The sequence below is a fragment of the Neomonachus schauinslandi genome, chromosome 9, assembly GCF_002201575.2.
Source record: "Neomonachus schauinslandi chromosome 9, ASM220157v2, whole genome shotgun sequence".
NCBI lineage: Eukaryota > Metazoa > Chordata > Mammalia > Carnivora > Phocidae > Neomonachus > Neomonachus schauinslandi.
The window spans coordinates 127,121,666-127,177,849 of NC_058411.1; the positions used below are offsets into that span (position 1 = coordinate 127,121,666).

Genomic DNA, 56,184 nt, shown 5'->3' on the forward strand with positions numbered 1-56,184 from the left:
TTTATTTATTTATTTATTTATTTATTTATTTATTTATTTATTTATTTATGAATGAGAGAGCAAGAGAGTGAGCATGAGCAGGGGGAGGGGCAGAGGGGGAGAGCTGGAGAGAATCTCTCAAGCAGACTCCCTGCTGAGCGTGGAGCCCGACACAGGGCTTGATCCCAGGACCCTGAGATCATGACCTGAGCCAAAGCCAGGAGTCGGGGGCTCACCCAGCTGAGCCACCCAGGCGCCCCTCATAGTGAATATTGGGGGGCAAAAATCCTCTCGTGCTTCTGGCAGGGAGGGGGAAAGGAACCATTTATTTTTTTATTTTTTAAAATTTTATTATGTTATGTTAGTCACCATACAATTGTATGGTGAGGAACCATTTAAAATAAGCCAGAGCATCTGTTCTTGTTCACAAGATCTGCTCTCAGGAGGAACTCGTTAACCAGAACCTAACATGCTGGGGTTTTGTCAGAGCTTACATGAGCTGGAGGAGGCAGAATACCCAATTCCAGGCCACTCTAGCCATCTTGTGCCACCTAACGAGGGGTCTGAGAAATATTTGTGAGGTCTACAGTCCTTGGTACAGGCTTACCTGAAGGACTGAGCTAATCAGAGGACTTAGAACATGGCTCCCCCCCCCCCCCCCCCTCCTCATCATCACGTTACTAAAGGCCTATTGCTGGCAGTTCCTTTTACCTGGTACAGCACGTCTGGCTATCGACACAATTACAAGGCATACCAAAAGGCAAAGTGTACAAAAACAATTTGAAGAGACAGAGCAAGCATCAGAACCACACATGGCAGGGATGTTGGAATTATTAGACTGGGAATTTAAAACAACTCTGATTCATATGCTAAGGGTTTAATGGATAAAGTAGAGAGCATACAGGAACAGAGGGGCATTGTACACAGAGAGATGAAAATCTTAAGAAAGAAACAAGAAGAAACACTAGAGATAAAAAAGCACTGTAACAGGAACACCTGGGTGGCTCAGTTGGTTAAACGTCTGCCTTTGGCTCAGGTCATGATCCCTGGGTCCTGGGATCGAGTCCCATATCGGGCTTCTTGCTCAGCGAGGAGCCTGCTTCTTCCTCTGCCTTCCACTCGCCCTGCTTGTGCTCTCTTTCTCTCTCCAACAAATAAATAAATAAAATCTTTAAAAAACCCACAACACTGTAACAGAGATGAAGAATGCCTTTGATGAGTTTAACAACAGTCTGGATGTGGCTGAAGAAAAAATCTCTGAGCTTGAGGCTCTATCAATAGAAACTACCAGAACTGAAATGCAAAAAACCAAACCAAAACAACAAAAACCCAAAAACAACAAAAAAAGCCTCAAAGACAGAAAAAATATACAACAGAATATGCAAGATGAGTGGGACAACTGCAAAAGGTGTAACATAAATGTGATGGGAAAATCAGAAGGATAAGAAAGAAAGAAGGAAAGGAAGGAAGGAGCAGGATAAATATTTGCTACAACAAAGACTGAGAATTTCCCCCAAATAAATATGACACACCAAACTACAGATCCAGGAAGCTCAAAGAACACCGAGAAGAATAAATGCCCCCCCTCAAAAAAAAACCCCAAATAAACAAATAACAAAAAAACCCAAACTATACCAAAGCATATCTAATTCAAATTACAGAAAATCAAAGATTAAAAAAATCCAGAAAAATCAAAGATAAAGAAGCCAAAGGGAAAAGACCCCGTACCTACAGAAGAACAAAAGTTAGAATTACATCTGACCTTTCAGAAACCATGCAAACAAGAAGAGTATGGAATATAATATTTAAAGTGTTAAGGGGAAAAACCCTGCCAACTCACAGTTATGTGTCCCTGCAATATTCTCTTTCAAAAGTCAAGGAGAAATAAAGACTTCCTCAGACAAAAATTGAGGGAATTTATTGTCAGTAGACCTGCTTTGCAAGAAGTGTTATTGGAAGTTCTTTAAAGAAAAGCGAGCAATTTAGGTCAGGTTTCCAGTGGCAGGGTATGGGGAAGGGGTGGCAGGTGCCATGTCCAGTCACGGGGGTGGCGGGAAGTCCCTGCAGCAGCCCAAGAAACAGGCCAAGGAGATGGACGAGGAAGATAAGGCATTCAAGCAGAAGCCCGAAAGAAAGATAAGGCGTTCAAGCAGAAGCAGAAAGAGAAGCAGAAGAAACTTGAGGAGTTAAAAGTGAAGGCCATTGGGAAAGGACCCTGTGGCCCTAGATGGAATTAAGAAATCTGGCAAAAAGTAAAGCATTCCTTGTGCCAGAGGCAATGTTGATCTACAATTCCATGCCTGTTTAAACATCTGGATTCTCTGTCATACCATCTGTTGCCACCTATAGCTAGAATGAAGTGTTGTCTTAGATCCTGTTGTACATTTAAGAATAAACATTTGTTAAAAAAAAAAAAAACAATCAATCATACAAAAAGAAGTAATATAGGTCAGAAACTCAGACATACATAAAAATAGCATCAGTGGGGCGCCTGGGTGGCTCAGTTGGTTAAGCGACTGCCTTCGGCTCAGGTCATGATCCTGGAGTCCCGGGATCGAGTCCCGCATCGGGCTCCCTGCTCAGCAGGGGGTCTGCTTCTCCCTCTGCCCTCTTCCCTCTCATGCTCTCTGTCTCTCATTCTCTCTCTCTCTCAAATAAATAAATAAAAATCTTTAAAAAAAAAGCATCAATGAAGGAAGAGGTAAAGGTGAAATAAAGATTATGCTTATGTATGCTTACATATAAGTGAATTGAATGACAGCTATGATTCGAGGGACAGAACGGGGGAATTAGGGGTATTTTGGTATTATGAGGTCCTCACACTACCCACGAAGCAGTATAGTGTTATTTGGAGTGGATTTGGATTAGCTGTAAATGTATATGGCAAACTCTAGAACAGTCATTTTAAAAAGTAAAAAAAAAAAATGTACAAGTGATATGCTAAGAGAGAAAATCGAATCATATAAAATGATCAATTCAAACCCCAAAAGGGCAGAGAAGGAGTGGAAGAGAATAGGAAAAAAGAACAAGGACAGCAAATAGAATACAGTGAAAAATATGGTAGATATTGATTCAACTATATCAGTCATTACTTTAAACCTCAATGGTCAATATACCAATTAAAGAATAGAGATTGTAAGAGTGGATCAAAGAACAAAACCCAACTATATGTTTCCTACAAGGAATCCAACTTAAATATGAAGATGCATATAGATTAGAAGTCAATGGATGGAGAAAATTATACCATGCTAACACTAACCAAAAGGAAGTCGGAGTAGCAATATTAATTTCAGACAGAACAGACTTCGCAGCAAGGAAAGTTATCAGGGGGTAAAGACAAACATTGCATAATGCTAAAAGGGGTTAATTCTCCAAGAAGACATAATCTTAACATGTATGAACCTAATACAGAGCATCAAAATATGTCAGCAAAAATAATAGAAATTCAAGGAGAAATAGATGCATCCAATATTATAGTCGGAGACTATTGAAAAGATGTTACTCTATATCATATATCACCAGGAAATTGCAAATTAAAGCTACAATGAGATACCATTAAACCCCTCTTAGAATGGCCAAAATTCAGGTCATGGACAACACCAAATTCTGGTAAGGATTGAGCTCTTGTTCATTGCTGGTGGAAACACAAGAGGGTACAGTCACTTTGGGAGGTAGTTTGGCAGTTCTGAACAAAGCTGAACATGCTCTTACCATAGCATCCAGAAATGCCCAGTAATTTGCCCGAAGGATTTGAAAAGTTATGTTCACACAAACGACTTGACAAGGACATTTACAGCGACTTTATTCATCATTGCCAACATTTGGAAGTAACCAAGATGTCCTTACCTTGGTGAGTGGAGAAATAAAGTGGTACATCCACGCAATATCATATTAATCAGCACAACAATTGGATGAGCTGTCAAGCCATGAAAAGGCATGGAGGAACTTTCAATTCATGTTACTAAGTGAAAGAGACCAATCTGAAAAGGCTACATACTAGGTGATTCCAGCTATATGACTTTCTGGAAAAGGCAAAACCATAGAGACAGTAAAACAAAACAAAACAAAACAAAAACAAAAAACAAACACAATCAGTGGTTGCCAGGAATTAGAAGGTAGGGAAGGATGAATAGAGGGAGCACAGACTTTTAGGTCAGTGAAAGAATTCCGTATGATACTGTAATGGTGGATACATGCTTTTATACATTTGATCAAACCCACAGAATGTAGAACTCCCTAATTTAAGCTATGGACTCTGGGCGATAATGTAGTTTCATTAACTGTAACAAATACATCACTCTGGTGGAGGATGTTGATCATGGGGGAGACTATATGTGCGTTTTTGGGGAAGAGTATATAGAAATTCTCTGTACCTTCCTTTCAATTTTGCTGTGATCCTAAAACTACTCTAAAGAATAAATTCTTTAAAAAATAAACATATATGTAAATGAATGAATAATAGATAAACTTTTAAAATAGGAGAGAAACTAATATATTAATATAGAAATGATTCAACTAAGGTTAGTTCATGCCTGACAAATGGAAAAAATATATATATGAACAAGATAGCATGTAATACAAGAAGATTTTACTGAAATAAACAATAAATAACTATATATATATTTTCAAAAAGTTCTAGAACTCTTAATACTGAGACCTATCCCACTTGAGCTATTGAGCTTTATAAATAGATTTTTTTCATGAACTCAAGGAAAGAGTAAAAAAGTAACAGTCTTTTGTACAAAGCAAAAAAAAAAAGTTAGCTGGCCTCAGATTTTTCTACAATAATATTCTGCGTCAGAAAAATATGGAGACCTAAGGCAAGAAGAATCTCCCCAAAATGTTACGCATCCCAAGTTGCCATTACAACCTAAAGGTAATAAGGAGATGTTGTCAAACATGAAAGAATTCAGAGAATATACACTAGCCATTTTGGAAATTAAAAACAAAAGAACTGCAGGAAAATCCTCTGAGTGGTTAAAAAGGGGGAAGGAGATCAGAATGGAGAAATGTATGTAGTGAACACAGAATCAATGTAAACTCATCATCAATAATTTTAAGAATTATATGTACAGATCATATTGTGACCGTTATTCAACTGAACATCATTTTTAAAATGATCTAAAATAACAAAAAATTGTAAGTGGCAGGGAGAATCTTCTCAGAAATTCTAATAGTTCCAGTCTAAAAATTAAGGCATGAAGATTATCTTTTTAAATGGCTCCTACTTTTAGTTATTTCTTCCCTTAATCTCCATTTTTGACTTTAAAGCTATCTTTTTGGAATTAACACTTTTTATGGGAAAGAGGCATTTATTTCAATGACAAGTGTCCCTTTAGTTAGTCCTTTTGATTTCAAACTAAACTTGAGCTCAAACAAAATTAAACATAATAATTTTAACAAATGGTCCCATGTTTATTACAGGATTTCTGACTAGCTATTGATCCTTCCCACTCTGAGTCTGCATAGAAAGATGCCTGTTGTAATAATCATTACAAAGCAAGAGTGATCATAGTCAACATTTGGTATGTCAAGCAAAATTCTAGGTGTTCTAACATAGATTAGGCCCTATATTCTCACTCCTGCATTTCAGATGAAGAAACTGAGACATGGGTGTATCCACACACGAACACACAGAGTGGACCAGAAGTCATCAGAAAGCAGCCAGACTGGCTTCTGTGTCCTGTTCTTCACCCCGAAGCTGAGTGGCTTCCCCAGGACTGGACATGGAGCCTGCTTAAAACTCTCTCTCTTCCTCTGTCCCTCCACCTCCTCTCTAAGAAAGAAAGAAAGAAAAAGGAAGGAAGGAAGGAAGGAAGAAAGAAAGAAAGAAAGAAAAAAAGAAAGAAAGAAAGAAAGAAAAAGAAAGAAAGGAGGGAGGGAGAGAGAGAGGGAGAATATTTTTTCTTTAAAATTTTTATAAAGAGGGGCGCCTGGGTGGCTCAGTCGTTAAGCGTCTGCCTTTAGCTCAGGTCCTGATCCCAGGGTCCTGGGATCAAGCCCCGCATAGGGCTCCCTGCTCACGGGAAGCCTGCTTCTCCCTCTCCCACTCCCCCTGCTTGTGTTCCCCTATCTCGCTGTGTCTCTCTCTGTCAAATAAATAAAATCTTAAAAAATAAATAAATAAAATAAAATAAAATTTTTATAAAGAGTTGGAAGACAGTTTGATGTAGGCAGGACATAAACTGGGAGGTGGAAATGTAGATGGTTTTGTTTCTTTGAATTTGCCTACATTTACAATTTTTATTTTTTACTTATTTTTAAGTTTAATTTAATTTTATTATGTTATGTTAGTCAAGTATTGAAGAAAATTGAGTAATTTAATTCAAAATGAGACTGGTTCCCTCTTAGGCAGACAAGCCAAATATTCTTTTTAATTTTTATATTGATGGTACTTGATCCCGGGTCCATTATTTTTTTCCAAAATTCATTGCTTGGAAAAACATTCATTTCTGATTTTTCTCATAGTGCTCGGGAATCAACCAATAAGGGGTGTGCTACTTTTAAAGGGAGTGGAATACAGATAATTACAGTGAAATAAAATTAGAAGAAAAATATGCCTGTGGGGGCAAAAGGTATTATTTTTAAGTAGTTGGATTTGGAAGAACTAATGTAGGGTCTTTATCAACTTCACTATGGAATTTTTTTTTTAAGATTTTATTTATTTACTTGACAGAGAGAGACACAGCGAGAGAGGGAACACGAGCAAGGGGAGTGGGAGAGGGAGAAGCAGGCTTCCCGCCGAGCAGGAGCCCAACGTGGGGCTCCATCCCAGGACCCTGGGATCATGACCTGAGCTGAAGGCAGACACTTGACGACTGAGCCACCCAGGTGCCCCTTCACTATGTAATTTTTAAGCAGGATTCTGTCACCAGCTCTCTGTTCTTCTCTACTCATCCTACTGAGAAAACTGACAAGGTTTGGAACAGTACCGTGGAACAGGACACATAGGAAGCCTTCAGTAAATCTGCACAATTACAGTTGCTATTCCCACCGGACAGAAGAGACCTGAGGATCAGAGTGGTTAAGCGCCAGACCTCAGGTCAAGTCTACCGGTTCTCATCAAAATGGAGTGGTTGAAAACAGTCACTGAATCTGTCCTGTGTATGCCTCTTGATTTAAAAACGTCAGTAACTTCTGTGAGAAGAGTCTATAATATATGTTTACTAATCTTATTGTATATGTTTATATAAATAATAAACTTATACAAATGAAATATATTATGGTCATATGAAAATGGCTGGATGGATTCTCAAGAAACTTGGGGAGTATTTGGGGCATGTGTTTACTTAAAATATAGGCTATCTAGGGAGCAGGAAATTACATTTGGGGAAGCAGGAGAATCATCTTGAGAAGATTCAGCTGCTGAGAAGAGTTTATCAAATTTACAGGTTGAGTTCTGAGCCAGTGTAACCAAAAAAAAAATAGCCTTTGGAACATACACAAATTTTTTTTTAGGCTTTCTAAGGGGTCCCTTCACAGGGCTGGTTCTCCCAGGTTAGCTGATGCTAAGGCACCACCAGAGGCCCCATGTGACCCCTGAGCTGGGTCACGTTTACCACGGGAGAGGAAACAGGTAGTGGTTTCACATACAAGCCTGTACAGGAAGTCACAGGGGACAGACCCCATGGGGACAGGCACAAGTTGGAGGCCCAGCTGTATGGCGGCAGAGGGAATTTAGCTACTTAATGATTAAACTGGGCATACTGGGGAGACCAGCTGGAAATGGGAGTATTGGTTGCTAATATATTGGGGGTCAACATAGGGGGCCCAGTCCCCGTGCATGGACCCCTCCAATCCTGACAACAGACCAATGAGGTAAATGTAATTATCCACTTACCCACCCTGAGAAAACAGAGATGATGGAGCACCTTCCCAAGGTGATACCTGGTGAATAGCAGAGACAACAGACAAACCAAGGCCCGGTCCAGGGTGTAGTCTGCAGTCTTAACTGCATATTTTTGAATGCCTGTTCCACCACTGCCTAAATATGTGGCCTTAACTTTTCTATCACTTAGTTTCCTTGTCTATAAAATGGGCAAAATGATAGTATCATTGTTGTAAGGCTGTCATGAGGGTGAAATGAATGAATAGCTTATGAACCCCCACATGATGGCTGGTACACACACAGCCCGTAGAATGTTAGCTATGATTACTGTGGCATGATATTTCATGGTGCCCCTTATGCTCTGCTTCTTTGAGCATTCCACACAACAGCGAGAAGATACTAGATGCTCAAGAAAAGAGAAAATTTGAATGAGTTTTCAAATTCTTCTTTTTTTAAAGTTTTTATTTAAATTCCAATTAGTTAACATCCAGTGTAATATTAGTTTCGGGTGTACAGTACAGTGATTGAGTTTTCAAATTCTATACTGATTTTTTTCAACTTTGCAAGGTCCTAAGTTTAAGATTCCGTCATTGAAAAACACTTGTCACTTCCTTACAAGTCTCTGACACCAACACCCAAATGATGAATGGTGGAGCAGGGATGTGGCCAGCAAGCAGGAGATGGCTACTTTGCCACGATGACAGGGGGATTTCTTCAGGATTTAAAATGGCAGCGTGCTTGGTGACTCACCTGGTCCCTCCCCACTCTATCATGAGCATAATCCCTGGGATGATCTCCTCTCTACAGTGCTGGTTGTGTTGTATAGTCAAAGCTCCTTGGTCTTCTGTCGGAGGTTACTAAAGAATCATGATGAAGGGAACATTTCCTGCTAAGCAGGGGGGTGTGGGCCATGTGTATAGGGTGCCTCTCGATTGAGCTAAACTGACAACTCAGGTAACTTTTTGGTTTGCGTGGACAACTACCGTGGTGGTTGTTTTTGTTGTTTTCCCAGAACAAAAGAGGATTTCTTCAGATAAAGTGCCTTAGACTCCTTGTTGTATTGATGTCCCCATTTCTTTACCAAATTGACGAAAGGATGGAGTTTTTCTTGTGTCCTATGGATCTGGTTGATGTGACTATAAACACTTATTCCTCCTTACATGTTTGCTTTACACACACACACACACACACACACACACACAAATCAGTTTTTTTTGGGAAAAAATTGGCCTTCTTTGACTAGGTGGTAAGAACAGAGATTAAAAGATAAGGTCAATATTACAGGGGAAAATGATAGGAGGTTTGTGAGATAATAGAAAATATATATATCATTCTCGGCCCCCTGGTTCTTGGCACAGAGCTTTTAAATCCCTTGGCATTTTCTGGATGATAGGAGCATCTTTTGTTCTAATGAGATGACTCTTGATGGGCCCCTGGATAGCTTCAGGATGGAGGCTGGTCAGCAGGAATACCAAGCCATGATTAGAAACTTGGAATGGTCAGCCCTACCTTCTATCCTCTGGAAAGTGGGATATCCTCTTTTGTTCTGGGAAAACAACAACAAAAACAACCACCACGGTAGTTGTCCACGCAAACCAAAAATTTACCTGAGTTGTCAGTTTAGCTCAATCGAGAGGCACCCTATACACATGGCCCACACCCCCCTGCTTAGCAGGAAATGTTCCCTTCATCATGATTCTTTAGTAACCTCCGACAGAAGACCAAGGAGCTTTGACTATACAACACAACCAGCACTGTAGAGAGGAGATCATCCCAGGGATTATGCTCATGATAGAGCGGAGAGGGCACTAGAGATTGAGTTAATGATCAATCATGCCTATATGATGAAGCCTCCATAAAAATACTCAAATTATGGGACTCCGCGAGCTTCTGGGTTCATGAACACATCCATCTCCTGAATGTGGATGAGGCCTTTGTTGGCTAATTAGTAATAGGCCTTGTGAGCAGATCATTCTCTCCTACATACTAGTTGAATCGACCTTTGTGGTTGAATAATAGACGTGGTTGGATTCTGTACAATTATAGGTTAATGAGTGCCATGCATCATGCTGCCTGGGTAGTTTCTTCCCCAAGGCAGTGGGCACCCTCACTAACTTGATTCCTTAATCTAGAAACATCCAAACTTACGTGTGAATTCTTGTAGTCCAAAGTCCCATTGACAATGGCCTGTATCCAGGTGGACCTGAGTAGATTTGCTACTTTATCACCTAGAATATTCCCATAGTACCCTGACTGGCCTTTCTTCTTTGCCTCTTTAAACCTACCTGCTCTAATTGAGTCTCGACAACATCCTAAATTGCAAATCTGACCACACCTGCCCCTGCTCTGACCTGTCTGTCCACCTCACCGGCTCCATATTTCTTCACATGAGCTACGCTCCTGTAAAACCAAGCTACCTCTACTTATCTCAAGTTTTCATACCTTTATTTATAACCCTGCCTCCTCCCGGAATGCTCCCTTCACTGGTCATCCCCAGGCCAGGTCTGACTCATCATTCTGGTAGGAACTCAAATGTGACACGCTCCAGGAAGCTTTCCTTAAGCACCGGAGATAATCTACATCACCCTGGGTATTGTTCTATGTTAGCACTGATGTCCAGATTATGTGCTTGTGCCTATCTGCTGCATCAAACTGTGAAATCCCTTTGGGTAGGCCCCTTGTCTTATTAATCCTCAGTACCCAGGATCCAACACAGGACCTGATACTTAGTAGACATTCAATGAATGTTTGCAGAACTGAACTGGTTTCCAACTCCCATGGCTCTGGTCATATGTTCTGATTATGTCCTTGTCAACAAATCTCTCCCTGCAGCTTGCACAGCCCTTGACCTTATGATGAGGTCAAATGGGACAGGACCTGGAGTCTAGGTTTAATTTCCCTCCAGAAAACTGCATCTGTTTTATGCTTTCTGGCTGATGGAAATTGAGGGGATGGTGGCACACCCAGCTATTAATGGGTGTGCAGACCTCATAAGGAAGAGGACATTGGATAGTTTCTGGGTGTGAACAGCAACCTCTTCCCCTATTATCAGCCCAGAGGATGCCCTGGAAAGTAACAAGGAAGCCATGCCCGTGGCCTCCTGACTCTCACACGTAAATGTACATGCACACACGTACACACACACATCTTTTTATTCTTGGCAACCCAACCCAACCCAACCCAGCTCCTTGAGGACAAATGATGGGGGGCTGATACTCTCTCATGACTAGCCCTTTAGACAAATAAGAGAACCGTTTTCACCTTCATTGGCTCCTTTATTATAGGAAAGAGATGAAGACTGTCATAGGTCAGAGAGAACTGGGCACAAGGTTAATTTCCCCAGTGGTTCTTACCTAAGGAGCAGTGTGTGCCTGTCTCATCTGGAAGTTTCTTTAGTCTGAGTAAGAGATATTCGCTGGGAGAGGAGGGTCAGGCAGGAGAACAGACGTGATGGACATTTGCAACAGAAGTGAAGCCTCGGGGCGCCTGGGTGGCTCAGTTGGTTAAGCGACTGCCTTCGGCTCAGGTCATGATCCTGGAGTCCCGGGATCGAGTCCCGCATCAGGCTCCCTGCTTGGCGGGGAGTCTGCTTCTCCCTCTGACCCTCCTCCCTCTCATGCTCTCTGTCTCTCATTCTCTCTCTCTCAAATAAATAAAAAAAAAAAAAAAAAAAAGAAGTGAAGCCTCTTTTGGGAACTTTGTGGAGTTCCAGAAACAGAGTCCAATGGATATTCTTAGGCTGGGTCATAGGGGAGTTGGTTGGAATAGACCAATATATTATGAGTTCAGATCATTTGTTCCAAGAATTTCTTCATGCTCATACTGAGTATTCCAGGAAAAAGCCAGAGGGAAGTGCTGCTTTGTTTCTCTTCCATTTGAGGGGGGTGGAGGGCCCAGTGTGGATTTTTAAATCTACAGCCTCAGACATGAATGACCCTTTGGAACTGGGGCTAGCCACGCCGACGTGCGCGCGCACACGGTGCTCAATGTTTCCATGTTTGTCTGTGGACCGTGGCCACTTAGTGATTTTTTTTTTTTAAACAAGGAGACGAGTTGGACTCATCTGGCAATGCCATCTGTGGCTTTCATCCACTGGAGCCTTCACTGAGAAAGAAAATAACTTAGTTCTTGTCACAAAATACCATTAGAATGTAAGCTGGGGCTTACATTCTCCTTCTCTTGTGATTTTCTTAAAGACTGTTTTCATCGAAAATAAGGAAGCTTTAAATTAGAGAGGCATTTTCTGCCATAAGAAAATACTAAGAAGCCACTTCCTGTTAGAGCAGTCCTTCCTAGGGAGTTTCTCAGACGCCTCCCTTGGGGTTTCATTTAGAGCAATGAGTCTGCGTGTCTGCCTTCCCTGGTGTGGCCTTGGGCTGAGCGTCTCGGTGCTTATTTACTCCACTCGAGACAGAGTGTTTGCTCCTTCAGTTCTATTCTACTTCACAGAGTGAATAGCCTGTGCAGAAATTGGGGGTGGGCTATTTGGGGGATGACAGAAATTGGCTTTTAAGTCCCAGCCAGTGGTGTGTGTCGTGGCACAGAGGTGATCACCAACTCTCCCAACAGGTTCCAGGTGCACAGCCCTGGCCCCCTGCCCAGAAGATTGGCCGGGAAGTTTCCCAGGATTTTAGCCATGCAGCCAGGGCTCGAGCATTTTGGGAATTCCCGAAAAGCCCTGCAGCAACATAGCTGAACACGCCAGCAAATTCTTCAACCTGAGCTTTGTGAAATGACCAGTCATCGGGCAGAGCCAAATCGGGTCATCAGAGTGAGAAACGCCGCAGTAGTCAGAAAGGAGCTTCTGCTGAAAGTCAGCACGTTGGTTCTGCTGTGCAGTTTGTCATATGGCTCTGAAGATAATTCCAAAGGAGGGTTGCACAACTGTGAACGATGTCCATGGCCTGCAGAAATTGTTTGACCCCCGAAGGTCACAGCGCTCGCTGTTGTTTCCACAGTGTTCATTAAAAAAAAAAAATAAATAAAAAAATCAGTTTTAATTCTTTTTCGTCTTAGCACATGAAGAACAATAACCATTTTTCAGTGCCTGCTCTGGGCCCAGAACTCTGCTAAGCACTAGGGGAGTAAAGAGGATTTTAGCAACAGACACAGGGCAACCAGGATCACCGCAGAGGGGCGTCCTGCTTGGGCTGCTACCGCCGAGAGACGTGCAGAGGTGGGAAGGAAGGGACGTTGCTATTGACTAAATCAATCCTCTCCCAGGTCCCGACAGCTGTCCTTCTAGCCAAGTCCAACGGCCAATTTGACAGAGCTAAGCTGAGTACATTCTGATGTCAAATGAGAGCCAAGCGGCGAGGACCTCAGAGCCACATTGTCCGGTCTGAGTGCGGGGATGAGGTGGGCCCTGGAAAGAGGAGTCCTCAACCAGAAGACACAACTCCCCCTGTGCAGCCCGAGCCACGTTTCCACCCTCTGGCCCTTTATCCCCTTAAGAAGTCGAAGAATGCCCATGCTGGTCCAGATGATGGTCCTGGGCTTGGTCTCAGAGAAGGAAAGTCAAACCCCCAGCATTCTCGGTGGAGGCCACTCTTGGTGGGTGGCTATCAGGGCCAAGAGGGGCCTGCTGCGTGTTGAGGCTGGTGGAGCATGCCCGGTCCCAGGGCCTTTACACACCTGATCTCACACACATTTCTTTTTTTTTTTTTAAGATTTTTTTTTTATTTGTTTATTTGACAGAGAGAGAGACAGCGAGAGAAGGAACACAAGCAGGGGGAGTGGCAGAGGGAGAAGCAGGCTTCCCGCGGAGCAGGGAGCCCGATGCGGGGCTCGATCCCAGGACCCTGGGACCATGACCTGAGCCGAAGGCAGATGCTTAACGACTGAGCCACCCAGGCGCCCTCACACACATTTCTATCTGCTCTGTTCCTTATCTTCCCTCCCATGCTCATAAGGTGAATCAAAAGAAGCAAAGGGTGTGTGATAGGAACATCGGAGACCCACTGAATATCCAGCAGTAGGGTGATGGCTAAATTAATTCTTCTACATTCTTAGTCTGGACTATTAGTCTGCCATAAAAATTATGTTGATGAAGAACCTTCTAGATTCCAGCACAGTGATTCACAAAGGCATAATGAATGAAAACAGGACTAAGTTCCTAATGGGATCTCAATGATGTCTAGCCTCATAGTTTAAATGAACAAAATATGAAAATATTAATTTATCTCTGAGTATAGGATTGTTGACTTTTTAGGTACTTTCTGAATTTGATGTGAACAATGAAAGTTATGTAATTAAAAATTTTTATTTATTTATTTATTTATTTATTTATTTATTTATTTATTTAAGAGAGAGAGCACACACACATGCACAAGCAGGGGGTGGGGGCAGAGGGAAAGGGAGAGGGAGAACTCAGGCAGACTCCAAGCTGAGAGTGGAACCTGACATGGAGCTTGATCCCAGGACCCTGAGCTCATGACCTGAGCCGAAAACAAGAGCTGGATGCTTAACTGACTGCACCCCCCAGGCGCCCTGGAAGTTTTATCATTTTTTGAAAATTAACAGATCCTCCAAGCGAAGCCACAAAGAATGCTTTGGTCTTGTGGATAACCTCTAGGGGTTAGATCTCTCACAGGGCAAAGACTTGTGCCTTTCCTCCTTCCCCCCACTACCTTCCCATCACTCCCTCGCTAGATCTTAACCCAGAGGAAGAGCCACATGCTGAAAACCAAACCAACTGGGAATGAACCCGCATTGGACTTGTCTGGGGCCCTTTAAGTGCTTACTCCCAGTCCTTCTGGGAGAACGTTCAGCTCTTTAGGAGCTCATCCAGCCCACAACTGTTTATCTAGCAAATGCTATATTCCAGAAATAGCTCTGATCATGGGCAATTTCCATGCCCACCTTTTCTTCTGTTGACTAAATAGAATCTCTTTAAGGTTTACTCTCCTGTTGTCTACATGGTCAGGGAGGGAGGGGGGAGGAGCCCAAACTAAGGTCAGCTGAGCCCCCACTATTATCTCATATAATCCTCACAATAACTATGTGAGGAGTCTATAGAAAAGGAGTCAAGCTCAGAGAGGCTAAACAATTTGTACAAAGTCACACAGCAGTGAAGGAGCCCATGGCCAAGCTCATGTTTTTCCTATGACACGATCCCACCACCTTAGAGGAGCACAAAAAAAGTCAAATTCTTTTATTCCAGACCCAGCTTTGTATTCCACTAACTTTAGTAAGATATCTGGACATAGAAACTCTCCAGAATTTGAAGATTTATCAGATTTAAGGAGGATTGCTGCTATTTTTGATTCAAACAATTTTTATTTTCCATGGACAACAACAAAAAAACACTTAGAAATTCTTATACTTCATTTTCTTTGGATCTTCACCTTGCACTGTGACCTCACCAGCTGGCCTTGTTCCATGAGATGTCAGGGTTCATCTTCAAAGCAGAAATTCTGTAAGCTGACCTGAGTTACAGGAGCATAGGGCCCTCCTTATGTCTGGGGGAAAGCTCCTCCAGAGATGGCCTTCCTGCTTCGCTCTGGGCTCCTCTCCTCTGCTCTTCGTTTCCTTTTGCCCACTGCTCTCCACCAAGGTCTTTCCCATCTCAGAATTTTGCACCTGCTCTTCTTGCCAGGAGCACTCTCCCAGCCAGCCCTCCGATGGCTGGCTTCTCATCATCATGCCCCTTTTGGCTGACATGCTGTCCTTTCCCAGAGGTCTTCCCTGGTCCTCATCTACAGGAGACCACCCCCAAAGAGCACTGTCTCTCCCATCCTCCTGTGTCTTTTCTTTTAATTACCAGCTACTATTTGCATTCCTTCCTTTATTTATTTGTTCATTTGTTTATTATCTGAAGAAGCCTTAGCTCCGTGGTTGTTTATGTCTTTACAGCAACTAGCACAGTACCTGGCGTGTACAAGGCACCAATAAATGTTTTCTTATTCTTTTTTTTTTTTAATAAGCTCCACACCCAGGATGGAGCCCAATGCGGGGCTTGAATTCACAATCCTGAGATCAAGATCTGAGCTGAGATCAAGAGTCGGATGCTTAACCAACTGAGCCACCCAGGTGCTCCAATAAATATTTTCAGATGAGTAGCTGGGCTCCAGAAGCCAGTGGGAATAACTTTGTGCCAACAAAGGCAGCTTCCAGGCAGAAATGGTGGTGTTGGGGCAGCTAGATGAGAGATTATGAAACCAGAACACCATTATCAAAAAGCTTAGGAACAAGGTCACCTTTTAAGTATCTAGAAACCCCCACTCATTTCTTTCACTCCTTATCTTCCATCCCATCTGAAATCTGACTCTGAGAGGCTTTTCTCTGCCACCCCTAGACCACAGGATCATTTTTTTTTTTCCTGAGTAACACCATGGCACCAACAGATCTGTTTTATATTGGAATCCATTTCTAACATAAACACTGTTTTGTCTCCTGCCTTTCAGTTGTGTCTTTGTTTTCTTTGTTGAAGACTTCACTCCAAAGATTAGATCATTGGGAAGGTGGTGCAGGTCTCCTGACTCGACATCAACCCCTTCTGCTGTGAAAGTCAAGCTGGTCCCCTTCCACGATGAGACAAGAAGTGATTTAAGCCAGGGGGTGGCCCCATGACTATGTCCGTGCTGTTTCCCATGGAGAAAACCAAAGCCAAAAGCTGGGAACAGGTGACAGGAAGACCTACAGATAGAAATTGACCTGAATTCTGAGAAACGACCAGAGAAAGGGAAGTCTGGGCACAAGGTGGTGTTCCTCCAAAACCTGCTGATTGTGTGAATTCCTAGAAATAATGCGATACCCAGAAACAGGCAGGAACAGCACACCCAAACAATGACGCTCCAGAGATTGGGAAAGGCATCAGGAAAATAAACTGGGCAGCGTGGCAGGTAAAGGACAGAGCTCAGTCTTGGCCGACTAAGCTTTTCCTGCTGGTTTCTCGTTGTCGCTGTTACTGTTCTTGTTGACCTATTAAACTCTATCAAGAAATCAGAAGTCTGGGGCGCCTGTGTGGCTCAGTCGTTAAGCATCTGCCTTCGGCTCAGGTCATGATCCCAGGGTCCTGGGATCGAGCCCTGCCTCGGGCTCCCTGCTCGCAGAAGCCTGCTTCTCCCTCTCCCACTCCCCTGCTTGTGTTCCCTCTCTCGCTGTGTCTGTCTCTGTCGAATAAATAAAATCTTAAAAAAAGAAAAAAAAAGAAATCAGAAGTCTAATGAATGTCCTCTATTCGAAAACTTGCCTCTGAACACCAACAACAGCAGTAAGTATTCTTATCAGCCGCCATGTGGTAGACCCCGCTTTAGGCTGCTGAAATGCTGTAGGGAAAAGCCAGAGGTAGCTCCGTCTTCACCGAGACATGACCTTCATACAAGGAGAGAGGACCTCCAGGTCCTGAGGTCTGTAACTGAGACATCTCCTCTCGGCAGGACAGCGGTGTTCCAATACACTGCTCTTTTCGAAAGGGGGCATGGCATTGGCATTTAAAAATTCTAATGTTTATGTTCTTTTTTTTTTTAAGATTTTATTTTATTTATTTGTCAGAGACAGAGAGAGAGAGCTCACAAGCAGGGGGAGCGGCAGGCAGAGGGAGAAGCAGACTCCCCGCTGAGCAGGGAGCCCGATGCGGGCCTCGATCCCAGGACTCTGGGATCATGACCTGAGCTGAAGGCAGACACTTAACCAACTGAGCCACCCAGGCATCTCATAAAAATTCTAATGTTTATGTTCTAATGCTTATGTTCATCTCCACAAAGGATCTCTACAGAGGAATTTTATCCCCCCCGATAATGTCATCAAGTCATGAGGCTCTTTGGTCTAAATACCGGATGAGAATCTCACTAGAAACAAGATCTTTCAATGGAGTAAGATGTGAACATTCTCTAGCTTCAGACTATACTGGAACTACCTCTCCTTTTTGATTTCTTTTGCTTTGCTTACCAGAAATCTATGCTGAATGTAAGAAAAGAGTTTCCTTCTTGGATTTTAAGAGTAAGAGAATTTTTTAAACGCGAGGACTGAAGATCCATGTAAATTTTTCCTTTGACGGTTTCCACAGCTAGCAACGGCATTTTTGGGTTCCAGAGAGGTATTCATTTGGACACTAAGGATGGAGTGTGAACCAGGAGAGGAGAAAATGGCATAGTAGAGCAAGCATACGTGACGCTTAGGGAAACCTGAACTCTAATCCTGGTGTCTTGCTGGTGTGATCTGGGATGGTGCCACCTCTCTGGGTCTTTGCCTTGTCTAAAGTGAGAGGTGCTGCCCGGGGGAGTGTGCTGAGCCCACTAAGCTCTATGAGCCTGTGAAGGGCAAAAGTGTCTCACATACACTCTGATGTTGTCAAAGTGATCAGCAGCAAATCTCTACCAGACAATCCATTTAATTTAAAAAATAAAATGGCATTAAGAGTGAAAAGTACCACAATAATAATAATTGACATTTGCCAAAAGTATATAATGTGCTGGGCAGTGTTGGTATGGAGACTTTCCATTAAATTTCATGACTCTCGGATGGCAAAAGTAGCATTCTGACCTTTCTATTTTTATTATTATTATTATTTTTTAAGATTTATTTATTTATTTGAGAGAGTGAGCACAATCATGAGCCAGGGGTGGGGCAGAGAGAGAAGCGGACTCCCCCTCTAAGCAGGGAGCCCAACTCGGTGCTCGATCCCAGGACCCCGAGATCATGACCTGAGCTGAAGGCAGACGCTTAACTAACAGCGCCACTCAGGCGTCCCTGACCTTTCTATTTTTCCACACCTGTGGAGCCTGGGGCTCAGAAAAATGGCAGCAATGGCCAGAAGTGATAAAGCTGGAAATTGGCAGAACTAAGGCTCAAGCCCAGGTGTCATGCTGCAGCTGTCGGGTCCCGAAGGAGGGAGAATCTTATGAACAGCTTGTCTTTCTCCATGGACGGTCTCCGTAAGCCACTGGGGGAGGGGGGAAGGAACAGAGACCATGTTTCTCTCTCTCTGGGTTTCATATACAGAAACAGCTTCATGGATCCATCCCACAAGAAGGAATTTGCTGGAGGCAACCTGAGGTGTTACCTCGTAGCTGACTCTCAGGTATCCATAACCACCACCTGCCTGGGACCTGGTCATTTGACAAAGGCGCCCAGACATCACCCCATAGTGATTCATCTCACTGCCTGCTTGTCAATGCCATCGTCCCTCAGACTTAGTTGTCTGTTCATGTGTCAGGGACATGGACATGCCTTTGAGATGCAATGTAAGATGTTTTGAAAAATCAGATATTGCTGAACTGGATTGCATTTGGGAAAATCCAGGGAGGGTTCTCTAGATTCCAGGCCTGATGGCAAATGATTAAGTGGGAGTAAAGCCCCGAGAGGAGATTCTCAAAGAGAATCAAAACCTTGAAACATAGGGATGGCTTTTAGAGATCGTCCAAGGCTGCAGTCATTAAAAGTTCGAACGTGTGCTAAATCATTCATTCATTCATCAAGCATTTTCTGAGCTCTGTGTTAAGCTCTAGGGAGGCAAAGATGAATAAGGGAAGTTGCGTACTTTCATGATCTAGTTGAGAGATACCTCTTATTACTACACCCTCATTAGTTTTGTGGGAAATTTTACAAGTTGTGTTGCATAGTGTATCTCTTTCTTTGGAATCAGAATATCAACCTTGAATTTAGATCGGGGTCTCATCTCTCATTCTAACCATGCTCTGAACCTGTTTTCTCTTCTATGATTTGGGCACAATCATTTCTACTTCATCGTATCATTCTGAGGGTTAAGTGAGATTCTTTGTATGGATATACAGTTGATCCTTGAACAAAGTTAGGGTTGGGACAGTAGATATTCTGCAGGTCATTTTGACTCCCCCAAAACTTAACTACTAATAGTGTACTGTTGACCAAGAACCCTTGTCAATAACATAGTCGATTAACACATATTTTATGTATCATAATCTGTATTCCTACAATAAAGGAAGCTTGAGAAATGAAAATGTTATTAAGAAAATCATAAAGAAGAGAAAATATATTTATGGTACTGTATTGTTTTTATTTTGAAGAATCCACATATAATTGGACTTGCACAGTGTCAACTGTAATTTGCCAATGATTTATGGTAAAGGATGGTGAATAAATTGGGTGTATTTTGGGGCTCCATGAACAGATTTTCCTCCTCCTTCTATATTCCAAGAGTGTACGTAGCAGCCTTATAAGCAACAGGTGCATTTTTTTTAGAAAGTTGATTAGTTGAAATTATCTCCTGCTTTTGTTCCTAAAATGAGACAAAGTAAATTTTTACTTATTTCTCAAGGTTATCAAGCTTGGGAATTCTTACACCAGTTACAGCTCTTGGATGATAGGCATTTAGTGTTACTTGACTTAAAGGGCATTTCAGGGATGAAGCAAGGGGGATTTTTTTAAAAAGGTTTTATTTATTTTAGAGAGAGAGCAGAAGCAGGGAGAGTGGCAGAAAGAGAGGAAGAGAGAATCCCTAGCTGACTCCCTGCTGAGCGTGGAGCCTGATGTGAGGCTAGATCCCATGATTCTAAGATCATGACTGAACCGAAATCGAGAAAGTCAGACCACTTAACCGACTGAGCCACTCAGGCTCCCGTAGGGGGATTTTTGCTAACTTCATCAGTGCAAAAAGCAAGCAAGGGATCTTAAGGATTATGGACAAAAGCCTTCATGAACACCTTCTGACCACTGTTGCCCAAATAGGAACAGACTTGTGGTGAGAAAGCCACAGACGGGCTTAGGTTTCCTAACAACCTGAATGGCCACCCATGTGTTATCAAGGGCTGACCCAGTTCCTAGTGGCACCAACAGTAGGCATTAAGCAAGTCCTTCTGTTTATGAGCAGCTCAAGGTCAGGTGGGCTTGGTCTAACTGGCTTGCACTGTGCCAACAGATGCACATATTTGGGAAAGGCTGGTGATGGGCCAAGCTGAGCTTTTGGTCCCAGAGCTCTTGACCTCTCTGCACCCTGAGTCTTCATCTGAGTTCTCCTTTTCTCTTTCCCACCCGATTCTCCAGTTCCCCATTCCTTATCTCTCACCTTATCTTACCTTGAATAGATGACACATCCAGGCCCCTCACCCTCCTGACTAAACACTTTGACCTCCTATTGGTTTTTGCTTCCAATTAGTCCTCAAAACTGCAAAGCCCAAGTTCAATGTCTAGAGTTCTTTCTACCTCGGCAGGAGTGGTCTAAGGCAGAGTTTCTTAGAATTCCCAGACTTGCTGGGGTGCCTGGGTGGCTCAGTTCTTTAAGTCTCTGACTCTTCATCTCAGGTTGTGATCTCAGGGTCGTGAGATCAAGCTCCAAGTCTGGCTCTGCACTCAGTGGGGAAGTCTCTCTTCTTCCTCTCCCTCTGCCCCTCCCCCCATTCTCTCTCTCCCTCTCTCTCTCAAGTAAATAAATAAATCTTAAAAAAAAAACAAAATCCTGACCTCCTTTTGGCAGGCCTGAGTCAGAAGATTCGTGGGGTATCCAGGAATCTCTCCTCTAACACGTACCCTGGGGAGTGTGATAATCAAGTTTGAGAAATAGCTGGCATCCTTGTGGGCAGGGTAAGAGTTGATAATAGCATCATATTTTACTTCTTCAAGTACATTTGCATTTTATGTTAACGAACTCCACACTGCTCCATGATTGGTTGTGTGGATGATCTGACCAGCAAGTATGGGCTTAATGGAATGATAAGAAATACTGTGCATATATGGTGGGGAAAAGGCTCTGGATGCTGACATATCCCGGGCTTTAACCAGGCCTTATGAAACATATTTTGGAGCTCTCAGAGACATAAGGATACGTTTTCAACAGTGGCAATTCAGTCACCTGGGAAGATAGAAAAGGAGAGATTTATGTTCAAGTGTCTTACACCTTGTTTATATAAAAAAGACAAAAAGACTGGAACAAATAAGCTTCATGACGATAGGGACCTCCACATGCTCTGCTCACATCCAGTGCCTGGCACACAGGAGATCTCAATAAAGCAAATGGATTGAAAGACTAAACGAATGAAGGGCCACTGCATTCAGGGAATGTGAATATGACAGTGCTCCTGAACTCTATTTGCATATTGGTCTTCCCACCTGCGTTATGTGGGGAAGAACTTTGCTGGAATCACAAGAATGGGGTGTAAACTTTAGACCACTTTCTATGGGACAGACATTCACTCTCTATGGGCATCCTGGGCTTTAGGTACAAAGGAGAAGAGTCTCTCTAGGACACTGTGTGGGGGCCAGCTGAGACAATGGATTCAAAAGGCTTTGTCACCTCCTCGCTCTTGAATAGAGGTGAAGGATTATTATATGTTTCCTCTACGTAAATCAGACCAACTCTCTACCCCATGTGACCTCATCATCACTTCTCGGTTTCATATTCCAGAGGGGCATCTTTTAAAAAGGAATCAGTGACCAAGAGTCTGCTTCTTTTTCTCAATATATGGACATTCAGTGTCTTTCAACTGCAGAAGAACTGAAGGTAAACTCTGGTATTAGCAGTAGAAAACGGCCAGAGAGGATGATGTGCTCGGGGACCTTGAGCAAATTCCTGGATATCTCTAGGCCTTGGTGTCCGTCCCTATAGAATGAGTCAATTCGTTTCAATCATCTGTCCTGTACCTCCTATGTCTTGGAAGACCCCTGCCAGGAGATCAAGGGTAGGTCTATTTAATGGGCTGAGGATATATGGGAAGAAGCCCAAGGGTGTAACAGAAGCAAAACGAAGGTGAGGGCCCTTTGACCCCTTTCCACAATGCACACAAGGAAAGGTGAAACAGCCATGACAAAGAAAGGAATCCTGAAAGAACAGAACAGTAGCCTTATCTGTTTTTCCTCTCTGCTACAGTGACCGTCCCTGGGCCGCTTACCCATGTTGCGAATCTACTTTTCTTCTTTTCCACCTTCATTTATACACTCATTCAACAGGTCAGTTCTGCTGGCTTTCTCGTCTGCACAATGGTGTTCCTGAGCTTTGTGCTTTCCTATTGCTAAACGTTCATTTTCTCAAGCAAAAGAGCAGTTGTTCCTGTTCATCTGCTTAGCTGCTCTCAAGGACAGAGTGTTAAAACCCTCTCAGGCGTTACGGCTCCGACAAATAGCTTGCCTGTGATTTCCAGAGGGCTGAGCTCCCTGTGTGCCACTCTGCTCAGGGTGACTCTAGCCTCTCACCCTCTGGCCGGCCTACCCCCTTCTAGGTGTAGCTTCCCAGTGCCCAGGCAGCAGGCAGCAGACTTGGGCTCTACCAACTGGCCTGTTACCATGGCATGCATGTCCCTCACTTGGACCTGTGAGCCCTTGGGAGGGGGTGCAGTGAGATGGAAAGAGTAAAGGCTCTGCAGATCAAGAAACCAGGGCTTTACACTGAACTGGTTTCGAGAACCCTACAGAATTTCCTAAGTTCTCTGAACCTTGGGTTCCTCACGTATGAAAAGATAATGATGATAATCACTTTGCAGAATTGTCTTTAGGCTAAAATGAGAACAATGCAAATGGTTTGCTCAAAGAATGTGTTGATATTTGCTCATGAAATGTCTAGCTAGATGTCCTGATCCCTGTTCTTGTGCCTTTAATTTCTACCCAAATTTTTAAAGTAGGGTTTTTGTCAAATCAATAAGAAAAATGACGCAGTTAATAAAAACGAGCAAAGAGTAGGAATAAGAGATTTCACAGAAGATAAAACCCAAATGGCCGATAAACATATGAAAAGTCATAGGACCTCACTAGTAGCTATGGAAATGAACACTAAAATAATGGGGAATCACTCCATAAAATGAAAACTGGACAAGGATTAAGTATTGGTGAGGATATAGGAAACAAGGAGTCTCAAAAGATGGGTATTTCAAATAGATCACGAGGTATTCCTACAATGAAGTACAAACACGCATTCATTCCTACAATGAAATACAGTGAATCTGAACTACATGTGTTAACATGGATAAACCTTGAAATCATAACAAGGAATGATAAAGAAGATAAAGAAGTATAGAATACTGTGACCGAATTAATGTGTAGCAACAACACACACACACACACACCCTATATTGTTTCTGAGGGGGAGACAGAGTAAGATTATGAAAACATGAATGAGATAGAGTCACACTATGGTCTTCTGTGGGAAGGAGTGGGGGGGGGAAGCTATCTTGCAATAAGATCGTTGACTTTACCTAATATGTTAGATTTCTGTATGTAGAAAATTCTAAAGTAGATAAATCAAAATGTGGGTGGTGAAGAACTGGGTGGTGATTAGGAGTGTTTGTACTTTCTTTGTGTTTCCTAAACTAGAAATAATTTACAGTTTTAAAAATAAAAAATAACAAAATTTTCATGACTGACACGGTGAATTACCAAATGGAAATTCAGGTTTGCCTGAATTGGGCATCAACCTACCCAAAGGATTGACCTATGCCCAGATGTTTATTTCCTGACGTTTCCAGCAATAAGCTCAAAAAGAATGGGGTGGGGGCTTTTTAACCTAAACAGAACCATACCTGAAGTGATGCTATCAGTGTTGAGTAGAAAATGAGAAAAAAATAGCACAGCGGTCACCTTACATGAAGCAGTATATCTGTAGGAAAGATTGAAGCTTTTTAAATGTGTTCTTAACAATGTACCTAGATTTTTAGAATCACTTCTTGATGCTGAACTGGTATCTGACGTTGCCTTTTGTGCTGTAAAAGCCAAATGAGAAGCTTTTAAATTATTTCCGTTGCCTAGGAAAGAGAAGTATTATCCGTGGTGACAAAATCATCAAATTTTATTATGCACAAGTCAGTGCTATATATTTCAGAGTTTTGCTTTAAAGGATATCATTTAGAAAAATGGGACAGCTTTTCATTGGCTTGCAAGTTTCTATTGTCAAAACATATTACCAAGAAAGTACAATATGTTGTAAAATGACAAGGAACTGCGATTCAGCCGTATTTTGACTTTATTTATAAAAAACAAATTAATAGCAAATGAATAAAACTTTTAAACCATTATCTGAGTAATAATACTAAACAAAACAACTAATAAAGCAGCCGCATTCAAACAGCTGTTTAAGAAAACCCAATGATATTTCATCCATTGTCAAACTTGGCATTTGGGCAGAATAAAGACCAAAGTAAATATTTATTGATTCATGTGAGAACACTGAAAATTCCTCCTTTATAAGTAGAATAAGCAAATAAACCATGATTTATGAAAACCCTGGCTAACTAAATCAGCTAATGGGTCTATTCAAAAAATTCTTATCATGTAAACTGTGAACTGACAATTATAATTGAAAATTACCAGTTTCTCTATGAATTTAATATACATATAGTTAACCACCTGCTTGACTGTTATACAGAGCCATTTAAACGTGCAAATGGATGTACAAATGTTTGAAGGCTTTTAAACCAAACACATTAATTGCCAGTCTGTGTTAATGGAAACAGGCAGAATGGATGCTTGCCTCTCTCTGTAATAAATATAAAAATTCCCTGGGCTTCTGAGTCTGTGCTGAGCACAAATGGGGGTCTTTTATAGGAGAAGCTCATGTGTCAGATGGAGCCCCTCAACCCCAACCCAACAGATGAAAAGGAGACAGGAAAAAGTTACACCAGCCAGATTTATTATGAGTGTCACATTCTTAACATGGTTCTGTCCAAGCTGGGGACTGGTTGCTTCCCGACTGAGCCCCGACCACTACAAAATGGGCCGTGAGAACCAAAATAAGTACAAAGCAAGCCAGTGGGCATGTCAGTGCCCTGTTCCTTTGTGATCCTGTGCTTTCTTTTAACCCCTGGACCTGCCCTCAGGTAATGACCCATGAGCTCAGAAACGCTTCCTTCCATGAAAGATGTATCAGTCCTCTGTTCCCGGTCTACTTATGGGGCCTGGTATATACTCCTCTGCCCAGTCTCTCATTCAAAGGAGCTATTGGTTGTCTGGGGTGGGTGGCCTCTTGGGAGCTGGGCATTAGGTCCCTCCTGCTGTCACACTCTGGCATGCCCTGCTTTTCTGTGACTCTGCCCACCTCAGTGCAGAGTGACTCTGAGCCAGAGGTCTCTGATGGATGCAGATACGTGGAAAACAGTAGGGGAACCTCTGGGGTGGGACAGACTCATCTTTAGGTAAGAGGCTGCTGGGGAAGGCAGGTCTGGTCCCATCTCAGAGCTTTAGTCCTCGGAAGGGAGTGAAGATTCTGAGGAGTGTGGGTCTCTGGACTTCGCCAGCAACACAGTCCCAAAGTTGTTCACCTGGGTCTTAGGGAGCGGGAGATCTGCAAAAATAAAAAAACCAAAAACAGTAGTTTCACTAAAACTTGGCTATAGGTTGGAGCCCAAGAAGCCATTCTCTACTTGGTAAAAATCAACCTCATCTGGGTCTGTGAAGCCTTTAGAGCGTTAGAGATGATGTCAGTGGCTAGTGGGGTTGGGCTTACTCATGGAGCCTTCTAGACAGTTCTTGGGAATAGAAGAGGAACTTGACAAGAAGGTGAGGATTTTGAAGAGCAAGTTGGGGTCAGAGTGAGTGACACAGAGAGGGGTCATTATTTTTAATGGGACCCAATTTACCTCCACAGACTAATGGCACCTGGGGGGCATCCAGGTGAGGTGAGGTATGAATAAAGTATTACATGTCAGCCATTTGAAAATTTGTTTCAGAGCCAGCTCGTCCAATCCCACGAGGACATCCTGCTCAATGCTGTTTCTCACCTCACCTTTGGTCAAGTTGCTCAGTGCACGACAGCCTGGCATTAGGTTTTACTCTCCAGCTTGTTTCTCCATGGCTTTTGGATGGTCTCAAAGCATTGATGCCAATCTCAAAGGATAAAGTCTTTTCACCAGTGAAGCTATGAAGAAGACTGTGCCTGAGGCTCTGAGGGCAAGTTCTAGAGAGGAGCTCCAGACGTCCTCTGAGCAGAGCTGTGTCGTCATGCTCTGTGCTTGTTCCTGGTGTGCATGCGCATACCGTCTGGTCCCGGGACTTACCCCGTGTGGTAATTACACAGTGAGGGGGGCCAAGCTCAAGCTGGACCCAGGTCATTGCTGAGGGAGCTACAGGAGGAAGAAAGCGACCCTACCCCTCTTGGGAAATCAGGTCCTCATTTCTTTGAAGGCGAGACAGGGAAAGAGAGACCGAGAGAGAGACAGAGAGATGGCAGAGGAAGACAGCAGATGGACAGGGCACCACCACTGTGGCCTCAGACCATGTACATATGTGCACAGAGCTCAAAGCCTGGGAGGAAATTGTGCGCAGAGATGTGACCTGTGGTGCGGAACCAGACTCTGGGCCCGGCAGCGCTGTGGGCTGTAGGCAAGCTGACTTTCCTTGTCAGAATGAGGAAGGAGAGGCCACTGGGATGGGGGGAGGTGGAGACTGGATCACGTGCAGGGCTGGCCTCCATGTGGGTCCCAGTCCAAATCCCAGTGGCCAAAGTGGCCTCAGCATTCCAGGCCCCACGCATGCATCCTTTTTCACTTCGGGGGAACACTTCTCACAGGGGCTTTTGGGTGACAGAAGCAGACACAAGAGACAGTGACTCAGTGAAGGCCTACAGCCAATGTAGTTTGGGGTGTGAGGAACGGGGAGTCAAGGGTAGGGTGACCAACTGTGCCAGTCTGTTGGGGAATGGGTCCCAGGGCATGGGGAATGTGGGGGGCAAACAGGGTAATCTGGATCCCCTGGATGAGGGCAGTTAATCACTGAGCAGGGCATTAAGACCCTGGCTAGGTAGGAAGTGAGTCTTCAGCTTTGGGATTATCTGGGTCTTAACATATAAACTTCCCTGACAAAAATCAGATACCAAAAAAAAAACAACAACAACAAAAAAAACCTTCTCACAAAGCACAAACACCAACACAATTTCCTCCTTCTTTGTTTTGCATTTATTTTTTAAATTATTTTTTAAATTTAAATTCAATTAATTAACATAGTGTATTATTAGTTTCTGAGGTGGAGTTTAGTGATTCATCAGTTGTATACAACACCCAGTGCTCATTACCTCAAGTGCCCTCCTTAATGCCCATCACCCAGTTACCCCATCCCCTCCACCCACCTCCCCTCCAGCAACCCTCAGTTTGTTGCCTAGAGTTAAGAATCTCTTATGGTTCAGACAATTTCCTCTAAGTGAATTTATCTGATATATAGGAACTCTCATTTTTGCCGAGAGGAGCCGTTTCTGATTAATTTTTCAGTTTAAAGATTTTCTCGCACCTGCGTCTTCCTGGGGGACCCTGGGGTTGGAGTTGAGGTTCTAGGTCTCAACCTAGCTGTCTAGGTTCTAGACAGCTGGGAAGGCAGCTGTCTGGGGAAAGGTTCCGTCCTAGCATCTGGCCAGTCCTACGTGTGGGTCACACGGCCAGTGAGTAGCAATGGCTGAGCAAGGCAGGTGCTCAGGTGCCTGGCTCAGACCAGACTTGCACAAGGAGCCATAGTCCATACCTTGGAGCCTCTGGGGGACTTTATCTTGGAACCAGTCAGGCTCATTTTAAAGGGTCGAAGACCTGGTATCCATGGCTGGGGGAGGCTCGAGAAAGAAGAACGTTAACGTGCAGGTTGTCCAGCCCCCACCAACTCAGCTCTTCCTTGTTGAGACTTCTGTATTGTGACCAGAAGCAAATGTGAGACCATCAGAAAGCCCCCTGTTCAATGTGGACACTGTTTAAAACATCTCCCATTGGCAGCACACATCATTCTTGTTTCTTTGGTCAGAGGACGGTTCTGGGGCTGGTTGTTTTAAGATGGCCTCAAGTACAATGCAATTCATTTTCTTTTTTTTTTTTTTTTAAGGTTTTATTTATTTGCCAGAGAGAGAGAGAGCACAAGCAGGGGGAGCAGTAAGCAGAGGGAGAAGCAGGCTCCCCTCAGAGCAGGGAGCCTGATGCGGGACTAGGACCCTGGGATCATGACCTGAGTTGAAGGCAGACACTTAACCGACTGAGCCACCCAGATGTCCCTGCAATTCATTTTCTTAAAAAATGCCACTTTCGTGTGATGTGATTCCACCACTCTCTTAGAGGAACAGCTGTTGGTGTCCGCAGCGGGCCATGCGTGTTTAAGATAAGTTATCTACTGACATGGTTACCGAGGTTTTTTGTAATGTCAGATAAGATAAAGGTAGGTATTTGTTGCTACAGTTTTCTCTGGCACCCAGCATTCTGTATTTACCTAAAAGAGCCAGATGTTGAATTAAGGATGGAATCACAAACACTGGGATTTGCTTTTAAATCCACCTCTGGGGAAGTGGGTTCTTTTAAGAGGTTTACTAGGAATGTTTCATGTAGCCTCTCCCAAGGAAGATAAAGGAAACTTGCTTAATATTCGATTCCTCCTGTGAATACGCATACACAGATGTCTTAAATTTGTTTTGATTTAGGCAGGAAAAACATTATAGTGTGCTTAGGTAATTAAGCTGTTTTTCCATAATCTTAGTTCGCTTGGAACTATTAAAACTGATTTGCAGGGACGCTGTCAGGTTGCAAATATTCAGCATACTTTCTTGTATGGACTCATATGGACATCTAGAGCTTTCTTAATTATGCCATGAACCCTTATGGCTCAACATTAGGGTTTTGCTCTTAACTTCCTGGACTGTAGTGACTCAGGGTGGGCATGAAATACGGAATTGTTTCATTGAAAGCCTCTTTCACTCTTATCTATTTACTGTCCGTCAGTAGATCAGCTCCCAAAGCAAAGACTCATCCTTTGTGTTCCTCTAGTAGTGGGATGGGTTGGTGATGACACTGTGCCCTCTCTTTAGTCCCCAAGAGTATCAACAATGCAAGTTTTCATGAGCTGTCTGGACTGTGGGGTAAAGTCCCCAGGCCAGACACAGAGCATCTGTGTATCTGTGTGTGTGTGCCTGTTTGTCTGCCGTATTTTGAAGTAAGCTAATTAACTATGGACCATAAACCTTTATACTTTACTTGAATAAACTCAGTAAACCAGTCCAGACAAGTCTGAATATTTGCAGTGATGGCAAATACAAATAAGCTATCCGGTAGTGTGAGTGCTTATCACGCAGACTCTCAGATAGATTTCGGCATCTTAGATTAAAAGTCAAGACAAAAAAACCCCAAACCTGGCATCTTTCACGTTAGTTAGAGTGAATTTGTGTGTATGTGAAGAACACAGTAAATACTATATGTATGAGTGGCATTACTGTTAACTTGGTTTGGAAGACATTATGTCCTTCAGTCATTAAATAGACACGGGGCTGGGGCAGAGCGGGGGTGCTGGGGGTTGGATGACTAGAAGGACCGGCGCAGTATGCAGTAACTATTTTTATATAAGAAAAAGATAAATTCCTGGCACCTACTGCCTTCAGTTTACTCATTTAATAATCTCTAAAAAATAAAATATAATAATATAATGTAATAAATATATAAAAATACATAAAGGGGAGCATGGGTGGCTCAATTAAGCCTTCGACTCTTGATTTCGGCTCAGGTCATGATCTCAGGGTCCTGCGATCCAGCCCCGCATTGGGCTCTGTGCTCAGTGGGGAGTCTGCTTGAGATGCTCTCTCTCCCTCTCCCCTTGCTCCGCCCCCCACGCCCTGCTCATGCATGCACTCTTTCTAAAAAAAAGATCTATATCTATCTACATAATAAAGATAATAAAAATCACTAGTTCCCTAATACCTCTCCTAGTGCCGTACTGTTGTACTGTTTAGGGGAAGACAGTTGGTGGAAGAAGTTGGCAGAAAACGGCTTCTCTTCCAGCAAATTCCTGTGGATGCAGAACCCATTGTCCGCTTCTACCTTTTGTAACAGAACCGACGTCCTTCCCTTGATTAAACAGACTCAGGTCTGAAGGTAAATAGCGTAGACAAAAGGGTGAGAAGTAAGGGTGTCTGTGTGCATGTGCACGCGTGCTGGGGGGAGGACAAGATTGCCAAGTATGAGGGAAATGCCTGCAGCAGGTTTACTTGTTGCCACTGGCAGATGCTGCCTAAAGCATGTCTCCTCCTGTCCACGTAGGACATGTTGGTTTTTTGAAAATGTGAGCAGGGATGAAATCTCCCGTCCGTGAGCACAGCAACAGCCCCACGTGAATTCAGTTCCGGTGACGTTCTGGAAATTGGCGCCAGTCACTTTTTATCTGCCTTCACCCCTTTCACTGTGTATTTGTTTTGCTACTTCCTTCCCTGACAGATTCACGTCTTCTTCTAGGGAAAAGCTCCTTAGGTTAGTGTGTAATGGCTTCTAGAAGAGTTCTCTTGTCTAGAAAAATCTAATTGTCTTAACAAGTAACTCCGTGTTTTATAATATTGTATTATTAAGAAGAAGTATGCATTTTACAGTTAATTTTTTCTCAGCTTCCAAGGGGGCTTTTCATCTCAGATGTTAAGTAGCAGGGCTAGAAAGAAGGGAATTAAAACAGAGTCAGGAAAAAAGAAAAAAAAAACAAAAAACACCCCACAAGATTTAATTTAAAAAAATGCAGGGCAAATGTAATTTCTTTCCTGCGTAATTTATATTAAAACTTATCAGCTGCTGATAGGATAAATAGCCCAAGATAGTTTCTGCTTGGCTTATACTTTCATCACAGGTATATCTGCTCAAGTATAATGTAATAGTTTTCTATCTAAAGGTAAAACACTCAGGATGCTCGGGTGGCTCAGTTAGTTAAGCGTCTGCCTTTGGCTCAGGTCATGATCCCAGGGTCCTGGGATCGAGTCCCTCATGGGGCTCCCTGCTCAGCAGGGAGCCTGCTTCTCTTTCCCCCTGCTTGTGCTGTCTCTCTCTGTCTCTCTCTCTCAGACAAATAAAATTGTTAAAAAAAAAAAAAAAAACGTAAAATACTTCAATTCCTTGGCAAGGTAAAAATGAACGCCTAAAAATCTGTGTAAACCTGCATTTATGTATTTTTGTCCATAAAAGGTAGTTCTCAAAATCAAAACCAAAATATTTACAAAGGTATCATGTGCACATATTACACATTTTCTTTGCAAATTGAAAAATGAAATTTCAAAGCCAGTAATAACAGATTTGTTTCTTTCAAAATGTCTCAGCTGAAACATAAAGGCACAAACTATGGATACAACTTGCATGGATCTTAAAGGTGATAAGCCTGAGTGAAAAAGCCAGTGGAAAAGGTACAGAACAGTTCCACGTATCTAGCATTCTCAAAATAACAAAATCATAGAGATGGAGAAGAGATGAATCAGGGACTAGGGAAGGGGAGGGGGTCCCTGCACTGGGGTAGCCGGAGGGAGTTTCTTTGTGGTGATGGGAGTTTTTTATCTTGATTATGGTGGTGATGGTATGAACCTAGACATGATAAAATGTCACAGAATTATCCACAAAAACATATGCAGGAACAATGACTGCATTCAAAAACTGGCCAAAGCCAAGCAAGTCCTGAATTCTAGTTAATCATAGGTAGTGTGTCAATGTCAGTGTCCTGATTTGGGTCATGTATTATAGTTATGTAAGATGTTACCTTTGGGGGAGACTGGGTGATGGGGACGCAGGATCTCTCTGTACTATGATTGCAGCTTGTGGGTCTATAATTATTTCAAAATATAAAGTTAGAAACAAATCCCTCTGCTGAAGAAAAGATTCCAGCTACTAATTAAACATACTTAGGAAGCAATTTAGTCAAAGACTGGTATCCTTTCAGAAGGCAGGCCTTTAAGACAGAAACACAGAAGATTCTTGATTTAGCATATGCTTAAGTATCTGGTTCTGCAAGTCTCACACTGCGTAACTTAAAGCGATTACTGTTTCTGTGGCTTCTATTAAAGTAGTAGAATCAGGAAATTTTAGAGTGAGTGGTGATCTTACAGAGAATGTAGGTCAGACTTTCAGGTTACACCTCTGGGTTTTGGTATCCTCATTTGTAATAGGAGGGCCTTGTCCTAGATTCTTTGTTAGCATCCTGCATAGTTCTAAATTTTAGAACCCACCACTTTACAATAGAAACTACGGAAACTTTAAGGGCGAACTGATAAATTCTGCCTCGATATTTATTGCATGACACAAATGTCTCCATTTATGTCGACTGCCAATGTGGATCCACAAGCCATCTATTTATTTAACGCTATCTCCCATATTGTAAACACTTGGAGAGTAAATTACCAGGGCTCTACCACTTAGCTAAATTTGAGAATTTTCCAAGAGAGAGGATTGGGGCAGTTTTCTTGAAGATGATATACCATTACATAGTCCTTGTACCAAATGTATGGCTTTTATCCATTTGAAAGGGGAGGTTGACTTGAGTCAGTGTCTTCCAGTCTGGATCCCCTGACAGCTCATCAGATCCACTAAATTAATCCCGGGGAAACACGTGGCCCATAAAACACAAAAACTCTGGAAGTTTTAAAAGTAGCCATTGTCATTTGGGAATAAATGAAGGTAATCTCTCAACAACCACGACAGTTTAGGCTTACTCATGTTACCCCTTTTCTTCATGGAATGCTAAAAACTGATTTCCTTGGGGAAACTGAGCCCACTGTAAAACCAGGCTCAGAAGCCCCCAGGGCTGTCCGACCTGGTGATAGTATGCGCATGCAACAAAAGGATCTCAATTTAACAGCTATTACACTTTGTCTTGTGGTACTGATTTCCCCTAAGTCTGTAACGATTTAAGTCACAGTCTTACAAAAACAAAGCAAACACAGGACCAGTACCTCACAGCATTAGTGTCATCATTTATTAACAAAAGGAACCCATAGGGTTCAAACCAGAATACAAAATACAATCTTTATTTTTTTTTTCCTGTGGGTTAAACTGTTACATTTTTAATAATAAAAATAAAAAAGCTTTCATAGTTAACTTATCAAAAACAAAATCCCTGCCTATTGAGAGTTTCTTATTGTGCAAAAGAAAAACATAAAAATTAAAGTTTTGCCCATGGAAGGATTTTGTGTGCCAAAAGATACACATTTTCAATTTCAAAAATTTTTGCATCAAAAAGAAAATTCTAAGGCCACAGTTTCTTTGCAAACTAAACAACAGAATAACAAGCAAATAGCAGCTAAATTTTTATCTTCATTCCCAAGAATTCTGTTGCAATGTAGAATTTTCTAACATTCGTAGAATAATTTGATTATAAAACGGTATGCAGTTTCAACCTACTGCTTAAGGTCAGATATACTGATACCAATTTGATAAGGCAAATCATACCTTTTAGCTACTCTTTTAAGTGCTACAAAATGAGCTTTGCTTTAATTTTGTTAGCACATTTCACGATGTCTCTGTTACAGGTGATAAAACATCCTAGTGAAGGATTCCACTGAGTAGTTGGAAGCCAACTACTTGGCTTTCTACATGGGGCCAAAACTAAACTTTCTTCCTTCATACCGTTTTTCTTCGCTTCTTTCACTTTATTTTGGTATCATGGAGATGGACAATGTCTTGACAAGGCATATAAACTACAACTTAGAAGTCAAGAAACAGTTGAAGAGGATCTTTTTTTTTAGAGTAAGAACAACACTGTTCAGATAACACTTAAAGACACATACCTCTTTAAAAATACACAAAGACAAAGCAAAAAAAAAAAAAAAAAAGCACTAAAAACCAAAGTAGGGAATAAAGTTCTGTGACAATTTCAGTACCACAATTATTGGTGTAACAGTTTTGCACTGTGATTTTAAATAGTGGCTTACAATGAAAAAAATTGCTTAAGATGCTTACGTGATTAGAGAGAGAGGTATGTCCAGAAGGGGGAGAAGGATACATTTACCTAATGCATGTAGAAAAAAATCCCTGATCAGATGGCCAACTAACTTCTAAATACAAAACTTAACCTTAGAAGAGCTTTGATACTTGTGACTGAATATACTGATTGAAAGAAAAGTTATTCACTCTGGTGAATGAAGTACGGCATTCTGCATGGGAAGCACCAGGGTTTCTAGGTTGAACCCGTAGGACATGGAGAAAACCAAAGTACTTGGCTAGTCCAAAACCTCTATCGTGGAAATCCCTCCCTCCTTTCTACTGAGGGTCCAGGAATGCTCTCAGCTCGTGAAACCAACAGATGAAAGGAAAAGCAAGGGATCATGCGACCACGAACAGAAGGGGAGAGGGGAAAAGTCAAAACATTGCTCAGACTTCTAGCAGCAACACAATCTTGTTGGTCGGAATATCCTGAGGTTAAATGATAATAAAAATATTGCACCAAAACAATAAAGGGAAAAAATCACAGTTTAAATAGAATTACTAAAGAATTGAAATGGGAATAATAATACACGGTGCAGTGACTGCCGTCAGTAGACTAAGGTCTCTTCTTGGCAGGAATTCAGTTTGTCCTTTTTAAAAACCATCGTTGTTTGTACCCTCTTTTGATTTTGCATTTATTTTGAAATACCCTTTGGTAGGCATATATTAACTTTCATCTAACGCTAGCCTTATAGATTTTTCCCTTGGTCCACCTGCAGATCTAGTGATAGGTCAGAGGAGATTGCTACTGCCAATTAGCAGAAACTCTACACAAGGCTTATCAGGCCTCGAGTTTTCAAAGGGTTCTGATAAACCCACTAGAGGTAGGTTAAGAAAGGCTTTTTGTTGTTTTTTTTGTATTTTTTTTCTGTGTAGTTATCAAGGCAGCCTGAGGATGCAACCTTTTTTTTTTTTTTTTTCCCTTTTTTTTTCTACTTTCATCCTAGGTAAATAAGACACGGGGAAAATCAAACACATACCCTAACAAAGCACTTAAATGGGGTAAGAAGTATAGCCTTCAACCGAACGTGTTCTCATACTGATCCCCTCTGAACTGACACACCTTGCAAGGAACTCTTTTCTTGGTTTCGTAATACTGCAGAGCCCATTTATACAGTGGAACTGTGTTACTTCGTTAGGACCTCATTGAAAGGTTCTTTCGAGGACTTCAGTCCTATGGGACACGGTAAGAAACCACGAAGCCCCTCACACTTGGTATCTAGGGTGGGCCTCTCCTATTCGTGCACGCCTCCATGCTGCTGCCATCTTCAAAATCAAGGCTCCCAATGAGTCTACATTTCCTTAAAGCTCAGGGTAACTTCTGTTCCACCTGGAGAAACCTCTGTAAAGTGACACAGAGCATTTCCACTCTCCACACAGCGTCTGTTCTCTGTGGTCAAGCGCGCAGACACCCCCTTCACTTACTCTATCACCATCAGGACTTCCGGGACATTCTTCTCACGTGACTTTTCACATCTGCTTCACTGGATTACTTAAAGGGGACGCACGACGGTATCATCAACTTGTGCAATGATCCCGTCGGCCCACTGGGAAGTTCACATATTCTTTAATTTCTATCACCTTCGATCTGGATGTTCATTTATGTTCTTACACGCCTTTTCTCTCCCTCTTTTCCAAAAAGGCAGGGGGAAGGAACCGTTTTCTAAACTGATGATGAACACAGTGATTTCTGACATTTGTTCAGAGAATGAAGGAAACAGGCTGGGTCTCTTCTACATCAGGAGGATGTGGATCAACCTGCAAAAAAAGAGCAGACCAGGATTACTATTCCAGCACCCTATAAATAATCTTAGTATCTATTTCTAATTATATGGTGGTTAGAAGCCAAGTTGCTATGAGCCTATTAATAAGCAGTCCCAGCGGGTCACTTAAGTGCTCTGTACTCCATGGCCACATAAAACAATTTAAAGGCGATCCATGGTACTCTACGGGCATGCTATCATTTACAAGGAAAATATTACAAAAGGAGGTAATCCAATCAGTGCCAGTTTATCATCACCAGAAAAAATTTTTAAATCTGTATCCCCTACTACTTAGGAATCAGCAACAGATACTTACAAAGGATTATTTCCAGACGGCAACCTAAAAGTCTTATTTTCTTTCGTTTTGCTTACCTCTGAATAAAGAGGCGGAGGCTGAAACCGGAATTCCTGTATGCAGGCGAACATGGGACAGCATGCTTCCCCCTCACAGTTAGGGGGCTGAGGGTAAGGAGGCACGTGTCTAGAGAATTCCTCCTCTGACACCACGTCTGCGTAATTTGGTGGCGCTGTGACAAAAACAGAGTTGGGTCTCAGAAGTCCACGCGAAAATTCATTACATTCTTCCGAACTCTTACCAAAACAAGAAATTTAGCTCAATTTGAAAACAATGTTTTTCTTTTCCCCCCTCTAATGAGCAAGTTTTTGTGCTCATCATGACAGAACATACTTAATCGATCCTTCTCTTGCGAGATCACTACTAACAGTTATTGCATTCTCCTCTTTTGAGATGGAGACTTCCTTCTGGCTCTGCAGCCAGCAGCTCTGTGCCCCGGCTAAGCCAGGCTCCCAAAGTCCCTGCCAGGAAGGCGGTGTAATGATTTCCAGGGCTCAGAAGAGTCAGGATAGCTGCAGAGGCGGGAGTCCTCGGCATCTGAGCACCTGCTGTCTTACGCTGCCCTCGGGTACCCTACGTGTGAAACTCCTCGGGGAGGGAACCTCCACGCCTCGTACCTTCGGGCTGCTCTGGCAGGGTCAGTGTCAGCCAGCTCAGATCCATACTGAACTGGCTGGCAATGCTGGAGTTTCTGCTGCCAAAACCATGGTATGGAATCGTGCCAATCACTAAGGGCAGCTCGAGCATCAATTTTTTAGCACCAGGAATGTGAATGTACACCTAATATGTCAAAAAAAGAAAAGAAAAAAAGAAAGAGAGAGAAAAAGGCAAAAATATAAATAAAACCTCCAATTTATTTTTTCACAGAAACAAGTATCTTTGTTGCCTACCACCACTTCTCCAATAGAACTGTAAAGGATCCTGACCAAATAAAATGAAGAACAAACCAAATGAAGAGCCCAGGAAATACACTGAATGCTCTGTGATGGGGACCTGTAGCCTTAACATACTTCACTGTAAGCAAGCACGGCTTACATAATAATGATAAAAAATGAAGTCTATGTTTTCAATATAACAAACACCCCTTAACTGCATGTTAGTTAATTCAATTCCTTAGGGGGACAGTTTTTGATTAAGAACAAAGGCCAATCTTCATCATTCCATGGTCTGCCATAATGCTGACATACAAGGACATTGTCCCAGGAATTAAACGTACATATTCGTGGTAACATGGCATGGTTATTACTCCATTCTACATATTTTTCATTTTAAGAAGATCTCCACTTACAGCTAAGGAATAGTCTATTCTGATAATGCAGCAATCCAGGATGGACGGGGTAACAGGTGGGATTTTGAGAGTCTTCCCATTCCACGTGTCAGTGCCCCCAGATGCAATGTGGTTTCCTCGTACGTTGGCAACCATGTGCCGGACGGTCTTTGTTCTCCCACTTGCCAAGTACGTCTGGGTTTGGAAAATAGCAGCTTTGGGAACAATCAGCCGAGAGGAACAATTCTCTATCTCTGCATAGATTGGAATGGCTTCTCCTAAAAAGAGAACAAAAACACCTTCAGAGACTTTTCAGAAAGTTCTCACCACGGTGGAAGAGAGCCGCTAACCAATTAAAGCAAAAGTCGCCTTGTGACTTTAACAAATTGAGAGCCTTTGATGGAAAACTTGCATTGTGAATCTGTGTCAGAGATCTGAGAATTCACTGCAGGTCACGGTAGATACTGGCTTCTTTTTTTTTTTTTTCCCAAAGATTTTTTATTTATTTGACAGAGAGAGAGACAGCTAGAGAGGGAACACAAGCAGGGGGAGTGGGGGAGGGAGAAGCAGGCTTCCCACCGAGCAGGGAGCCCGATGTGGGGCTCGATCCCAGGACCCTGGGATCATGACCTGAGCCGAAGGCAGACGCCTAAGGACTGAGCCACCCAGGCGCCCCGGTAGATACTGGCTTCTAATTACGGCATTATTTGCTTTTCTAATGTAGCAATATTAGGTTGCCAGTTCTAAACATATGTAAATAACAAGTATCTATAAAAATTAAAATAATACATACAAATAAATGGCCCAGTACTACGTTAAGTACAAAAGATCACTAACAAACTCATTAATGCCCATCAAATTAAAATCTGCCAAACAGGAGAACAAAGACATCGCTTTTAAGGAGCCGATGTGAAGGCATAAATGAAACGGATGGAGCAGACGACTTTTCCGTCCGCATTACATGCCCACCGTTCCACCATCTGTACCACATTCATTTCCAATGAGCCGGAACCCTGGAGTGGGGGCCAAACCCACTGGACGGAATCAGAGCCTTCACAAACGGTTGCTCCAATATCAATCTGACTGTTCAGGCTGTTCATGTTCTACACTCTCACCCCCTATGTTTGGGTACATATCCCCAGCACAGGGTCAGACTGCTTGACGTGGTTTCCTGCTGCAATAGCGTTTTTTTTAAGATTTTATTTATTCTTTTGACAGAGAGAGACACAGCGAGAGAGGGAACACAAGCCGGGGGAGTGGGAGAGGGAGAAGCAGGCTTCCCGCTGAGCAGGGAGCCCGATGTGGGACTCGATCCCAGGACCCTAGGATCATGACCTGAGCCGAAGGCAGACGCCTAACGACTGAGCCACCCAGGCGCCCCGTGAAATAGTGCTCTCCTGAGCAACGCTGCTCCTGACATTCTTTGGCAACATCAAGTAAAATGCTGGCATTTTCCCCACTTTCCCAGTTCTAGCCTTTGTTACTAAAGTGAAAGGACCGAAGTCAGAAACACCAGAAGTTTTACTGAAATCTACTCATCCACTCAAAAATACTTACATATCCATTATTTATATGAAAAACATATTATCCACATTTTAAAACAGTATGTACCTCATGAATTACAAAACACACTATTTAAAATCACTTAAAAGTAGCTAATAAAATGCATGACTCCTCCATTTGGACTTTCAAACATTTTGCTTACCATTACAGTATCCTTTTCTTTCAATTTTGGCACTCAGTGAGACAGGACCAGACGTGAAAAACCAACAGCCAACCATTTTCTCTTGAGTTTTCAATACAGGGGTCTTGAAAATTTCAAGAAATAACATGACTTTAATTAAACCAGTAGAAAACTCAGAGAACTTAAAATTACATCATTCTTTATTAAACAGTTGTGAAGAAATGTCTTTCGGAAAACAAATCAACTTTTTATCCTCATGTGACATATTAGGCAAAGTACTTGCTGAAATATAAAGCATTGAAAAAACAAGTCATTCTCTTTTAGGAAAACTAAGATGAATTGTCAGACTCAAATTAGGTGACACCATCCTATTTTATCCTATAATAATTTTATTTCTGGGAAACGATATACATTCCCTTAAGGTAATAATAAAAAATTACAGTAGTAACTAGTAAAGTGAAAGAGATGTTTTTTTTTTTCTTTTAAAGACTTTACGTGTAGATTAGGTAAAAAAAAGAAATGGTATAAAAATCAATAATCAAAATCTTCTATTTGTTTTGGCATCTAAAATATAGAAGCAGCAAATAGCCTTTTTTTCCTGAATTCAAAAAGGCATGATTAGGCAGAAATTTCAAGTGCCCTCAAGTGAGACTGGTTATGGGTTCTGTGTGATGGCAGCACAACGCACCCAATGCAATGGATCCACAAGGTTACCGAACAGACCACCCCCCCCTTTTCTCCTACGGCATCAAGAGAAAGGGCACAAGACTTAAAATGCTCAGTTTAAAAGACGCACAAACCAAAAGCTCATAGTAAAACCCAAAGCTGCAATAGTTTTTTACTTATAAAAAGAACATTAAAGGATTAATAGTTCTTCTTTTTGGCAAAAAAATAAAATCTCCTTAAATCATTTGCCACAATGGTCCCACAAATAGCTTAGAAATAGCCAACTTCCCAATTCTAAGTACTTTTTAAAAGTACAAGACAGTATTGTCAATTTGCAAAAACAAAACAAAACAAAAAGACAAAAAAACCAAAAAAACCCAAGGTGTGAAGTGGACGGTAACTTCCGGCCGTAACAGGAGCTTTCAGCCTGCTCGGCTGGGTGCGGGCTGTTCTAGGATTTTGGTCACAAGGGGTCCTGCAGCCAGAGCATAATTATTATACTGTCACCCCCCAAAAGTGAACGTTAGAGAGAAGTCCATTCCATTTTCCATTGAAAATAGGGTGAAATACCTTTTAGCTCCTGTTTTTTCCCCTTGTCTTTAAAAACATTGGCCAGAAAAAGAAATCCCCCAATACTAAACATACATCTTTGGAACACCCGTATCATGATGGAAAGTTCAAATTATCCCAGTATTTTCTATGAAGTAAAAAAATCATTCATTCATATTTAAATGAAGAACCATTAGGTCCTCACAGCTATCATGAAAGTACAAGGTATAATTTTATATTATTTTGATAATATGGGTTTAGATAAAAGAATCTAGCTCATTAGCTCCCATCCTGCCTACTCTGTTGTTACTTATAGCCTAATCTTTCTTATCAGCCTACAGTATTTCTGGTGATTATTAGAAGTTCAATGCTTTAATGTGGCCAAATCTGTCATAAGGAAATGATAAGAGAAAGGCTCTCCACGGCAGCTGCACGCACTTACTTAATGTTAGAAAATGACATGCAAAATGCAAGGATACATAGCATAATGGCCTGAGCCTCAATAACAGGCTGAGCATGATTAATACTCTTCCGTAATTACTGTTCCTCAACCTGCTATTATTGAAGAGTTTAGAATACCACAGCCCCGTGAATGTGGCCGCTCTGGTAAAAGTAACCACTCTCTGTGTGCGCATTATTATTATTAAGCCTTATTAATGCATTTCAAGCCTGTATAACTTTTTGGCAAAAGCAGCCCTGAACAATGGAGACATAATCAATAGTATTAACACAGACAATTTGTAATTTGCCCAACCTAGAATCACACATTTATAGTGAAGGCCCATGGGTTACAAGATTGTATCAGAAAGTGACAGGACAGACTAGCACCACACTGGATCAGTGTACACAGCACTACTGAAGGGAAGGAGGAAGGGAGGGGAGGAGAAAAAGGAGGAGGAAGAACTTACTAATAATGCTGGTGTGTTGACATCGATGTGACTAATCACCTGAAGCTCCCGCTTCACACTCTGATCGGGTACCTTGGGTCGTTCCAAAACTGCCCTCACACAGTACTGAATACTTCCATATTTCCCGGTGAACGAGGTTACTAAAGGTCTGAAACGAACCAAAGAGGTTAAGTGAGAAGTTCATCTTTCAGTGAAACACCACTGGAAAAAAAACCAAAAAGCCTTAAAGTGTTGGTTTGGGTTAAACAAAATAAAAAGAATGTGAACAGGGTAAGTCTATTGAGGGGCTATTCAAGATCAATGGGCATAACTGAGTCTCAGAAGATACCTGGTACCCTCACCTCGGGAAAGACATATTGCCGAGAAAGGAAATCACAAAAGTAGTATCGTTTCACTTACTCAGATGGAAGTTGAAAGCTAAATGGAAATTCATGTTTTCCAGGCTCTAATAAGAGGATGCCTTCACCTAAAAAAAGAAAATACATTTTAACTAAGGTCATATTAGATCAAGAATTTTCACAACGTAATCCTATTTTTTAAAAAAAGGAGATTTCCCTGGCTATAGCATCCAGGATACTCCAGAAAGTACATTAATCTCTAAGATTTAGAGAATTAGAATTTGAATCAGTTTCTATCAAGTTTCATCAATTTCAAACCATATATACACATACAGTTTCTATCTTTAAAGAGACCAATCACGCAAGTAGTTACCATAAAGTGTCGGAGCCCAGAGTTCTCATGTACATATACATGTGCACACACGCACACACGTGTGCACACACGCACATGTATGTGTATGCACACACACGTATACATACGTGTGCATCCATGTACACACACACACATCTGTTCGCCCCACTCATAAACTAGCACAAGTGTCCCAGCATTGTATTATAAACATACACCAATGCTATTACACTAACATCATAATATACTATTATACTAATATGACATACCGACATTAAATTGGATTTAAAACTGATTTAGCAAAAAATAGATCTATTTATTTTGGGTATACCATAAAAATCACATTCTGTATTCCTTGGGCAAAAATGGAAAAAGGTGAAAGATTTCCTCGGAATAGTGTGAAGACGGAGTATAATAATACCACACAGCCAAACTAACAGGACAACTTACGAGGTTAAGAGTCATGCATGTACACTTAAGCTCTACCCATTAATAGGTGGCTCGTTAATTGGTGGTTAAGTCAGGATATGGAGCGGGGTCTGCCTAGCACAGCCACGACTCCTCCCTCCTGCTCTGGGTTCTGGGTCAGCCAGCTCGGTTTTATCCCCCATAGAGGCCGAGATGCAGGGTGCAGATGGACCGTGTGAGGCCAGGGGCGCTGCTGGAGCTCCCATGAACACACACACAACTGGCATCATTCAGATCCAAAGTCAACTCCAGGGCTGTCATGTGGCTTAGACAGCTCTGCAGAGATGCTTAGAAACTTCCCCTTCACTTTATGCTCATTGATTCAAGTTCAGAACTAAACCCCCTCATCAAGGGGGGCACGATTCAGATGAAGGAAGTGCAGCACAGATGAGAACTTTCTTCAAGATTTGCCTGTTCAGTTGATACTAAAAACAGAGATTTCTACTGTATCCATTCATTAAAAAAAAAAAGAGAGAGAGAGAGAGACATTTAAAGGGCTAGTAAAATGGAATATTTTTTCACTTACTAGAAACAAGTTAACATTTCAACCTGTCCTTTCAGAAAACAAGAATGCATTATTGGCCCATTTAGTCTTCTGAATCTATCCCCAATTTTCAGCGTGTAATATATTAGGGGGAAAAATGACTGAAGGTCATTCAAATATAAATACAACACAGGTGGGTGACTTGGAGGCGAAGTGAACAAGTGACAGGGACAAGAGGCCACCGTGATGGAGGCAGTCCGAGGGCTCAGGTGTGCCCAGAGCTGCCCTCCCTGTAAGACTCAGCACTTACAGCCGTGCTATCAAGTAAAAGGCTCAAGGCAATCCCAATGCTTCTGAGAGAGCTGGACTAAAGTTCTAAATTGTAATCCTTAGACTACTGAATAGGACAATCTGTGTACTTTTCAATGTTTAAAAATGTGGATTTCATGTGAGTTCAAACCGTACAGTGCTTAGACGTCAGGCCCCATGGATACAAAGATGAGTAACGTCAATCCTCAGATAGACCATGGGAGGAGTGGGGGCTACAGACACACGCATGCAAGTAATGAGCACAGAGTGCGGGAGCCCGTGGAGGGGATGGTGCCTGCTCTGGACCTGAGGGCCAGCACGGAGATGTGGAGGAGGGGGTTTGAGAGGAAGGGAACAGCATGAGGCTGGGCACGGTGGGCATGTGTGGGGAACAGTTACTAGGGATACTGAGAGAGAGAAAGTTCTCTCATCATAGAGAACACAAATGACCATAGGAACTAGAACATTTAAAACAAGGCTTTCAATCCCCTCCACACATTAACAGAAACACAAATGGAGAAAGTTGATCAACAGAGGTTATGGCATTTGGAACCAAATCTTAGTTTTCTTCCTTTCTCTTATGATTATCTTTTTGTTAAAAGTTTAACAAGCTGAATCATGTGCCCATTTCTGCTTCTGTTCTCTTGGCTCAGTACTTCTGCCTTATACACTGAGGACTACAAAATCACAGAGAGGTGTTCCATTCACTGATGGTCTTACAGCCCAAGCTCCTCATTCAGGGCACTCGCGAGGGGTGGGAGCTAAGAACATCATTACAGAGTCAGAGACTTGGGCTCAGGAAGGTTGAGGGACTCCCACAAGGTCATACCGCTAGTGGGTACCAAGTGAAACTAACTCTCTTCTGTCTTATCTTTCTACCACAACTCCTCAATAATTAAACAAAAAATGAAGAAAATCACAAAGATAGCAAGTAGATTAGATTAACGGTGCCAAACAATCATCTGGGGGGAGATTTCCTGAAAAGAAATGTCCTAGACACATTTCCCCCAAAAATCTAGATTTCTAAAAATCTCTTCAGGTGATCAAAATTCAGCTAGGTTTTGGAAATAAATGACCCTGAAAATCTACGACTATGCAAAGTTGCTAACTTCTTTCAAGCTACAGATGTTAGGAGTGTTTTTTTTTTTTTTTTTTCCTCAATGAGCTCACCTAAAACAAACTATGATTTTTAAATAAAACATAATTTTTGCCAATATCTGGTATGATATCTTTTAAAAACAAGCTAAAAATTTTCAGGTTGTCTAGGCTTAGACATTCTATTCCATCAGAATGAAAAAGCAAGATCTAACCTGTGATTCAAAACAGTATTTGTCAGACCAGATTTTACCAAAGCAATTTTTTATTACTAATCCCAGGTCCAACTGCTATTAATCTCACTTCTGTTTACTCAGTAGTTATAGGCACAGAGATAGAGAGAGTCCACAGTCCGGGTCAAAAACCACTTCTCTCTTCCACCACCCTTGATTCCAGTCAGCCATCTTGAAAATCTGTGTTGTCCCTGACCATTGGGGGAGGCATGTGTAGGCTGATCCTGGAAACCATACCAAGGAAAGGGTCACCCAACACACTGTACTTGTGAATCCAAAAAAGCTTTGGTTCCAAATATGTTTTTTCCTCACTACAATACTTGGGATCACTGGATTCTCACATACCTTGAGGATTTAATGGTGAACAGTCTACTTCTCCAAAGTAGGAAAAGGCAAAATTGCACATACTATTTATTTTGTACAAGACACAGAAAACATTGATATACTGCCTTCTACCCTTCAAGGGAGGGGAGTTTATACCATTATCTCCTTTTATAGATAAAAGATGAAGCTGATGAGGCAGAAAGATAAAATAGTTTAAAGTAGCTTCCACCAGCTTCATGAAGAGCAAGACTCACTGTTCCTAGTATTTTCATGATTAAGAAAATCAATTTTTGCATATTTACTATATATAGTTATATAAAGTTTTATATTTATACACGTAGTATACATATAGATAAAACAGCTATGATGTAGGTTCCCACATAAGCACTTGGAAAAACCTACACTATTAACTGGACTTCAACAAGAATGGACAAGAAGTAGGTAATCATTCCTCCAGAAACTTACAATGCCCAGATCCCACTGTCTCCAAAAGCCTACGGGGCAAGGGGCGGGGGGTGGGGGGGTGGGGGGGGGGGGGGGGAGGGATGTTGCAAGGAAACAAAAAGAAGAAGAAAAGACAAAAGAATATAGGGCAGAGGCAGAACTCTTGTTACTCTGCTCCCAGAAGAGGGAAAGTATGATAGTCAAGTATGATGGTCAACTCTAGAAACACTTCCTTTGAACCCCTACCGCTCACGAACTACTTCCCTTTTTCCAAGATTGAGGTTTTGCTAATTCATCGTGAAACAACAACGACTGTCTACCTCCAGGATGGGAAGAAGGGGAGGCCCATAAAACACTGAGCAACACAGCATGGAAACCTCATCGACTGATTCCACTCTCCATCCCTCAGGCCAGAAGGGACAGGACCTAGATCCCCACATCTTAGATTTCTGACTGCTCATCACAGGTTCCCATGGCAACGGTTCACTCCTGGAAGGTCCTGGGACGCCCGGCGCTGGGCAGGCCCAAGCGAGCCAGAGGCGAGGAGCCAGGTAGACGTGCGCACTCACCTCGCGCGATCTCCCCGGTGCTTTGCAGTGGGGGGCACAGGCATTGTTACCCACCCGCCACCGGCGACCAAACTGAGGCTCCGGCCACCCCGTAGGCGGACCCCAGCCTCGGATCCCGCCCCCGCCCCCCTAGCCGGCGGGCGTCTGCAGACGCGCTCCCTCCCGGTTCCTGCCAGCCCCTCTTGTGGAGCCTCCCGTGGCCCGGCGGGGCTCCGGGGCCGTGGCCCTCGCTCACCGGCCGGGGGTTCGCGCAGGCTCAGGCGCACGTTCAGGTACTCCACCTCCGAGGCGGCGGCCGGGGCCGCGGCGCCAGGGCTCGGGCCCCAGGCGGCAGTGGCTCGGCCGTGGGCCTCCAGGCGCAGGGCGAGCAGGGCCACCGGCTCGGCCGCCTCCAGCAGCACGTGTCCCGCCACCGTCTCGCCGCTCGAGTAGCAGCCCTTGCGCTCATCCTCGAACACCAGACCCAGGCTCTTTACGCGGCCCTCGGAGCCCACGGCCGCCGCGGACCCCGCCTCGCCGCCCATCCCGCCGGGCGATGGGGCCGCGCCAGGGAGGTCGGCAGCTGCCCGGAGCCGGCGTGGCGAGCAGAGCGGCGCCGCTGTCACGGGCGCCCACCGCACGCCGAGGGCCGCCGCGGCAGTTGTGCGGTGCCCGGTGGAGCCCTGGAGCGCCGTGGGGTCTATCGCTTTAACAAACCCAGGTGGGACTGGACAGGGGCCGGGACAGCCCACCCCCGGCGCGCGCCCATAGGCCGCTCTGAGCCCTGCCTCGTGCCGATTGGTTGTAAATGGCTACTGAGTCATTTCATAGGCGCTCCCACGCACCGGATGGCGCAGGTAGGCAGTGCGTGATCAGACAGTGGTGACCAATCGGGATACGCAGGCGTACACGTGCACAGGCCGCTTATTGGCTGGGGCAAGGCACAGTTCTCGGGCGCTGACCAATAGTGAGGCGGTGCGCCCATGTGGACAGATAGTGGGAAACAATATTTGTTAGGGAGGGGGCGGGACCGGGAATCTCCGGCTCGCAAAGTGTCAGCCGTTCCCTTGGTTACGAACGGGGGCGGGGTTTCTGGCAGCGTGGGGACTGCAGAACCCACTGGGTTTGCACTGGTATATGAAGTTGTGATTGCAACTGGCTTGTATTTTTAATCTGCAGTACTCGTGGGGGAAATAGATACCCTGGAAAATGGAACTCAGCAATAATTCTCCTGTGAGTTTTTTGGGTGGAGGTGGGGCGGCTGCCTCGAAACTTTAATGGATAACTTGGCAACTACTAACTTCCGGGTTCCGGAGCCCCGCCTCTCCGGGGTTTCGGAATTCCCAGTCTGAGAAACAGCCGCAAACTGGAGGAATGAAGGCTGTGATTCTCAACCTGGTACGACCCCCAAGGAGTTCTCCTGGACTCACAGCCTTTCTAAGCTGGGAATAGCCCAGAACACTGATTCTTCCTGTTGTAAACAAGGTCGTGAATCAGGTTGTTTCAAAACAATATGTGCAACCCAAGTTTCTGCTCCACCGGAAAGGATTTCCTGACTTCGTGTCATAGTCAAGGAAGACTTAACAGTTGCCTTGATGACTTGTTCTCCACGCCCATGGCTCCTTTTGCCTGTCCTCATTTTCATTTTGTTCTTTAATATTCCATTCCTTCTCTACTGTAATTTTTTTTTTTTTTTACCATCTAGCGTAGCTGACATTATTTGGTCATTTTCTAACCCTTTTAAGTTCTTCCCTTATTAAATTTCCAAGTTTGTGAGCTGTTATCACAGATTGATCTCGTATTGAGATTTAAAACCTTTCCTGAAGTAGGTATTTCCTTTTTGTTGTTGTTGTTGTTTTATTTTAAGGATCCCAAACGGCAGGTTACTTTGCTGCCTTCTTTGAGTTTAAATTATTAACGTGGAACTTTACTAAAGCTTTGCAACTTCGAAGTTTCTTTATCGCTTCTGAAAGAAAGTGGAAAGGGCCACAAATCTCTGCATACAGTTCTGAAATAGCTGTTAGTTTCTCAGCACTTTATCTAGAAGAGTTCCCAACATGCTATTTCTGGTCCACTTTTCTTTATAACACAACCACACGTTATATGCTTATTTGCATATTGTTTATCACTACCATCTGAAGCAAAGAACTTGTTCTCCTCATTGTTGTACCTGTAGTACCTAACACAGAGTTTAGGACACAGCCAGCACTCAATAATGTTGACTTGATTGAATGAAGGAATCCCAACCCATACAGTATTACTTGGCTTTGCAATAAATGAATAGTACTCTGCCTCTTACTCTACTGTATCTTCATCCTCTCCAGGCAGATGTTCTCTATCTCCCCACACCTTCCAAATTAGGTGGCTGAGAAAGGGGGAAAGCTAATGGCCCTAACCATGCCCAAAAGGCAGACTTGCACATATGGCAGGCGTTCTGTGCTGAGAAAGATCAGGCTCTCTTTGCTCATTTGTCGGCTAATGATACTTTGATTCCAGGTAACAGAATGCATGGCCAAACATTGGCTTAAACAATAAGTATATTTCTTGTTTACTTAACCAGAAGTAAGTGCAATGGCAGGCGCTTTCAGGGTTGGTTCATCAGGGTCCTCTTATCTTTCTCCACTGCCATACTCAGTTCCCTTACTGGTGGCAGTGGTTACCACAGCTCTAAGTATCCCAAAGCAGAATTTAAAAAATAAAGCAAGGGAGTCCATGTTCACTTAAAAAAAAAAAAAGTGAATTTTTTTTTTTTCTTCTCTTCCTCTCTCCTTTCAGAAAGAAAATACATTTCCTAGATGCCCCCAATAGACTTCTTACATGGTGTTGGCCAAAATGGACTCGTCTATGCACCCGTAGGTTATTAACTGGCAAAAAAAAAGTGAGATTTTTACAATTCACTCAGACCAGTGATTTTTCTCTGGGGGCTAAATAAAATTGGAGCTCTGTTAGCAAATGGCTGTTGTGTGGTCAATCTAGAGCCATTCGACTGACGTTAAGTGGGCCTGGCCAAATTGCTATAGAGTAGAGCTGTGTCAGTCAAACCTTAAAAAAGTGGGTGAGGGGTGCTTGAGAACGCTAGATGATCTTTGCAGATTTTCTGTAAGTTTGAAATTATTCCAAAATAGCAACAGGGATTTTTTTTCCCCCCATAGTCTCCTGCTTGCAAGAACACTTGATCTGGGTTCTCTGACTAAAAGATAGGGGAGCCCTGTGATATTTTTGCTGCTTGTGGCTGCGTTGGATGTCTACACTGGGGTCATCCTTGGTTCCAAGCCAGGGGATGAAAGAAAACCTTCCAGAAAACTCACTCATGATGGTTTGCTTTTTAAGTTTTGACTTCCCTCCCCAAGCCACTTGCTATTCCCAGTGTTCAGCTACTTCTATTCTTTCTCCTTTTCTTCCTCCTTCCTCCTCCTCCTCCTTTTTATTTTCAAAGTTTTAGTTATAATCACTGGGGGAGAGGTGTTCTATTGTGTGACTTTATGTTTTCCAGCTCTAGAATGTATTTTTCCCGATCCTTCAGATCTTAAAAAGGTAATTAAAATGCTGCGTAAGTTTCTCAGAGTCCATAGTCTCTCATGGTTCATCTCTCCCTCCAATTCCCCCCCCCTTCATTTTTCCCTTCCTCCTCCTAATGTCATCCATGCTATTCCTTATGTTCCACAAATAGGTGAAACCATATGATAATTGACTTTCTCTGCTTGACTTATTTGACTTAGTATAATCTCCTCCAGGAGGGGGGTGGGGGAATGAGTTAGCCCGGTGATGGGTATTAAGGAGGGCACGTACTGCGTGGAGCACTGGGTGTTATACGAAAACAATGGATCGTGGATCACCACATCAAAAACTAATGATGTATGGTGATTAACATAACATAGTAAAATAAAATTAAAAAAAAAGAAATAATAGACTCCTAAGAACAAAATGTGTTTTATTAAAGAAACTTTGTCCCCAAATAAAATAAAATAAAATAAAATGCTGCATAAGTACCAACACACATTCATTATCTTTTTGGAGAATGGACACATTCATCTTGCTTTTGCCTCACTATTTTTATCCAGCAACTTTAATTTGTGCTCACTCATACCTTGATTTTTATTTGGAGGCTGGCTGATGTTTGAAACTCATTTGCTACCTGAATTGGAAATCAAGTTTACAAAGCACAGATCTCTAGGAAGAAGGAGAAGAATCGTACCATGCTGAACATTCACTGAACACCAGCCTAGGTGCTCAACATGTGTGATCCTGTTTAACCTCACAAAAATTCCTGTGAGGGGGCATTTCAGGATAGAGATCCAAGTTTACAGACAAAGAGCCAAGGTTCAGAAAGATAGGGTGCCTTGCTTCACATTCCGTTTTCAGTAAGTGACAAGGCCAAGGTCAGACAAGGCATTCTGTGTTCATAACGTTGCCCTTTAGTATCAGGTTGAAGGGAAAAGAGAAAGGAAGGAAGGGGAAAAGGATGGAACAGAAAGGAAGAAGGAAAAAAGTTTAACTTACTTTAATAAGAGGAAAGAAGAGACGTTCACCACTCCCAGTTGGGGTTCCCTACCAGCACAGTACGCACGCCCTTGACACTGAGGTGCTCCTCTCTTATGTTGACAATACCCCCCCGAAAATGGTTAGCACCTGTCTCTCCACAGGCCTAAAGTGATCCTCCACCTTCTTCCAAAAATGACCGGTGGCAGCTGCAGAGGAAATAACTGAAATGAGCTTTCTTTTAGAAGGAAAGTTGGAACGGAGAAAGCATATGGGGGAGTAGATAACTGGGCAGGGAAACAAAAGAGGACAAAATACACCCAAAAAGGGAAATACTGCAGACAAATTTGTTTGATCCCCCCCCACTGGGATGGAGAGACAGGAATTCATGTAAGAACGCAGAACTCTTTTGCTGCAGATATCTTATTTTGAAGAGCAGAAAGACCCTGCGTTCTTCCTGCAGGGTTCTTGCATACATAATGTGGTTGAATTGTGACAGTAACAGAATGAGCACAGCAAGAAAGTGTTTCCTGCGAGTGAATTGGTAGTAGATTACAGTTCCATTATTGAAACTGAACAGGCAAACATGAAACCAAGACTCATAAGATAAGTAACAATTAAGGATATTAAATAAACATCATTAGACCCATATTGAATGCAGAATCAATGGGAAGAGCTTGTCTGTGACCAAACATCATCTGTTCGGCATAATTGTCCTTGACAACTATCCTTTTGCCCCACAAGGGTCTGCTGTGATGGAAATGGCCATGTATGGATTTCACAAAACACCTTCCTTCAACTATTTGGGGGCTTATGAGGAATTCTAATTGAATTAAGTCATAAAATTATCAATATAAATTATAAAGCTTTATTCCACTGTAAATTATAAAAACGGTGGAAAATCACTTTAGGAATCAAGACTCTTTCCCAGTGAACTCAAGCAGAGAGCAGGACAGTCCTGTGAGTGCAGGAGAGTCCCATGCTCCTATTTTGGTCCCATTTAGAACCTTCTTCCCTGGTCCGAGGCCATAGACACCATTCCAAGCTTAGAACTTACATTTGCAAGCATGTATGCATTTATATAGTTTTATGTTTGTTTTACACCTGTATGCACAAACACATAAAATCATACTCTAGTTATGGGCTCTGCACCTGGATTTTCTTCACTTCAAAGTATGCCGAAGCCTGTTTAATCACAACTTAAAGGTCTGTCTCATAGTTTTTTATGAATATCATAGGATTTCATGGTGTGACTCCACTATTGTTTATACAATCATAGCCCACTAATAGGCATTTAGGTTCCTTTAGATTTGGAGCTATTTTTTTTTAAGGCTTTTTATTGTTATGTTAATCAGCATGCATTACATCATTAGTTTTTGATGTAGTGTTCCATGATTCATTGTTTGCGTGTAACACCCAGTGCTCCATGTAGTACGTGTCCTCTTTAATACCCATCACCAGCCTAACTCATCCCCCCACCCTTCACCTCTAGAGCCCTCAGTTTGTTTCTCAGAGTCCATAGTCTCTCATGGTTCATCTCCCCCTCTGATTTCCCCCCCGTCATTCTTCCCTTCCTGCTATCTTCTTTTTTTTTTAAATTTTTTTTATTGTTATGTTAACCCCCATACATTACATCATTAGTTTTAGATGTAGTGTTCCATGATTCATTGTTTGTGCATAACACCCAATGCAGAACGCGCCCCCCCCCAATACCCATCACCAGGCTAACCCATTCTCCCACCCTTCCCCTCTAGAACCCTCAGTTTGTTTTTCAGAGTCCATCGTCTCTCATGGTTCGTCTACCCTTCCGATTTCCCCCCTTCATTCTTCCCCGCCTGCTATCATCTTCTTTTTTTTTTCTTAACATATATTGCATTATTTGTTTCATAGGTACAGATCTGAGATTCAACAGTCTTGCACAATTCACAGCGCTTACCAGAGCACATACCCTCCCCAGTGTCTATCACCCAGTCACCCCATCCCTCCCACCGCACCCCGCACTCCAGCAACCCTCAGTTTGTTTCCTGAGATTAAGAATTCCTCATATCAGTGAGATCATATGACACATGTCTTTCTCTGATTGACTTATTTCGCTCAGCATAATACCCTCCAGTTCCATCCACGTCGTTGCAAATGGCAAGATCTCATTCCTTTTGATGGCTGCATAATATTCCATTGTATATATATATATATACCACTTCTTCTTTATCCATTCATCTGTCGATGGACATCTTGGCTCTATCCACAGTTTGGCTATTGTGGACATTGCTGCTATAAACATCGGGGTGCACATACCCTTTCTGATCCCTACTTTTGTATCTTTGGGGTAAATAGCCAGTAGTGCAATTGCTGGATCATATGGTAGCTCTATTTTCAACTTTTTGAGGAACCTCCATACTGTTTTCCAGAGTGGCTGCACCAGCTTGCATTCCCACCAACAGTGTAGGAGGTTTCCCCTTTCTCCGCATCCCCGCCAACATCTGTCATTTCCTGACTTGTTAATTTTAGCCATTCTGACTGGTGTGAGGTGGTATCTCATTGAGGTTTTGATTTGGATTTTCCTGATGCCAAGCGATGTTGAGCACTTTTTCATGTGTCTGTTGGCCATTTGGATGTCTTCTTTGGAAAAATGTCTGTTCATGTCTTCTGCCTATTTCGTGATTGGATTCTTTGTTCTTTGGGTGTTGAGTTTGATAAGTTCTTTACAGATTTTGGATACTAGCTCTTTATCTGCTATGTCATTCGCAAATATCTTCTCCCATTCTGTCAGTTGTCTTTTGGTTTTGACTGTTTCTTTTGCTGTGCAAAAGCTTTTTATCTTGATGAAGTCCCAATAGTTCATTTTTGCCCTTGCTTCCCTTGCCTTTGGCGATGTTTCTAGGAAGAAGTTGCTTCGGCTGAGGTCAAAGAGGTTGCTGCCTGTGTTCTCCTTTAGGATTTGGATGGACTCCTGTCTCACGTTGAGGTCTTTCAACCACTTGGAGTCTATTTTTGTGTGTGGTGTAAGGAAATGGTCCAGTTTCATTCTTCTGCATGTGGCTATCCAATTTTCCCAACACCATTTGTTGAAGAGACTGTCTTTGCTCCATTGGACATTCTTTCCTGCTTTGTCAAAGATGAGTTGACCATAGAGTTGAGGGTCCATTTCTGGGCTCTCTACTCTGTTCCATTGATCTATGTGTCTGTTTTTGTGCCAGTATCATACTGTCTTGATGATGACAGCTTTGTAATAGAGCTGGAAGTCTGGAATTGTGATGCCGCCGGCTTTGCTTTTCTTTTTCAACATTCCTCTGGCTGTGTGGGGTCTTTTCTGGTTCCATAGAAATTTTAGGATTATTTGTTCCATATCTTTGAAAAAAGTGGATGGTATTTTGATGGGGATTGCATTGAATGTGTAGATTGCTCTAGGTAGCATTGACATCTTCACAATATTTGTTCTTCCAATCCATGAGCATGGAACGTTTTTCCATTTCTTTGTGTCTTCCTCAATTTCTTTCATGAGTATTTTATAGTTTTCTGAGTATAGATCCTTTGCCTCTTTGGTTAGATTTATTCCTAGGTATCTTATAGTTTTGGGTGCAATTGTAAATGGGATCGACTCCTTAATTTCTCTTTCTTCTGTCTTGTTGTTGGTGTATAGGAATGCCACTGACTTCTGTGCATTGATTTTATATCCTGCCACTTTACTGAATTCCTGTATGAGTTCTAGCAGTTTTGGGGTGGAGTCTTTGGGGTTTTCCACATAAAGTATCATATCATCTGCAAAGAGTGAGAGTTTGACTTCTTCTTTGCCGATTTGGATGCCTTTGATTTCTTTTTGTTGTCTGATTGCTGTGGCTAGGACTTCCAATACTATGTTGAATAGCAGTGGTGATAGTGGACATCCCTGCCGCGTTCCTGACCTTAGGGGGAAAGCTCTCAGTTTTTCCCCATTGAGAATGATATTAGCTGTAGGTTTTTCATAGATGGCTTTTATGATATTGAGGTATGTACCCTCTATGCCCATACTCTGAAGAGTTTTGATCAAGAAAGGATGCTGTACTTTGTCAAATGCTTTTTCTGCATCTATTGAGAGGATCATATGGTTCTAGTTCTTTCTTTTGTTAATGTATCATATCACGTTGATTGATCTGCAGATGTTGAACTAACCTTGCAGCCCAGGGATAAATCCCACTTGGTCATGGTGAATAATCCTTTTTTTTTTTTTTTTAAAGATTTTATTTATTTATTTGAGACAGAGAGAATGAGAGACAGAGAGCATGAGAGGGAGGAGGGTCAGAGGGAGAAGCAGACTCCCCGCCGAGCAGGGAGCCCGATGCGGGACTTGATCCCGGGACTCCAGGATCATGACCTGAGCCGAAGGCAGTCGCTTAACCAACTGAGCCACCCAGGCGCCCTGAATAATCCTTTTAATGTACTGTTGGATCCTATTGGCTAGTATTTTGATGAGAATTTTTGCATCCATGTTCATCAAGGATATTGGTCTGTAATTTTCCTTTTTGATGGGGTCTTTGTCTGGGGTGGGATCAAGGTAATGCTGGCCTCATAAAATGAGTTTGGAAGTTTTCCTTCCATTTCTATTTTTTGGAACCGTTTCAGAAGAATAGGTATTAATTCTTCTTGAAATGTTTGGTAGAATTCCCCTGGGAAGCCATCTGGCCCTGGGCTTTTGTTTTTTGGGAGATTTTTGATGACTGCTTCAATTTCCTTAGTGGTTATAGGTCTGTTCAGGTTTTCTATTTCTTCCTGGTTCAGTTTTGGTAGTGGATACATCTCTAGGAATGCATCCATTTCTTCCAGGTTATCTAATTTGCTGACATAGAGTTGCTCATAATATGTTCTTATAATTGTTTGTATTTCTTTGGTGTTGGTTGTGATCTCTCTTCTTTCATTCATGATTTTATTGATTTGGGTCATTTCTCTTTTCTTTTTGATAAGTCTGGCCAGGGGTTTATCAATCTTGTTAATTCTTTCAAAGAACCAGCTCCTAGTTTCGTTGATCTGTTCTTCTGTTCTTTTAGTTTCTATTTCATTGATTTCTGCTCTGATCTTTATTATTTCTCTTCTCCTGCTGGGTTTAGGCTTTATTTGCTGTTCTTTCTCCAGCTCCTTTAGGTGTAGGGTTAGGTTGTGTACTTGAGACCTTTCTTGTTTCTTGAGAAAGGCTTGTATTGCTATATACTTTCCTCTTAGGACAGCCTTTGCTGCATCCCAAAGATTTTGAACAGTTGTGTTTTCATTTTCATTGGTTTCCATGAATTTTTTAAATTCTTCTTTAATTTCCTGGTTGACCCATTCATTCTTTAGTAGGATGCTCTTTAGCCTCCATGTATTTGAGTTCTTTCCGACTTTCCTCTTGTGATTGAGTTCTAGTTTCAAAGCATTGTGGTCTGAAAATAGGCAGGGAATGATCCCAATCTGTTGGTACCGGTTGAGACCTGATTTATGACCTAGGATGTGATCTATTCTGGAGAATGTTCCATGGGCACTAGAGAAGAATGTGTATTCCGTTGCTTTGGGGTGGAATGTTCTGAATATGTCTGT

General features: G+C 42.5%; 1 protein-coding gene across 5 annotated transcripts; it reads right to left on the reverse strand.

The window, feature by feature from the left end:
• Nucleotides 1-19,988: 19,988 nt before the first annotated feature.
• On the reverse strand, nucleotides 19,989-46,878 carry ARRDC4 (arrestin domain containing 4). Of its 5 annotated transcripts, none has more exons than XR_002479852.1 (9): nucleotides 46,418-46,878; nucleotides 41,969-42,035; nucleotides 41,570-41,717; nucleotides 39,468-39,570; nucleotides 37,784-38,040; nucleotides 37,113-37,275; nucleotides 36,513-36,667; nucleotides 35,803-36,135; nucleotides 19,989-20,006 (listed from the first exon to the last, which is right to left on the reverse strand). XR_002479852.1 is itself a non-coding variant. In XM_021680653.2 (8 exons), exons 1-8 carry the CDS (start codon nucleotides 46,704-46,706, stop codon nucleotides 36,079-36,081), a joined length of 1,239 nt encoding a protein of 412 aa, XP_021536328.1. In that variant the 5' UTR covers nucleotides 46,707-46,878; the 3' UTR covers nucleotides 35,277-36,078. The 5 variants fall into 5 exon arrangements, 1 of the variants encoding a protein (XP_021536328.1); XR_002479851.1 differs by lacking the exon at nucleotides 19,989-20,006 and adding an exon at nucleotides 25,898-25,988; XR_002479854.1 differs by lacking the exon at nucleotides 19,989-20,006 and adding an exon at nucleotides 30,934-31,072.
• Nucleotides 46,879-56,184: the final 9,306 nt, after the last annotated feature.

What these genes read in the sequence shown, in the direction of transcription:
- ARRDC4 (XM_021680653.2), bottom strand. Translation starts at nt 46,706, where the DNA reads ATGGGCGGCGAGGCGGGGTCCGCGGCGGCCGTGGGCTCCGAGGGCCGC. An exon ending in CCTGCCAGAGCAGCCCGAAG is followed by an intron (nt 36,668 to 37,112) that starts GTACGAGGCGTG and finishes TTTTTGTCACAG; the next exon opens with CGCCACCAAATTACGCAGAC. An exon ending in CTCCGCCTCTTTATTCAGAG is followed by an intron (nt 36,136 to 36,512) that starts GTAAGCAAAACG and finishes CTTTTTTTGCAG; the next exon opens with GTTGATCCACATCCTCCTGA.